A 72,089-nucleotide genomic window follows, 5' to 3' on the forward strand; every position below is an offset into this window, starting at 1 on the left:
ATGAAAAGAGAAATGACAGAGTTTGTAGCATGGTGCTTGACATGTCAGAAAGTTAAACTCAAGAATCAAAGATTGTCTAGGATACTATAACCATTAGAGATACCCAAGTAAAAATAGGACAGTATTTTTATGGATTTCATTGCTGGATTACTATGAACCCAATCGAGACATGATGCTATTTGGGTGATTGTAGATCGGTTGACTAAGTTAACTCATTTCCTCACCATCAGTTACATATTGTTTGTCTTCATAGAGTACCAAAGGATGTAGTTTTTGACCATGATTTGAGATTTATGTCTAAATTTTAGGGAGCATTACAAAGAGCCATAGGTACTACTTTGAAGTTTAGTACTGCTTATCATACTCAAATTGATGGGTAAATAGAGCAAACCATTCAAACTTTAGAAGAGTGTTAGAGTTGCATGGTAGTTAGGATCGTCATTTGCCATTAGTTAAGTTTGCATATAATAATAGCTACTATTCCAGTATTCAAATGGCACCATATGAGGCTCTGTATGGAAGGAAGTATTGATCACCATTGTTTTGGATAGAGTTGAGTGAAAGAAGTATTATGGGGCTTGACATTGTAGACCAGACTGTGTAAAAGATTGATAGCTCAAAGTAGGCAGAAGATTTATGTCAACCATCGTAGAAGACCATTGGAATTTCTAATAGGTAACCATGTATTTTTGAAGGTTATACCAATAATAGGAATCGGGAGGTCAATTAGAGCCAAGAAATTGACTCTTAGATTTATGGGTTCGTTTAAAGTTTTTGGGAGAATCGAACCAATTACCTATTGAATTGCCTTACCTCTATAATTATCTAATATTCATGACGTATTTCACGTGTCTCAACTTAAGAAATACCAATCAAATCCTTCTCATGTGATTGAGCCTGAAGTGGTAGAATTGTAAGAGTACATGAATTACAGAGTAGAACCAAAATGAATAGTGGATATAAAGGATAAGAAGTTAAGGAATAAGACTATTCAACTGGTGAAACTGTTTTGGAAAGGCATGACTTTTGGTGATACAACTAGGGAGACAAAAGCAAAGATGAGGCAGCAATACCCTCATTTGTTCTCTTAGGTATATGTGTATTAGTAGTTATTTCAATTTTAGGGACAAAATTCTTAAAAGAGGGGAGAACTGTAACATCTCAAATTTCTAATTCTTTCATTAATGCTAATTAAGGGATGAATTAGTAATTTAATACGAGATTAGAGTTTTAAATGGTGGAATGTTATTTTGACTCTATAGGGTGTTATATGAATAGATTTGAGTGGAAGTATGGAATTATAAAGTAGAGTATGTGAGCACCGTGAGGAGTTTCCTCATTATGCCATACGCCCAAGCTCTAGATGAATGCATTGCGGCACATGGCATAGAATTTATGATAAATTAGGATGTGTGGGCCTAATGAGAATAGAAGAGAAAAGAGGAAAAAGAAGCTCAGGTGTGGAGAAGGAAGACTGCTCTACTAGGGTAGTGAATTTCAGGAGCAAGGATAGCGTTTCTAACCTGTTACTTATCAGGTAAGTCTTATACTGGCTTAACCTCTAATTCAATCCTATTTTCTCTTAGTTTAAACTATTAAGAAATTGAATTCAGAAGTTTTAAGATGATTTCTTACCATATAGTAATAGAAAGGTTCTTTAAGACTATACTAGGACTTTGCAAGTAGTTTGAGTCGGAACAACAAAGCTTTAAAGATATAGGCTCAAATTGATTGAATCAGAGAGAGAAAAATGGGAAAAATTTGAGAATAATCATGTTAAGGCTTGAAATGAGAGGTAATTGGGCGCAATAGGCAGAAATAGACCTATAACTAATAGTTAGGATTGTTTAGATGCTTAGTTGCTATGATTGGCACTATTGGTGAACAAGATAATTGACTTTGGTTGTCTATTTTGTATAGATTCTTTTTGTGTGACAAGTTGAATAGCAAAAAGAAACTTGAGTAAAGTTGTGGAACACAGGTAACCCTTTCTTGTGAATAGAAGGGTTAAGGTAACCCTATAGTTTGTTGTGTTTATTAAGTATTTTAACTGTGTAACATCTTAAGTTTTCAAAATAGTAATTATCAGTGTTTTTAAGGGCCTTTTGGTTAATTTAGATAAATTAGTGATTAATGATGTCTATGAGAGACTAATATAGTTTTTGGATCCTTAGACAGCCTTAGGAAAATGTTAAGTTGATGTTTGAGCAGGCCATGACACAGAAGGGAGTTTAAAATTTTAGTGGAACTTTCTATGCCATGCACCACAGTAGGCGTGTTAATGCGTTGTGGTGCATGTGTAAAATATGCACTAATTAGATCATGAAAATAGACTCAAAATTAGAAGTGGGATAAGAGAAATTGTGTGAAGGCAATAGAAATGATTGATGTCTGTTAGGGCATGATCCCTAAACCATATTAGAAGCATTTAGAGCTTGAATCATCCTTGGTTAAGTTCCATATTCTATCTTCTCCCTCTTTTATGCAAAATTTTTGACTTAAGAGGTATTATGGGTGTTTTTTTTGGTTTCCTTGGGTTTTGATTGAATTTAAAATCTTAGGGAGTTAAATCAAACCTCTAACCCTAGGTTTATGAGTTTTATAGTGATTTAAAACTTTCATTGAAGGTTTGGACGAACCCTTGGCCTAATCTAAAGGTTTTGAGACAATATGGGGAATTGGCTAGTGATTTTAGTATGTTGGGATGTTTAATAGGATGGTTAGAGTGTTTAGAAATGGTTGGTATGGTTAGAAAAGGAATTTAGGTGTTATAGGTACTTAGAACCTAGTAATTTTAGGGTTTATTTAGAGTGATAATTGATGATTGTCACTTAATTATATAGATTGAGTATTGCTTGAGCTTATCATGTATATAGAATATGTGGAGCTAACGTTGATCCATGATAACCCTTTTGTTTGACAAAGGGTTACGGTAATGGAATAATTTATAGTGATTTATTATATTGCTTAACTGTTTATGAGTAGATAAATATATTTGTTTGCATGTGTTTCGAAAGCTTGGCATATTACGAAAGATGATTTTCTTGTGCATTAGAAACTACTTTTGAAATAATAAAGAATTTTGAGTCCTTATGTGAAAAGTAGTGATTTTTTATAAGTGTGTGAAATGTGTGGCAACTTAAGCATGATCATGTTAGGGGGTCGAAATTCACCCGTAGGAAGGAGTAGTGGAAGTTTATATGGCATGTATCTCCTTAGTGTTTAGTGAGACACGATGTTGGAGATTTTTCCTTAGTATCCATTTAAGATATGGTGTTCAAGAGTGACGCTCCTTAGCATCAGTGATGCGGTGTTGGAGTAACGACACCTCGATTCATGTGCGATAGGGGAAACAATAATCCAGAAGTAAGATAGGACATCTTTGGCCGGGTGATCCTACTACTGAAGGTGAGCTTGAACCATTGTGAAAGTATACTTGGTTTAAGAGCCTATAGTTTTAGTCAAGGTGATATGGAGGCTTGAATGGTAGAATGATCATGCTAGTGATAAATGACTTGAGTTTATAGAAAAGAGTATGTTGTAATATATCAAAGTATATTTTGATGTTTAATAGCTTTACTCCCTTATGGTTGTGTATGTTAATTAATGGTAGTGTATGTTAATTAATGGTAGTGATTTTTTATTATTGAGATATTTATCTCACCCCGTGGTTATATTTTACAAGTGAGGGCTCCGGTAGGGGCAAGGGGAAAGAAGAGGCGATTGAAGAGTAAAGAGCCATAGTTGTATAGCTCTTCCCTTTCCTCTTTTTAGGTATTGTAATGAGTATTGCTATTATATAATGCCAACTTAGAAATATGATATTGTTTTGTTATCAATTGTATGAATTTGGGATATAGATGTGTATCTTGGTCTATGGTTGATGTTATGGTAATTGAATGTGTGTGCTTGGCCAAAATACAATTACAAGTGATAGATATTTGAGTGACTTATGTGCCAAAATGACCAAAGTGACATGTATCTTAAGTTTTATCCACCCTTTTGTGTTGTTATTAAATAGGAGTTTGGTGGTCATTTTGAGTGTGAATACTTAATTGTATGATATGATTGGCTTGCTATGTTGTGTGAGGTCTATTTAAGGTTGTTAAAGTGTTTCTGGGGCTAATGGCATTTGGTATTGTGAGTTAGATACCTTTAAACGTGATTTAAGGTGAAAACAAACTATTTTAAGTTCAGGTGTCCATCTTTTCAATGAATAATTATTTGAGTGAAGAACTGGTGCTATTAGCAAGAGGGCTTGAAGAGTTTCGTGTGCACACTTGAACTACTCAAATTGGATGTTGGATTGTGAAATGGCAAACTTCAAAAATTTGAAGTACTATCATGATAGCAATTTATTGTCATGACAGTAGGTGTGCATCGTGACGCATGATAGTTACACCGCGGTGCAAATGCCTTTCGAGGGATTCATCCCTCTATGCCACTTGCTATAGCGGGCATGGCTTATGCCATGATGGATGGACCAAATTTTTGAAAAATGGCTTGTTTCAGCTTGTTTTAAGGTGCTGTTTGATTTCCATGCTTTCATATTTGTATTTAATTGATTTTCAATGATGGTTTAAGCTTAAACAATATTCATAAAAATGGTTTTCTTGAGATCCCATTATTTTAACTAATTATCTTTTAAACCCTTGGATTGTGATAATTTTTCTTGGGATTTTATCTAATCCTGATTATCACAATGGTGTGTAAGAGTATTATCCGGTAATGTCGTGAAGGACATTACAAACTATGTAAAAGTAAAGTGTGTAATTATGATTTTGATGTTATAAAGTTTCCTTCCATTAGTGGTTTTGTATGAAAAGTGACTTTAGAAAACCTTATGATTGATTTCTAGTTTTGAATGCATTATATATATATATATGTATATAATGCAAAATGTGAAAAGTGGTGAATTATATGGGAAAAAGCATGATCATAGGGGGGAGAGTTCACCTAAGGTATGTATGGATAGGTGTGTATAGAGATATGAGTGAACAAGTCCATATGGTTGAACTGGCACTATGGGACATCCAGTGCAGTATTATATTCAGGATGGTACAATAGGACATTTGGTACAACATTATATTAGGACTGTTACCATGAGACAACTGGGCAGTCTGGCAACTTCCTAGTGCCTGTTAGGATGTGGTTAAGAGTCAACGATACCTTCATCTCAAGTATGTGAAATGAGAGAAACCATAGTTTGGAAGTGGGATAGAATACCTTTGACCAGGTGTTTCTATCATTGAAGGTGTGCTCGTGTCAATATTTGATTAATTTAGGAGAGCTTATGGTTTCGTGTCTAGGAGCTTTGGAGGCTTGGTGGATAGATAATCATGCTACTATTTGTGATTGTGTGGAAATGTTTTGAAAAAGAGGAAATTCTATATTTACTTTTGATATATATTCCCTTACTTTGGTTTTCATTATTTTTGCATGGTTATTTGTGATAATGAACATTAAATGAACTATATTGGTTACTAAGATTTTGCTCCCACCTGTGATTATTTATATTTTTTAGATTCTGGAAATAGTGGGGCAAAGGGAAAGAAATTAGGCTAAGAGTAGAAGATTCCTCTGAGAAACCCATTGTAAGAAGTGGTGTAATGACTGAGTTATAAGTAGTGTATATATATATATATATATAAGTTGCTATAGGAACCCATTTATGTGCATAAACTTGTGAAATGTGTGAAGTTCTAAGTTCTAACCTATTTAATTTGGGTGTATGTGTGTGTGATGAAATTTGATGTCATAGGGTAGAATTTTGATCATGGTTATATGGAAATTGTGAATGTATGATGAGATGTGAAAGTTTGGCTATTCATGTGTTTGAAATGAAAAAAATGTGAATATGCATAAGTTTATGTGAAATGGGCATTTTAGCGGCCAAATATGTGTATGCGTGTGATATTGCATATATAACTCTTCAATCAGGTGTAATTTGTTTATTTGGATGTGGTTAAGGTCTTAGAAGTGGCCAATGACTTATAGTTTCAAATGGTAATGCTCAAGTGGTGAATTTTAACTTAAAAGTATCAAACTGCATTTAGATGTCCAACTTTTAAACGAAGTATTGGATTTGAATGAAACTAGTGTCATTGGTTAGATTGCGAAACAAGCTTTGTATGGGCACTTGAATCACCCCAATTGGATATCAAATGTAGAAACAGCACACGTATGAAATTTGCACCAAAAACTACTATTTGACAGTAGAATCTAGTGTGTGTGTTGTGGCATATGTATTAACATGCCACGGTGCATGGTACAAAGTGTAAAGCTAGTGTCTATGTGCCACATGTTGTGGCATATGGCTCACATTTTGGTTGAATTTTATTGTGTGAAATGTGTTTTCTTGTTGATTTAGATGTGCTTATGCTTAATGCTTCCATTGTGCAATGTTTTGCAATTCGAGTATTTCAAAGATATGATTTTAAACATTTTATGTTGGGATCCCAACTCTTTAAAGAAAATGATTTTAAAGTTTTAGTGAGATTGTGTGGAAAATTGAATGGTAATGTCATTGGATGCTCCTCTATAAATATTTTAAGAGCGAAAATTGACATTAACCTTTGATTTATTACCTAGATCCTCTCATGAATGATTTGCTAGAGAATCGCCTTATTATGATGAAAAAGTATTCAATAAGTAACTACGTATATTTATTGATTTATTTTTCATATTCACACACACACACACACATATTTAATTCAATTATTGATCATTTTTTTTTGTTTTGGTAGGCATTAAACAATTTTCATGGTTGCAAAAAACTCCCTTTTTCTTAATTTAATGACTTCACTAAAAGTGATGAATGGACAAAGATTGTTGGATATCTATATGTATAAGAATTCACTAAGTTGTTGACAATAAATTTATTAGATTCATAAATTTTGCATGACCTTTTGATGATCTTTTAGTGCCCTTTCCAACCCAATAATAATTATTATGGATATTATATTATGCAGCTCATGAAAAACATGGTCACTTGTGATCAAATTTTTGTCCTCTTTGAGGTATGAAATTTTAATTTCATTATAGTTTGTTTTAAAAAGTTTTTTTAGTTTCAATAATTTTTTGTTGTTTTTGACATTCTATCTTATAATTATTTTGTAGTACTATGAGGACACATATTGCAAGGAATACAATAATAAGCAAATTGATGTTCTAATTAAAAAGTGATCATCTTTTGTTTTGGAGGAATGCTACTATAAGCATGGTATACGTTCAAATTAAAGTGTAGTTTAGTTGAAAGGTTACTAATGAAATTGAATTGCATTTAAATTGTTTTGTAAAGTTAGAAACAACAAGATTAATTGTATATGTAACATCCTGAATTTCTTAATCTTGAGTTTAGTGGTTAAGCAAAGGAGGATGGTAATTAGTATGGGATTAGAGTTTCCGATAATTATTTAATGATTTAATTTGTTGGTGTGTTGTATGAACATATATGAGCGAGAGGAGTGCATTTCAAGTCAAAGCAAGTGCTTGTGGTGAGAATAAATCTCACTATGCCATGCGCCACAACTTGTGCTATAAGCATCATGGCACATGGACTAGAAGATCACTTCTTAAGTCATGAAATCTAGTGATTTTTAGAAGTGAAAATCTGAGAAACACACGAGAGAGGAGAGGCAAAGGGCTAAGAAGTTAAGTTAAGCCATTTCAAGTCATTGGAAGGTGAATTGAATCAATAACTTGTCAGGTAAGCTATGTATGACTCTTACCTTCCATTCTACACAAATTTCTTTGAAAATGGATTATAGGGAAATTAAACCAGTGAAATTTGAGGGGTTTGATTCTTGTCCAATAATAATAAAAAGGTTCTTGGAAGTTATATTAGAGCTTTGCGACTGGTTTAAAGTTGAATGGTAGAGCTTTGAACCTGTAGATTCAATTTTAGCCCTTAGAGAGAGAAAGTTAGGGAAAAAAATTTAATTTTTATGAAATAAGACCGATTAAGGTAATGTAAAGTACTAATTGGATAGTAACAGACCTAGAACAGATTAATGAAAAAGAGTTTATGGATGAATATAGCCCTAAGTTATAGACATGAGTTTTTGTTCAAAATGAACTAAATGACTAAAATGTGCCAAATGTGCTTAAATTGGCATATTGGATGTGTGAGTAGAGGAAGGAAGCTTGAGATAGGCTATAGAGGTTATTGAAATCCATGGGTAACCTTTCTATTAACAGAAGGGTTGAGGTAATTGAATAACTTCCTTTATTTGATTGTTTATTGTAACTATATGTTAGTATGCTAAGTAATGAATAAAATGGTTTTAAACTGAGTATATTTTATAGCATTGTGTGATTGTTGTGTGAAATGGCTTTTAATTGAAATAAAGCATTGAAATGTGTGATTTCAAATGGAAGGTAATGTGTGTGTGTGTGTGTGTGTGTGTGTTATGTTTGAGAAATGAATAAAGTGATAAATGGGAACCTTAAATGGTTCAAAAAAGCATGATCATAAGGGTGGGAATTCACCTGAGTGGAGGAGATGATAAAGACCATATGGCGAGGTTTTCTTAGAACTCGATAGGGTGCGGTGTTTGAAACAATTTTCCTTAGTATCTATTGAGGTACGATATTGGAGATGAGAGACTCTTTAGTATCTTTGTGATATGGTATTGGAGTCAACAATTCCCTATTGTGTGTATTGAGGGAAACTATAGTCCATATGTACATTAGAACATCTTTGGCTAGGTGATTCTACCACTACAGGTGAGTTCAAGGCCAATGAGAGTGTACATTAGTCTAAAGCGAGCCTATAGTTTTGTGTCGAGGTGATTTGGAGGTTCGATCAATAGTGATCATGCTAGCATGCTATATGACACTGTAATATGTTATGAGATGATATGGAATCCTATGTGAATAATGAAAAGTTGAGAATGGATATATGTTATATGAAAAGGAATGAAAATGAGATGTGTGATATAAATGCTATTTTAATGAGATTTTACTGATATACTATATCTTACTTTCATAATGTTGCATACGATAGTCAATAGGAATGAGTTATTCTATTATTAAGACTTTTATCTCACCTCCACGGTTACATATTTTCAGGACTGGGACATAATCAAGATAAGGGAAGAGAGTCTAGATAGGCTTTAGTTGTGAAGCTGTGTATGCTCTTAGTGTGTTTATTGATAGTCTACTATACTAATACAATGGTTTTTGGTCAGGTCACTCCTTATAATCAATGAGCTTGGGTAGTCCATTTACACAAACGGAGCCTGAATTGATATTATAGCCCATGATTTTAGTTGGAGAAAATAAGGATATAACAAGGAATCGATCATGCATTCTCATTTAACGTGTCACATGGTTATTAAGTTTATGACAAGTCATGATAGTTGATTGGGCCATTGTCACATGGTTGTCTATATTGTGGTAATATGCCTTATGATTTAATTTGTGGAAAATAAGAATAAGATAAATCTTGTAATTATATGTGCTATATGTGATTGCATATATTTGAGCATTCAATCCTTAATTATATGTTTTTGTCAATTAATGTGGGACTACATAGTGTTGAACCCTTGTTTTGATGATTACAAAATGGAGAAGATTTTATTTTTTCAGAGATTTTAATTTGTGTCTAATGGCAATAAGGGTAATCAGTCAATATACTTAGACTCTATAATCTTACCTAAAGCTCTAAGTGTCTTTAAATTTGTTATTGGGATAAGTATTTGATTTATCTCAATCTCCTTTTTTGAATCTATCTTGGGTATTGAGAAAGTTTCATCTTAAGTTTAATTATGTTATTGAATCTTGGAGTTTATGCTTTAAAGTAAGAGTTTGTTTTTTGAACTATTTGGTTTTGACCTTTATTTAATATTTTCTCTATATCTCTTTATATTTAAATCCATTCAATGTGAAACTTATTTTATTTCAAATTAGACTTTTAAATCTTTTCAAAGAACAATATTTCACTAAAAATAGATTCTATATGAAATTGTTATGAGTTTTCAAAGTTGGTTATTGAATCTTCCAGACCTGCTAATATATGTTCTTGACCTTTGTTCACCTAATCATATCTCCCAAAATACATTGAATTTTCTACTAAATTCTATTGAAAAGTAGACTTCAAGAGCATTCCAACTATAGGTCATTTGCCTACTTTGAATATAAATTGAAAGAGTTATGACCTTTAGAATTTGACCTATGCTTTTGCTCTTCATATTGGTAGAAATCATTTATACCCATATATTATCTCATGTTCGCGTTTATACTAGCAGGAACCTCTTGATACAGGTATCAAATGTTTTCGTGCTAGTATGAACTACTTCATACTAGTATGAAACATATTCGAACAATATTTTTATGAAAGAGTCATTTTGGTATGTATCCATTATACCTGTTTGAAACCCAAACATATTCCTTGCCAATTCATACTCATACTAGTATTAATCCCTTCATTGCAGTATGAACTTGAAGATTTTTGATCTATTTTTTGTGTATCAAAATAGAGTTTCCTTTGATTTATCGTATGTTATTCAAATCTTAATCTTTTCAGTTTCTTTTAGTTATGCTCATTATTCTACCTTCCTAGAATTTTTTTTAAACACAACCCTGGGTTTAATTTAATACTTTTTCATACCTTGATCTTTTCTCATACCTGTATCTTTGTACTTCATACTTGTATGATGTCCATTTCTATATGAAACTTCTTCATACCTGTATCAAATGTATCCAAACATCATCTTTTAAGATATTCATTCAAGTATGAGTTGCTTAATATCAAATTAGTTTCAAGCTCTCTCTCTCTCTCTGTTTCATACTCACATTGGTACCAATGCCTTAATACCTGTGTCAACTTGTAGTTATTAGTTTTGATTTTTGTATCCTTAATAGAGCAATTTAAAGCTCACATAAATTCAATTCTTTTAGCTTATTTAAGTTATGTTCACATTCCTCATGTCTATAAACATCTTAAACACAACTATAAGTTGGGTTAAACTCTTAATTAATTCTTTGATTATTCTTTAAACCTATATATATTTTGCTCCACTAGTATCAACCTTCTTTATCTGTTATTAGCACACTTAATTACTTTCCAAGTTGACATTAACATGAAATCTCATTGGAAAGTACTATTATATTAGGATAATCAATAGGAAAACTCAGACCTATGAAGATGAAGACTTTAACGGATAATTATGAGTCTAAAGTATTTATTTCAAAGATCACCTATAAATATAACTCATTTATGAAGTGGAAGAATGAGGAGAAGTTACTGAGCCAACTACACGCATTCATTCTAACAACCTTTTACTAATACATTCCTTATTTTGAAAGCTTCTTTGATTATATATTTACTCTAAGAAAGAGTTTTATTATAGTGGTGATGATTTATTATTGAATTCACTCTGTTCATCTCTACTTTTCACTACTTGAAATAGAGTAACTTAAGCTTGAAGAGCTTAAGGGATTTGTGACCACCTCTATAAAGGGGAGAGAAATAGACTTGTGAGTATAAGATTGTAAGTGGCTTCACAAAGTGCCTCAATTGAACTTGTAAGATTTTTGTAAAGGAGAACGATATAGACATTAAGTATGAGATTGTATTGTGGCTTCACAAGTGTCTGGATTGAACTTGTGGTTATAGTGGAAAATCTCAGAAGGTTTATAGGAATTGACGTAGGCCAAGTAGAATAGGCTAAACTAGGATAAACTATCTTCGCAAAGCTTTGCTTCCCTACTCTCAACTTTTTTTGGTGATATCATTTCCATTTTATCTTTATATATGATTCAATTGCTTTATTTTTTTAATTAGCCCAATTCACCCCTTTCTTGGATAGATTTTACACATAGGATAGACGTATTTTGATTACTGAGTGGTCATACTCACCCCTCTCTTTTAATATTTTTCAAGCTCTAGCTTAAGTGTAGAAAAGGGAAAAGCATTGAGGGTTTAGGAATTTCATTATTCCTATTGTAAATACCTCTTTTACTTGTTTTCTTTGTGTAATTAGAGAATATAGCCAACTAGAGAGCATTTTGCATGTACTTACACTATTTGAGTGTTTATGATTAAATGTCGTATTTTGGGCCCTGTAAAGTATATACATAAATTTGATTATTTCATATAAGGCTAAAATACTATTGTAAATATAGGGATCATCTATATGTTGTATGATTTTGAGAATTATTAATTATTGAAAACAATTAACCTTCCCCGCTGTTTTTGATATTGAGGGGTTGAGGCTTGGAAATGTAAATTGTTGCTATTATGGATGTGGTGTATTACATAGGTATTCTTGAGTTTATTAAGTATGGTCTAGGTGAGAGTTATAGCTTTAGTACTTGAATGTATGTTTTAGACGCCCTTTTTGTTGAGAAAAGGGTGAAAAGTGTTAGAAATGGGTTTAGGAGTCTAACTCCTTTGTATGAAATCTTTTGGCAGTAAAGCCCATGCCATTAGCTAGTTTGTGAAGTGAGCTTTCTATGGATACCTAGCACGTCTCAATAAGACATCAGATGGAGAAATAAGGTATGTCAGAAATCTATCCCTATTATTGTCAAATGATAGCAATTGAAGTAGCTAATCTATGCAATGTGCTGCGATGCATGGCATAGTGAAGAGTATGTCGTGGTGCATAATGGCATGTTGCGACACACACCCCTGTTTTGTGTTAGGTTGCTATTTTCAATAGAAATACAATGTTTTTAAATCTTTCTATTATCTCATGCTTCCGTGTTATCTAATATTCTTGTCTTTTTGTACAAATTAGATTTTTTTTCTTCCAAGTTTGAAAACTTAGGATCCTATTATTTTAAATATTTTAAACTTGGTAGTCTAAATAAGGTTAATCCTATGATTACCTTAGTTTTAGGAGTTAATAGTGAATTGTAAGATGATTTTACAATTTGATATTAATTTCTTGAGTTTTGAGAATTAGTTAATGGTTTCTATGTGAAAAGTATCTTAGGTATTTAGTTGTGCATTGCAGTTAGAGTTGGCAATATCTTATTACACATGTTCATTTTCTCTTGTTAAGCTAGTTCTAACTTCCTCTCCTTTTTTAGATTGCTTCCACTCTTAAGAAAGGAGAGTATAGTGTAAACAAGAGCTACTAATGATCATAATACTTTGAAAAATGTGCAAAGAATGGATTAAGGTAGTTTGGTACTGGTGGGACAACAAATAGTACTAGCAGGACAAGAGCAAAGACCTATGAATCAAGAACAATAGCATGAATAATTGGAGCCTCGACAAGGTAACAACAATGATATGCTAGAAGAACTGAGGTAGATGATGAGGAACATCTAAAGAAGGATGGATGGATGTGATGAGATCTTAAGGAATAGACCTAAGGAGAGTAGTAAATGATAGAGAAAGATGGTAGTGATTAGGAAGAGGTACCAGATGATTCACACGTTAATGTGCATGGTCATGAGGATGAAGAGTATTTCAATTAATGTATTCTATAGAGGCTAATGTAACTAGCTTAGCCTAAGAGGAGTGAATCTGAGAGCTCCATAGACCTTGCATTAAAGAGGTTCACAAGATTAAATTCTCCATCTTTTGAGGGTTTTATAGAAGACCAAATTGGGGAGAAGTGGATTGACAAACTTGAGACCATCTTCTTAACCATGTCCTGTATGACAGAGTAAAGGGTACTTCTTGCCACCTTTATGCTTGAAGACGTAGCTAAGCAGTAGAGGGAAAGTGTGAAGCCATTAAATGGCTTACTTTTAACATGGAAAGATCTCAAGAGGTGGTTTTTTGCCTACTTCCTTCAGAGTTGAGAAGGAGTTTGAGTTCCATAGGCTCCAGTACGAAAACATTAATAAAGAGGAGTTCATAGCTAAGTTCAATGAGCTATCTAAATACTCCACATATTTGATCCATCACGATGATGAGTACTGGAAGGTTGAGTATAGCTAGTAGCTTGCCACCTTTGATATTACCTTGTTTAAGGTTATATGCAACATGTTCAGGTCTATTGCTAGAAGGGGCAGAACAGTAAAGGAGAAGAGAAGAGATGGTTAGGTTAGATTCCTATCTTACATGGGCCCTAAGGACAAAATGAGCTAGAAGTTAAGTTTTACCCAGAATATATTTGGAAAGTATAATACTAGGGGAAGTAGGAAGAAGAGCTTCCAGAAGGGTCTCAAACTAAGGGATTCAATTAGAATAGTAATCCCAATCTAGTAATCATCAAGCATTTTATTTTAAATTTATGTTTTAGAACCTTTCCTCTTCACATTTCCACAACTCGAATGTTTTCAAAAACATACCTAGACTCCCTAAAATCCATTTTTCATAACAAAAATTGCCTAAAATCATGAAATCACACTCAATTCATAAAATATCCTAAATTCTTAATCCAACAACTAATTTATAATTAGAGATAAATTAGTAAATTAGTCAGTGATTAGGATTTTGGATGGTAAATTAATGTTTTGATTACTTCAGATGTTGAATGAATAGGATTGAGTGGAAGAACAACATCTCAAAGTAAAGAGTGTGAGCGTAGTGAAATTTTCTTTACTATGTCACATGCCACAGCAGATACTACATGCACTGCAACCCGTGGCAGAGAACTTTGACTCTAAATATATGGACAGCTAATAAGTTATTGGAAATTGTGCCCTAAGGCCAATCATTATACTATGCACATTGTTATTTAATGAATTTCTCTTTTCTTATCATATCAATTGCATGTTCAATATGATAATTGTATCCTTGGACAAATTATAATGATTGTCCTAAATGTCTCTGGTTGGTTATCTTTGAGGGATCATAGATGAAACAAGACTAATATGACTTTCATTAATTATAGAGATACAAATTAAAGTCATAGGCACTTGAATGAGTATAAGGTGCTGGACCTACCCGTTATGAGAAAGCTGTATGATATAAGTCATAAGTTTATCTCATATATAATTATATCATTAAGCCCTTTGACCTGAGATCATCATAGATTCCTACATGATGATCATTGAACTTTGAGCTAGTCAAAAGTCACCTTTGACTGGGTGATCATAAAGGCTATGATTAAGTTTAGTGAAATTCATATAGAGAAATATGAGCGATCAAGATGAAATTTGTCCCTCACATTAAGTGAGAGATGTTATTGGGCCTATGGATGAGTAAGACTGGGAAAATATATAGTCATACGAGAATGAAAAGGGTTTTTTCATTGTTACTATCAATCCTCTTAAAGATCAAGAAAGTAACGGTCAAGTAAAGGAGAATGACAATTCCATATCTCATACTTGACCAAAATATCACGTGACAAAAGGATGTGATGTGGTTGCATGATAGGTTACATTGGATCATCGATCCCCATGTGCATTAGGTAGTTGCAATGTCTTACTAGAGGCTACTTGTGACTTGTGGGCTAATAGTGTGATTAGCTTACCGCCAATTTCATATAGGCCTACAGGGTCGTACACAAAAACAACCCAACTCGAGCTATCATATCCAAGTACATTGAATTTGGAATATGTCTAGATTCAATGAATGTAATATAGGGTGAATGAATTTTATATATATGTATTTAAATATTTATTTGATAAATATATATATATTTATATAAAATTCAAAATATAATTATATATATATTTTCAAAAAATATATATATTCATATGTGTATATATATAATATAATAAGTATATATTATATTATATTATATTAGTTTTAAATTTAATTTTATATGATAGATTAAATTTAATAACTAACATGATATGAGAGAATATCATGTTAGTTTTATAATTTAAATTTATAAGATAAATTTGAATTAGATGTGATATTATGGATTAAATTTATGAGATAAATTTAATTATATTTTCATAGGCCTTTTAAGTGGAAAATAAAAACTCTTATCTATACACTATATATAGATAGGGACATTCTTTATGAAGGAGGAGAGAGTTAGAAAAGTTTTGATGTCAAAAACACTTTGAGAGCCACAAAACACCTTATAGAAAGAAAAAAAAATAATGTTTAAAGAAGAACGAACATTGGAAGCGCTAGCACGCTGTTTGAGTTAGAGAGCTGTTCGTGTGGATACCGGTAGAGGGAGTAGATCTACGTTGTCAGCTGTGCTAAGTTCAAAGAATTAAAAGATAACTCTTCTATACACCTTGACTTAAACAAGTTTGTTCGGTCCATATTAGGATAGATACTTTAAAATTTTAATCTTTCACTACGCATCCCTATCCGACATAAGTCACATTTATTACACACTTTTCCTTGCTATTATTGACCAAAATTATGTTATATTTCTCAAAGTACATACTTATTGCATTGATTGTGGAAAATCACTTAAGTGTAAGATTTTGTGCATTAAGAGCATTTTGGTCATAAAAATGGACTTTTGAGAAAATGTTTACAAAAATTAGTCAAGATGCATTTTTAATCCAGAAGAACAATGGTCCAATTATATTTCTCAAACTCATTTTAGATTGGGAGTAATTAATTTCACAAGTTAACAATTTTGGAAAGTCAAAGTTTTGGGTTTACTTATTTTCTTGTGTTTAGGTTAGGTCATTGTTGTGCATGTATAGCTTACAATTTTTAGGTTATTTAGCACATCTCTTTTGTCCTTTTTGATGTCATAATTGGTTTTATTATTTAATTTACATTGTGTCACATATTTAGGAATTAATTTTAATTGAAAAATGTAAATATTATCCATATGCTTTGAGCTTTGATATTGTGTGTCATATTTCTTTAGTACATGAGGACCATTAGATTGGAATACTATATGAGTTAAGAGATAAAATACTTGATTTTTAGGGTGAAAGTACAAGCCTTGTATGGTCTTGCACATATTGTGCCACACTTTGAATCCACTCACTCTCTCTTAATTTTTCATTATCCTTAGCTTTATTTAATTCAATTTTGAGATATTTTTTATCTAAATTTTCGTCCATTTTGTTGTGGTAAATAATAAAATTATCTTAGCTCTTTTTTCACCCATTTTTTTAACATTAGAGTTGGGCCTATTAACCCTAAACTTGAATCAAACTACCCTAATTTCATTTTTAGCAATCATTCTTCCATTGACTCTCATTTTTGTAGCCACCTTCTCCATTCTCTCTCTATTTGTTCTTCACATTCTTCACCTCCATCTCACCTTCTTTTCTCCATATCTCATAATCTAACTATTAAAATCCTATTCCAACTCTACCATTCTTCTTCTATCATCTCACACATCAAAACCTAGTTCTTTGTTTCTTGGTTTAGCTTCAAAATCTTCAAGGTGTTCATGACATGAGTATAGTTTAGCCATGCATGGTGGAAGGATTGTGCTTAGTGGATTCCAAGATTTTTAAAGGCTAAATCTACAAAGGAATGCTAGGAGGGAAGGATGCTAGAGGAGTCTTGAGGTGTCTTAAGGAAGGTTAATGGTTATGGCCACTCTCTATTAATCCTAAGTTGATGTGAACTTGTTCTTAAAATTAAGAGTATTGTTATATCTTGATTTTATTGACCAAAATTATGTTTAACTTGTTAGTTTAGTGTATTTTCACTTGATTCTCCTTTTTGTAGTTGTTGAAAATTTTCTCCAATACATTGTAATTCATATAAATATATGTTTTATGTGTGTCAATTGTGTCTTACATTGGCTATGCATAAATACGTTTGGTTGGTATTTGATAAAAATGTCTTGTATGTAAAATTATGCATTAGACTTACCATAGGCCAAGTTGCACATAAGGGGAACCTAAGGATAATTTTGGTCACTTAACTAAGAAATTAATTAGGGACTTGTACAAAATTGTGCAAGAACTTAGTTAATTAAATTGGTTAGGAAGGCACATTTATACAAAATTGTATAAGGGGTTTAATTTGGTCAAGAGAATGAAATTAGCCTAAGCCTAATTAAAAATAGTAGACAAAGAATCTAGTATCCCATAACTCCTAGGACTCCACTTTAGAAAGGGTTAAAGAAACTCCCATTTTCATTTCACTAGTTAATTAGGTTTTTAATCAAATATTTCCATTTAGTTTTATTAGCTAAAATCAATCAACTCTTGGTTATTTTAGCTCACTAGTTTAGCCTTAATTAACCTTAGCTAGCCTTCTTAGTGAAGAATGACCTAGGTTGATGCTAATACAATATTTGTGTTAACTTTGCTATTTTGGAGTTGTTGAGGAGGCAAGGCTACGTTTATCTAGGATTAATTAATGTTTTTATTGTATTTTTGTTTTTCTATGTTTTTGTGAATTTTTGTGTGTTTTGTTAGCTTGAATTTCACAAAGAGCTTAAAACTTGGTTTCCCTATTTCTACAACTTTCTAGGTGAATTTCAAAAATATGTCTAGAATTGCTTTATAGGATACAAATTCTAAAATTTGGTAGGTTGAAATATTGTTGTATTAATTTGATTCCTGCCAAATTTCATGATTAGTGGACTTGTAATTTGCTCTATGCACAATTTTAAAGCGAACAAGGTTAAACTGCCTATTTTGGAGAAATCTAGAGCACTAGGAAAACTTTTCTAATGTATATGTCTTTGTATACTTGTCCAAATTGGATCATTTTTTGCTCATTCTTCTCTCTGATATTTTAGCTATAACTTTTGTGTTAAGTGTTTTCAGTTTTAAAGTCCCTAACATTTTTGAATTGAAGGAAAAAGCTCACTAGGTCATTTTGGAGGAAATTTTGTCTTTAGAGTACTAAAGCCCAACTTCAATGAATTAATGGGAAGTTTCTATCTAGAAAAAAAATTCTAAAATTTAATATTCTTTTCCATATATCTCTCCTATTTGCATGTAATTTTTTAGGTTATTGGGTAAGTGGATTACTCTGGAGAGAGCAGATAAGCTACTGGACGTAAAAACAAGACACATTTTTCAGCATTGAAGCTTCATGAGCATTTTTAAGCTCTACTCATTTTAATTTTGTTTCTAGACTCTAGCTAGCTATTAATGGTGTTTTTCTTAATAGTTACTTGCAGGTTAAGTTTGGTACCCCCAAGATTCGATTCTATACTAATTTTTCTTAGTTTAAGTTATAGAGAAATTAAATTAGTGAGTTTTAAGGGGTTGATTTCTTATCTTTTAGTAATAAAAAAATCATTGGGAATCAAATGAAGGTTTTGCAATTAGTTTGGGAATAAATAATTAAGCTTTAAACAATAGTCTTGATTTTCTATGGGTAGAAAAACTAGAAAGGGTATCATAAGAAACAAAGTTGTTACCATATCAAGTGTACAGTAGGAGCAAGCCTACCTATATGTTGTATGACACTAAAGAGATTAAAGAGTATGTAGACAAGCATATGATTGAACTTAAGAGAGATAATCTCAATAGATCAAATACTTGGTATGCTAGGGAACACAATAAACATTTTACAAAATGATTTAAGGAGCATGTTATTGAGATGTTAATATTGATTCCAATTCAGTTTCTGAAAAACTGAGATGGTTGGCTAATGGTCCAAGCAGACATGTCATTTCTTACATTGCTTATCTTGTGAATGGGTACATATTTTATACTAGGGAGCAAGATGATAGGAGAGCAATACAAAATAATGGTGTAACTCTTGCAGCTCATTCCATGTATATTTCTAGTACTAAGAATAAAAATTCTATCTATATTAACATGTCATACTTTGGTGTAATTGAGCACATAAGGGATTTAGATTACATATCATTTTGGGTTTTCGTCTTTAGGTACAAGTGGATTGATTGTAAAAATGGCTTGAAAAGCCATGAAAACTTATAGCTTGTTGGTTAGTATGTTACACACTCAGCCCACAGATTGCAAGTTCAAATGGCAGACAAAAAAAAGGCTTGAAATTTGATGATCAATTTAGATTTATGTAAGTGAATTTGAGCAAGGTAGGGTATAGAGATGAGTCTTTAATTTTGGCATAACAAGCTAAAGAAGTGTTCTATATCCCTGATCCTGCTAATAAGGGATGATCTCTTTTTATGTTAAACGAAAAAGTAAATGAAGATGTAGCAATCGAGGATAACCTATTTAAAGGGATATCAAATCAAAGTAATGTCACTATAGATGATGCTATATACATAAGAAATGATCACAATGTAGGCATTTAGATTTCAAAGAGGGGTAAATTATTACAACATAAGAAGAAAATGTTTCAAGAAGGAGGAAGTAAAAAATAAGAGTCAAAGAAAAAAAGAGTAAATTGAACATGCAATCTTTGGATTAATTGTGTTATTTTTGTTTAAGTTGATTAATATTTGAATTAATTGTGTTGTAGATAAATGGCTTCTGATTCTAATATAGTAAAATCCCTCCATCAAATCATGCTAACTTCTGCTGATGCTCTATCTTAAAAAAAAAATTGGAGCAGGAATATAATAACATCTAGTGGGGTGTGACAATAATAGAAGAGGTTAAAAAACCAAGAGTTGTAGGAAAAAAAAAGTTGTGCACCAAAACAAGGCAAACCATCAAATTTTTAAAGTTCATAAGTTATATTGGAGTGGTAGCAAAGACTATTTTGCCCATCACGTTGAAAACATAAGGCAAAGTTGATCATGCTATGAAGGATATTGTTTGGGAGACTGTGGCTGTAAGTTGCATCTTACTAAGTTATATTTTGTTATATTTTTATTTTTAAATTGATGCACCTGATATGTTTATTTTATTTTGCAGTCAAGATTTGAAATAGATGAGAGAAAAAAGGACTTTGTCCTTTAAAAGCTTAGGAGGGCACTGCAATCTTTTAGACATTGCATTGCATAAAAATATTTAAAAGATCTTGATGCTAAATTCGTAGCTCAAGTTCCTCCCCTTGTATAGCCTTTGGTAAAATAGGAGGATTGGGATGCTTTTGTTACCTCACAGCATGAAAAGGAATTCAAGGTATTAGTATTTCTTAAATTTAAATTTTGGTGACTTTTATTGATTGTGTATATATATGTGTGTGTGTGTGTTCTAATAGAAATTTTTTATTATTTGCCAAGGATCTTAGAATAAATAGAGAGTGGCTAAGAACAAATATCATTATAGAATAAAGAGGTTGGGGTATGCAGGTGTGGAGCATAAACAAGTAGAGGTGGAGGCATAGGATATTATTATATCCTGCCATAGACTTTGGGCATTGACATGAACAAACAAAGATGGAATTATTAACAACCCTTGTGTAAAAGAGGTTACTAGAAAAATTATAAGTATTATTATTATCTATCAATTAATAATTGATTATTAAAATGCATACTAATTATATCTATTTTGTACAAGATTCCATCTCTTAGAAAGTCTTACAGGCAAGCTTCTTGATCATGAAGATATCTTGCCCAAGGCATTAGGGACCCTTGAACACGATGGTTGTGTCAAGGGTATAAGCTTCAGCATCATGAAGGAGCGGCTGGACATAAAAAGTGAACACCAGCTTCATCCGAGGTCCAAGAGTTAAGATAAGAGCAAGTTGTTATGAAGGAGCAACTAGAAGCCAAGGCAAAGATAATTGACATGCTATTGAAGGGGCAGATCCTTGGGAGTATTTTGGCTAAGATTAGCCCTAATAGGAAAGATAACTACATAGACCCTTTAGACAAAATACTCAAGGTAATAAATTTTATCTTTTGAATTCACTTAACTATTTTTTTTATCATACAAAATAACATTGTTTGTTTAGGGTAAGAATGACTGCAACTGTTTGGCAGACAATCCTTCACACAAAGTGGTTGCAACAAGACATGTGTACAACATTGTCAGGGACATAATCCATAACTTTCCCCTCCCTATCAATGAGGGTTTGTTTGCTTGTTGCAATTGACCCCAATTATCCATTGCCTTATCTTATTGATGAGGCGTAAGCTGTAGGAGATGTGTTGGGGACCTTTATTGCATGATCTAGCCACCTTATAATGCTAGTACTGCCAAAGCAACCAAAGGACCCATAGTTGACAAAGAACTCATTGCCAATAAAAAATGGTATATATAATTTAAATAATTGTTTAGAATTTTTTAATATATATATGTTTAATTTTTGTTATTGTGAAACCAAGGGAGAAAAGCAACCTAAAAGGCAAGGAGTTGGGCCAAACCAAAGAGTCAGCCATGACTTTATGGCATCCAACACCAGTGCTTATTGTAGATAACAAATTTGGTCACTCTCTTGAGACTTATGCTTTAGAACGAGGACGATTTATCAAGTGCCAATTGGGGATATCATTAATTTTAATGATGGGCTATTCAATCAACCATTGTTTGAAGTCATTTGAGATAAAATTTTAAATGAAACCCTCAACCATGATATGGCAAGCACTAGTTTGATTAGCTTACATGAGGTAATTTTTCAATATTGCTTGGTTAATTATTTAAATTATATATATGTGTGTACGCACACATATTAACTTGTTTATTTTTTCACCCAAGTCATCTTTATACCTCATTTGTGATTCCTGGTGGTGAGCAGTGTTCACTTTGTTTTTTGGCCAATTTTTATGTCTTAGACTTCTTAGTTTTAGAAATTTAGTTTGTAATTTAGCTATGAGTATTGTTTTTTGTTTTGGGTTTTAGGTCTCATATAGGAATTTTAATGTACTTGGATAGCAAGTTTAATAGAAACATTGATTGTATTATTTTTTATTGTTAGCTAGCTATTTTGTTTTATTTTGTGTATCTTTATAAGCCGACCCCCCTTCAAAAAAAAAAATATCATAAATACTTGACAGTTATTTTGAAATAACAGTCAAATATTTACTGATAGATTTGCCTTCTAGGCAAATATGGAAGCATATATTAAATGATTATTTATAAATTATGATGCACCCTTACTTGATGGTTAAATACTATAAAATATTAGTTAAAATAACTGTCAAATATTGGGATATCTTTTGGTAGTGTATCCACGTGAATTACCTCCTTTATCTACAGACAGCTTCATAAAGCTCCAAGATAGATGGTCCCTACATTTTACTGAAACACGCTCCCATAATTTTCAATTTTAAAAATAAAGAAAAACTATCTTAAGAGTTTTTTTTAAATGATTCCTGAAATTCATCTTTTTTAAAAAAATAAAAAGATTTATTAAATGAGTTTGTCAAAATAAATGTTCTCACTCATTAAAAAACAAAGGAAAACAAAAAATGGTATGTACGAGAGTATCAGTGTTTAAAAGCTCCCAAATATGTTATTAGTACTTTTATATTTTAAAATGCTCCAGTATATTCTGGTCATATACGATAGCTCCCATACATGCAATCTCATTACCCATTTCTCTACTAATGCCGAGTTGAAAGCATATTTAATTAGGGGGAAAAAAATCACACCATATACTTGAAGCCTCACATTGAATCATTTTGATTGTAATGAGACGTTAATCCTCAGAATAAAGTTTAGCATAAAATGGCGCAGTTAAACCAAACGATTAATAGGAAACTTCTATTGTTGTTTGGTTGAAATTCACACCGAACGTTAAAAGGAGAAAAAAAAAAGCTTCAAATTCACCAAAAAAAAAATCGAAGCTCCAATCACTATCATCAGTTCAAAGAACCTTTTGGTCACAAAGAAGCCTCACAAAGAGAAACATACAAGGGGGGGGGGGGGGGAGGGACTTCATTGTGGGTAGTTATGATTGGCGAATCATCAATTAAATAGCGCATGATTAACAGAAATAGAAGTACTTCACTTTTAATTATATTTGAATTGCATAAAATTTTGTTATGGCTAGCACATATGATAGATCAAATTAACAAATGAGTTTAAAAGTTTATAGTTGTACATTCACCGTTTACAATTTTTTTTTTTTTAAGAAAACATAGGTCCATGTTGATAGCATGCATCAATATTTTTGTTGAGTTTTATAAGTATAGCTAAATATTTTCACATATGTAGCAATATATTGAAAAAATATAATAATAAAGTTTGAATTATAAAGTATTTAAATTCTATATTATAAAGATCGAATAAAAATTATGTGAAATTGTAGAGATTACTAATACAATTTCCTGAACAACGATTGCTGTCATTGGGCATGGATTTATTACGGCTTAATCCATCTTTTCTTGAGATATTATTAATTATTTGGGGCTTTTATACATATAGCCCACATCATAAGATCAAGTAAAAGAAATGGCCTATCCTTTTATAAATTTCAAAAATGACCTTTTTAATATTTAGTTTATAATTAATTTACAAAAAAAAATGCTTTGTTAATATCTTCTTCCAAAAGATTCAAAAAACAAGAAATCTTTAAAATGAGAGAGATAAATGTGAGAGAGAAGATGAAACTAGATGCGAGAGAGACAAATGTGAGACAACAAAGTTCTGTGAGTAAGCCACGATAACGATCACAAGAGACAAATGCAAGGTGAGATGCATCAACGATACTTGATGGAACGGAGCATGTTGTGGAGAAATGGAGCTACAGATTTATGATTTTTTATTTTATTAGTTTAGGTATTTGACTCTCTGTGATAAACTAAAAGTCCAAAAATTTTTGTGGACTATATTTGATCTATTTTTGGCAAATGATTATGTGCTTTTCATGTTACTGATTCGTGATGCTATATTGTTAATATATTGCTGTATATCACTAATATACTATCATAGATCAACATAATTAGACAATCAAATAAAAACTTGTTTATCATTGATATATGTATGTATATCAATGAGGTAGTATCGCAGATTAGTAATACGAAAAATACATAATTATTTGTCCAAAATAAATCAAACATAATCTGCAAAAAAATTAATATTATCAAGCGATGTGAAGATGGTGAAAATTTGATGACAGATAATAGAATAAAGCCTAACCTTCTGCTTCCATAAATGAAAATTCTTCTTCAATATCTAATGTTCTTTTCATAGTGTTCCTGAAAAAAATAGAGAGGGAGAGAGAAGAAAAGCTTTGCAATGAAAAAAAAACACCAACAACTTTATATATAAAAAAAGGAATGATTCATTCAGTTAAGGGTTGGTTATAATAAATATATTGTGTTTTAATAATAAATTTAATTTAAAAATAAAAAAGTAAAATATATCTAATTAGTTTTATGAATAGGTAATATTTTAAAATATTCAAAAATTTTATTCATAATTTATGAAAGTTGTTTTTTTTATGCCACTGCACTTATTTCCTCCAATTATTTTATATATATCTATATATGTATGTATGTATGTATATGATGTAAGAGGCAATCGAGCTGCGAATGATGTCAATGTTGCTCGTGCTATATATGTAATAAAAAATAATATTGATGTGCACACGATGAATCATTTATTCCAATTTTTGGCATTTGGCGAGAGGTGATTGGATGCCTACATCATCTTTATTAACGAAAACAAATTGCCCCTCACGTGGGCAACATAATATCAACAAAAATATAATCATAAAGATCAAATTATTTAAAATTAATAATACAAGTTTTCTCAACAAATGTCATTGCGCGGACTTTACTTCTTGTTTTTTTTTTTTTTTTCAAATTATGACTTCAACCTTCATTTGTAGGACTTGAATCTGTTAAAATAAAAAAGAACAAAAATTATATGGGATGTAATATTATCAAATATTCAGTGTTTATATATTTTAAAATAAAAGCACCTTGTATCCATAACTCCAAGAAAAATTATAAAAGCATAAATTTTGATAAGAAAAAAAAAAAGATCTAACTTACATAGCTTGAAAAATTCATTCTAATTTTTTTTGCATTTTGTAAGAGGCGATTGAGCTGTGAATGATGTCAACGTTGTTGGTGCTATATGCACTTAAAAAAAAAAGTATAAGATATCCATAAAAAAGGGAAAAAATGTTGATGTGCATAAGTTAAATCATTTACCCCAATTGTTGGCGTTTTGGAAGAGGTGATTGGATGTCCACATCATCTTCATTGACACTGTGGTAGCTTTCTGGATCATCACTACTACTACTTCCTTCACTTCCTGTTCTTCGCAATGCTTCAACATCTTCTTCACATGCTACACGCCACCCACACTTCTTTGTTTCTAACTTTCTTCCCTTCTCCCTAAAATTAATATCTCCAACATGAAAAGTAAATTGAAGTCTTTCCTTATCAAGGCATGGTATGAATAATAAAATGAGTTCGCCATGCCAATACTCAATCCAATAGCCACCAGATATGTTTGGAATATCTGTACATTCCCAAATCACAAATGCTTGATCAATGGCTTGTAAAATGCTCTTGTTGACGGACTTCCCTGTGCTAGGCAATGGTTGAAAATCTCTTGAAGAAGATGATCTTCTTTAGTGGAGCACAAAGAAAATCAAGGGCGTTTCAACTAATGAGGGGGATTTTACAAATACAAGGTTGATTTATAGCTCTGGAAATGGTGGCTTTGGCAAGAAATCCTTTAGTCAGATGGTAAAGGGTGTTTCAATAGGGAATGCTGAAAGCGAGGGACCTGAAATCAAGGAGAAGCGAAAGGTTGGAGTTTAGATTGTTGAGAATCAAAAAGGTAATTGGCTTATCCCCGAATTTATTCTATCTAAGGAGGAGAAGGAGCATATCCGAAAACCTTTTGAGCACACTCTTGTGGTTAAGCTGATTGGTTTTAGAGCTGGTCTTAAGAGGATGGAGGAGTTTATTTCAAGAATGTGGGCAAAAGATAGGGAAGTCACTATTATGGATCTGATGAATGATTTTTTTGTGGTTCGTTTTTCAAATATTGATGACTTTGATCGAGTAGTGAAGGGTGGTCCATGGATGATGATGGATCATTATTTGGTGATTAGATAATGGACTCTAAACTTTGATCTTGTTACTATAATGATTGATTAATTACTAGTTTGGATTCATTTCCCTGATTTACCTTTAGAATATTATGATGAGGATATTCTAGAAGTTGTTGGTAATAGGATTGGGAAGATAGTTAAGGTTGATGTTTCCACTTCTCTGTTAACTAAAGGAAAATATGCAAGAGCATGTGTCCAAATTGACTGATACTGCTCTGCTGCCAAAATTTCTTTTAGAAGGGGAGGATTTTGTAATTGAATATGAAGGTTTGCATTTGCTCTACTTTAATTGTGGGAAATTTGGTCATGTTGAGAAGGATTATGGTCATAGACAAGCTTATTGTGACCCAGTGGTTGATGAAGCTATTGCTGAGCTAAAAAAGGAGAGATTTTTTAGAACTTGATCACTAGTTCAACATAGAGATTTTTGAAGACAGAATAGACCTAGCTGGGGTGAATTTGGTAGAAGGAGGGTTGATCAAAGAGGTCTTGATGTATCTAGGTTTAGAGGTTTATATTAGGAGGATGAGGGAGAGGGTAGGGAACAGAGTGATAAGGTGGAAGTTATTAATGGGGTTGATATGAATGTTAGTAACAAGAGTACTAAGGTTAGGCAGTCCCAAAGATCTTTGAAGAAGGTTGTGATAGAGGATGCTAAGGAAGACTGGTTTGTACAAGGGCTAATTTAGTATGCTAATAGTTCTATTTCTAGAGGAAAGCAAATCTCTGTTGATGAAAGGAGATCAAGACAGGAACGTGTGGCTATAGCTATTTCTCAAAAAGAAATTCTTGTAGCTCTTTTGAGGAAGGACCAAGAAAATGCTATTGTTTCTCTTGGAAGTCATATTATTGATTCTATTCATAATAGAATTGCTTTAGCTGAGATTGATCAAAATATAGTGGTTAGTAGTATGATTCCCTCTAAATGTGCACAATTAGAGGGTTCTATTGGTATGAGACCACTTGATAATATAGTTTGGATGGAAACTTATTAGACTATAGATATGAATACAAATGATGATGAGGTTAATGTTGTTGCTGAAGGATCTAAGGCAGAACTTTCCATTGATTAAATTATTGTTTTAATGATTAGTGATAAAAAGTTTTTTGTCTGGAATTGCAGAGGTGCAGGGAGTAGGAGTTTTGAAAGGGGTGTTCAGATGATTGTTAATGAAAAGAAAATTGATTTGCTAGCTCTTGTTGAAACTAGAGTTAGTAGAAATAATGCCAGTATTTTATTTCTAAAACTTGGGTTTTATGAGTATTTTACTATTGAGGGATGTGGTTTTGTTAGGGGTATTTGGATTGGTTGGAAAGATATGGCTGTAAAGGTGAATGTGGTAAAGGACAATCCTCAATTTTGTCATTTAATGGTGTCGTTTGCTAATGAGAGGCCTTGGATGCTTACTATTGCTTATGTCTTTCCATGAGAGGAAGCAAAACATGAGTTTTGGGAGGATATGGAGAGAATTTCCATGACTATGAATCTGGAATGGTTGGTTATTGGAGACTTGAATGATATTAAGGGTGTGGAAGAGAAGCAAAGGGGGTTGAAGTTAACATGGCCAAATGTCTCCGATTTAGTAGGTGTATTGATCTCTGCTGCTTGATGGATGTGCAAAGTTATGGTCAAAGATTTACTTGGAGAGGCCCTTTAATTCCTGGATATGAAAGTATCTTTGAAAGGTTGGATCGAGATTTATGTAATGCAAATTGGAGAAGTTGATTTCAAGATGCTAGTATTACTATTTTGCCTCGTATTGATTGTTCTGATGATAATCCATTATTGGTGTCTTTAGTTGAAAATGATATTTGTCGAAGAGGAAGGCCTTTTAGACTTGAGGCAGCCTGGACATTTCATGATGATTTTAATGGTTGTCAGAAGGAGTTGGAGAAAAGGTGAAGATGCTTGTGAGGGTCTTATGAATATGAGGGATAAATTATAGAAATGGAACAAGGAAGTGTTTAGAAATATTAAAGGTAAAAAAAGGAGTTTGTTACGTCATTTGGATAGGGTTTAAAGAAAGATTGGTAGTCTTGCTAGACCTTATCAACATCTCCTTAATCTTGAGAGAAAGCTACAAGATGAACTTTCTAATGTCCTTAAGCAAGAAGTGATTCTATGGTTTCAAAAGTCACAGGCTTAATGGATTATGGATGGAGACTGAAACACAAGATATTATCATTTAAAAGTAATTAGAAGGCTTGGGAGGAATAGAGTTAAAATGTTGAAAAATGATTATAAGCAATAGGTTGACAATCAGGAAGAACTCTGTAGAATGGCATTAGATTTTTATAAGAAGCTCTTTTCAGATGAGGAGGAGCAACAAAGAGTTGTTATTACTCTGACTACTTTTGACAGAATTTCTAATCAGAAAAGGCTTTTTTTTAGAGAGGCCTATTATAAATAATGAAATAAAGAGAGCTATGTTCTCTATTGGTGCATGTAAAGCACTTGGTAGTGATGGATTTCCTACTCTTTTTTATCATAGATTCTGGAATGATATTGGAGAGGATGTGTGCAAGGTGGTGAGGAATATATATGCAGGGGATGATAATATGAGTAGAATTAATAGTACTCTTTTGGCATTGATTCCTAAAGTTGATAAACCTGAAAGTATGAGGCAGATGAGGCCAATTGGACTATGTAATGTCATTTACGAGTGTATTCCTAAGTTGATTGTTAATAGGTTAAAGCACTTACTTATTTGCTTGGTTTCTCCTAATCAAGTTAGCTTTATACCTGGTTGTCACATTCAGGAGAACTTAGTTATTGCTCATGAAATTTTGCATAGTAGGAAGAGTTTCTTTGCCATTAAGATTGATATTAAAAAGGCCTATGATAGGGTTAGGTGGTCATGTATTGAAGATATGTTAAAGGAAGCTGGTTTTGGTGAGACTCTTATTGAGGTTATTATGAAATGTGTGTGGTCTATCTCAACAAGTGTTTTGTGGAATGGATGTTGCTTTGAGTTCTTTTCTCCTTCTAGGGGAATTAGACAAGGTGATCCACTCTCACCTTATTTGTTTGTTTTGATTATGGAGAAATTGGGTCATAGAATTAATGATGCTAGAGTTAGTGGGCAATGGAAAGCTTTTAAAGTTGGAAGGGATGGACCTGAAGTTTCACATTTAATGTTTGCTAATGATTTGTTACTTTTTAGAGAGGCCACAGTTTCACAAATGAGATGTGTTTTAGAGTATTTGGAGGATTTTTGTTGTATGTCAAGGTAAAAAGTTAGTTTTGAGAAGTCTACTATTTTATTCCCAAATAATACTGATAGAAAAGTTAAAGAGGATTTATTTGAGATGTCCAGGTTTCAAGAAGTTGAGGAATTTGGCAAATACTTTAGAATGCCTATTAATTATGGGCGTTCTAAGAAGAGGAGTTTTGATTTTGTATTAGAGAAAGTAAAGAGAAGACTATCAGGTTAGAAAGCAAAATGTTTAAGTATGGTAGGAAGAATTACCTTAGCTAAGTTTGTTATTAGATTTATTCCAATATATCTGATGATGGTTGCCCAGCTTCCTGTAGCCACTTATGATAAGTTTGAAAATATTTAGAGAGCTTTTATTTGAGGCCATAAGACCGAGGAAAGGAAAATGCATTTAGTAAGTTGGAAATGTATGTATCAGCCAAAGGAGGTAGGGGGTTTAGGGTTGCTGAATTTAAAAGCTATGAATAGTGCATGTCTTCTTAAAGCAACTGGGGCATTGAGATCAGATTCTGGGGTCTTATGGGTTGACATTTGTGTGCTTAGAGGAGCTTAAATCAATTTAGAAGCAAGTCTACATGTGTTCAATAAGGTCCAAATCTATAAGTGCAAGCTTAGTATTTTTGAGGATTCATTATCATGTTTTGGAGGCCTATTAATAGGAGCCCAAGACATCAAGGTGTTCAAGGAGCCTTCTTTTATGATGATCCATATGTTGCAAGCCCAACCTTGCAAAAAGCCCATGTACCTTGAAGATAAGTCCAAAAACCAATCAAATAAGGGCCTAATTATGGATTATAAGTTAAGTCAAACCCAAGCCATAATGGATCAAAAAATAAAGTTTATTTTGGGCCTATTAGTGATGCAAAACATGTTAGAAGAAGCCTAGTCTAGTGAGGACTTAAGCTCATGCATCCTACTGATCAAAACAAAGGAGATTTCTAATTTAGCATGTGATAAATGTGGTATTTGATGAGGAGCACGTTTTTTACAAGATATGAAGGCTTAATGGCATGATTCTAGTATTAATTAGGCTCATATTGCAAGTTTGTTTAGTTTCCTAATTTATTATTATTAGATTTGACTTTGCATTGTTTCCTATTTTATATTTCAACATGTTTCATATAAGGTCAATAATTCCATCATTATTACTAAATCTTCATGATTCAGGAAACTTTTCTAAAATCTACAAGAGAAGGCGCCAACTTTAACTAGCCTTTTTGGCTCAAGGTGTTCATTTGGGTATTCTTTCTTTTTCTCATATATATATATATATATATATAAGTTACCATCTTATGTATTTTTTTAGGAATGTTATGAGTGAGAATTGTCTCTTGAGTTTATTAAAACTCTATTGCAAGCTACGCTTGCTTGTAAGAATCTTAGGATGAATATAGACATGATCAAGAGTCTGATAAACTCTTATAATATCTTCAAAGGTAAAGGTTGCTATAGGCATTTATTGTTGTCATCCTAACCTTGATCATTATCCTTTGTTTTTCCCCCTTCTATTTTCTTTCTTTCTCTCCTTTATTTTATTTCTTTGAATTGTTTCCTTTGTCTTGTGTGTTTCCCAGGTTCTACCTCTTATTAGTTGCTATCAAAGCCAAGCTTGCAAGTTGATTCAATTCTCTTGTCCTTTCTTCTTTGTGATTTTCAAAATTCTTCCTCTGCTCCATTCTTCCTCAATTTCATTCTCTTTGTCTCTTCTTTACCATATTTTCATTTTTTCCTATTTTTTGATTTTTCTCTTGTGACCATCTTTTACCACCACCACTATTCTCCATTTTTTTGACTTGTTTGTTTTATTGTGTTTGTTTTTGCATAAAAAAAAGAAAATATACAAAATTTGTCCAAATTAGAAAAAAGATGTGGTTGTATTTAAAAAAGGTATGTTAGTATGCTAAGAAAAGATGAAAAAAATGAAAATTGAAAAAAAATTGTGTTGATTGAAAGATTGCAGGTTCAATGTTCCTTTATCTCCAAGTCACATAAAGTTTTAAATTTATTAAATTTGGATGGTCAAAAAATTATCTTCCTATTTTGGTCACTTTCCTATTTGTTACTTTTCTATTTCGATTACTTTCCTAATCTTTGCATTTGCCTTGCTTGCAAGTACTCACATTCCTATTTTTCTTCTTGAGGTAGCACTTTCCTATCTACCTTCCAATTTTCGTCCCTTTTGTGTCTATGAGTTTCTTCATCTTTCTTGTTGTTTCTTGCAATTTTGGTTCTCAAGATTCCTATTGTTTGTTTTTTATTTCATGATTTTCATTTTTGTTTCACTTTTGGATATTCGTAAAATGAGTTTTGAGTGGTATAAGGCTATTGTGTTCATTATTGAAAAGTCAAATTTTGATTGATGCATAAGTGATTATTTATATTATTTGAGTGTATACAAATAAGGGGTGCGTGGTAAGGTTCCCTTTCTCTCTTGTTCTACTAAATCCTATTTTTTTCTTGACATGGATGTATTGATGATTATCATTCTATAATGATATTGATGAGTTCCATACTTGTTTCTTTATCAAAGAGAAAGATTGTCATATGACTACTAATGGTAATGTTAGTTGGAATATTGTTAGTATTCTAATAGTTAAGAAATTATATTTCCCTACCATTGACCATCACAAGCCATATATATTATTTGTATGATGATGATGTGTTTAGGGTGTCTAAGTAGGTTCTAGTTTCTTGAAAATTAGGTAGTTATGAAGATGAAGTTCAATGTGATGTTACCCCTACACAATATTTTCATATCTTATTAGGTCATCCATGAAAATTTTTAGGATAAGCTAAGCATGTTAGATCCAGAAATTGTTATGTTCCTTTCAATAGAAAAACATGGTTGAAATTGTGCCATAAGCTAATCATTGTATTGTGAACATTGTGCTTTATTAAGAAGTTTTCTCTTTAATATTACTTTGTTTGCATATTCACTGTGATAATTATTTCCTTGGATAAATCATAGTGATTGTCCTACACTTCCCTAATCAGTCGTCTTTATAGGAACAATGATGAAGCAAGACTACTATGATTTTGTTTCATGATTATGTGTTAATCATCTATGGAGATACAAATCAAAATCATAGGTATTTGTTAGAGAATAGAATGCTGGACCAACTCGTTATGAGATAGCTCTATATATTAGGTTAAAAGCTTATTCATATATGTCACTAATCCTTCAGACCTGAGATCATCATAGATTCCTACATAAAGAACACTAGGTTTTAACATAGGAAAAAGTCACCTTTAATCAAGTGATCATAAATGTTGTGATCAACTATAGTGTGTAACATCCTAAATTCTTAATCTTGAAACTAATTGCTAATTAAGGGTAAATCAGTAAATTAGTGAATTCATTAGATGATTGGGATTTTTAGATGGTGATTTAATATTTTGACTTGTTATACTCTTGAATGGATAAGATTGGATGGAAGAATTGTGTTCCAGAATGAAGCAACTGAGTAGTAGTGAGAGTTCATTCAATATGCCAAACATTGCAACATATACTTCACGTGCTATGGTACATGACATAGAAATTTGTTATCTCAAATGTGGCTCAATTTGAAAGCTAGTTGGGAAAAGAGAGGAAGAGACATGAAGGAGAGAAGGAGGGCATGAGTTTTGCTAGGGCAAGGAAGTTTAGATCTTTGGAGGATATTTTCGACCTATTGCTTGTCATATAAGTTTTGTACCACCCTAAGCTCTTAAACCATATTCTTTCTTAGTTTGGGTTATAGAAAAATTGTATTAGGGAGTTTTAAGGGGTTGATTTCTTACACTTTGGTAGTAAAAATATTTTTATGAATCAAAAGAAGGTTTTGTAACTAGTTTGGGAATTAATGATTAAGCTTTTAAGTAATAAGCTTAATTTAACCTAAATAGGTAAATCAAAAAGGGTGAGAATTTTGATCTAAGGTATGTCGGGGTTTACAGATGTGATAAAAAGATTAAAGAGGGTAATTGAGACCTAGTATAATTGAGTGAAAGGAAGTAAGTGGTTGATTGTAGTTAATAGTGATAATTAATACTTTTAGTCAATTTGGCAATTGACTAACAGTACTAATTTGTGTAAGTTGACATACTATGTGTGCGACTTGAGGTAATGAATGCAAGTTACTAAGTGAATACTACAAGTAACCTTTTTAGTGACAGAAAAGTTAAGGTAACTGAATAATTTATTTTATTTGATTAATTAGTTTAACTGTTTATGAGTAATTGTATAATGTAATGTATGTGTTTTCAATCACTAGAATAATTCAAGAAACTTGCATGATTTATATTGAAACTAATTGGAATTATGTAATGAATCATTTATGGAAAAATGTTTTTTAGAGTTAAAAGTTGAAAAAGTTATTTATATGGTTAGTTATAGATATATGGATTATATATGAAAAAAGTGAGCATGATCATATTAGGAGTGAGAGTTCACCTGTAGGGAGAAGTAGTAAAAAACCATATGGCATATATTCTCCTGAGTGCTTGATTATGGCAATGTTCAAGAATTCTTCTCTTGAGTAGCTATTTAGGTACGATGTTGGATATTCTCTCCTAAGTGCCCATACAGATATGATGTTGGAGATTTAGACTCCTGAGCATTAATATGATGCGGTGTAAGAGTAATGACACCCTGATTACATGTGATAGGGGGAAACCATAGTCTGAAAGTGGGGTAGAATACCTTTAACTGGGTAATTCTACCACTAATAGTGTGCTTAAATTAGTACATGTGTGATTGGTCTAGTAGAGCCTTTAGTTGATATAGAGGATCAGATGGTAGAGTGATCATGCTAGTGAATGAAATTGGTTTTATGAAAATGGATATGTGTTTATATTTATATATATTTATATGAGTTTTACTTGTTCACAGTTATTCTTATTAATTGATTAGTTATGAGTTATTCTATATATTATTGATATATGTGTCGCAACATGCACATGGTGTACACGCCGCGATGCATGTTATAGAGCATGAATTTATGGCTCTATACCACATGTCATGGCACATGTGTCACATGCCATGGCATATGACCACATTGCTTAAATGAATTGTTTTGGTTTGGTTTTCACACTTTATGGTATTTATGTAGCCTATAGGCTTCCATTAAGCATAAATACTTACATTTGAATAATTTTCAGCAATTTTACAAAGGTTTTAGAGTCCCATATCATTTAAATGTATTTGTTATCAATATTTTTGATAATTATGATTTTGAAAATCTTAGAGGTTTAAAGGATCTCTAATTTGCTTTTTAAGAATTAAGTGTGATAATTTGGTAATGTTAGGTAGACATTACATAGTGAATTTCATGTAAAGAAACATGAGTGGTCAAGATAAAATTTTTCTTTCACATTAATAGAGAGATATATTCAGGCCCCTCGATGAGTGAGACTAAGAATTGCATAGATATACTCCTATATATGGAAGAGTTTTCCATTTCTTTTTGTCAGTCTACTTAAATATCGAGAAAGTAATAGTCAAATAAAATGATGATGATGTTTTCATGTCTCACACTTGACTAAAATATTGTGTGACAAAAAGGGTATGATATGATTGTATGATAGGTTACATCAAATCACTTATCTTCATATGATTTAGGTAGTCACAATGTCTTACTAAATGTCACTTGAAACTCATGGGTAAATAATATTATTGGCCCACTTTCAACATTATATAGTCCTACAAGATTGCATACAATAATAGCCTAACTCGAGCTATAATATCCATATTATTGTCTAGATTTAATAGATGTGACATTCAATTTAGGGCGGACAAATTTTATATATATATATGGTTTAAAAATTTTAAATATATATATATATATATTATATTATATTATATTATATTAGTTAAAATTTAATTATATGAGATAGATTAGATTTAATAACTAATATGATATAATGTGATCTTATATTAGTTTTACATTTGAATCAATAAGATATCTTAGATTTTATAAATGATAGGATAAGATAATTTAAATTTAATCTATGTGATATATTAAATTCAAATTTGGCTCTAGATAATTTAATTTAAATTAATTTAAATAGTTTGAATTTAGTCTATTGGATATATTTAAATTTAAACTAGACTTATTTAATTTGAATTCAAATTAAGATTAATTCAAAAATTCTTCTGAATCTAATATAACAAACCTCTATAAGAGATAGCTAGGCTAGGCTAGGGCTTTTTTCCTAGATAGAAAATTAGAGAGAGCCACGTTCACCTCAAAGAGAATGTACAGACACCTAGAGGGAGAGGATGTATGGATATTTGTGATCTATGGTGTTAGGGCATAGTTTGAGTTGGAGTAACCATTGATGTGGATATTGATAAAGGGAGCTAATCTAAAGCATCGATTTTAAGAATTTAACATGAAAAGAACTCAAAAGATTACTCTACAAAAGGTATGAGTTATATAATTCTACTCAATTTAAACAATGTTGATGGATTTATAGGCAAGATTGTGGTTATAAAGTTTTTCAATTTTCCATTGTGCATCCCCCTAATTACCTACAAAACTATTGTATTTAATTACACATCTTGAGGCTATGCAATTTTGTGCTAAGGATCAAATCAGAATATTGAAAGCATACAGAGTGAGAAAAAATAGCATATTGAGAAAGAAAAAGAAAATGAGTGAGAAAAAGATCTTGAGAGAGAGAAATAGATGAGTGAAAAAGAAAATATTGAGAGAAATGAAAAAAAAATGATAGTATTGAGAATAATAATGAGAATAATAAGTTGATTGTGCAAAAAGGGGAAAAGAATAATCAAGAGAATTGTGAGAAAAGTAAGGTTGAAAGTAATTGTAAGGGGATTTTTTTTTTATTACTAACCATCACAATCATTCTTTGTCATGTGGTTCTAGTATGTTGTAAGTCACCAGAGAATCATGCCCTAAGGAGCCACCAGTTGAATTCTTGTCCTCAAGAATCATTGAACATTTACCTTCTTCAAATGGCATTAAGAAATATTTTTATAGGATAGTCTTTATTATTCCTAAAGATTTTTTAACTTTAAAAATCTTTGAACTCCACACATTAACTTTTCATTTTTACATGAATTTTTTTGTTTGAAGGAATTATTTTTATATGAATCTTGTGGCTAAAAAGCTTTCATATTATTTGGATTTTGTTATTACTATTGAATTTGTTGTAGGTACTCAAGGGATTAAACTTTTTATTTATATTTTGGTACTTGTGAGAAAGAAAAGATTTCTAATTCAAATCATTTTTAAAAAAAGAATCCTAAATTTGAGTGTCAAAATTTGACTCCAAGGATTAAAGATCTCTTCCAATTTTCAAAAGATAAATTTCTGCTCAACTCTTATGATGTGGAACTTTTGATTACTAACAATTTTGACTATTCTCTTCCAAGTTGTACTCATCCACTCTTGCAGGGTTTAGATGTTGTGCATATAAATGAGATTCCAAGGGGATCTTGTGAAATTAAGGAGAATAAGACCATCTAGTATCCAACTTCGGCTATAGTGATGATGCCACAATAGATGATGATGTATCTGCTGCATTATGTCCCTTACGTTCACCAATATTATCAGCCACCATACCACTACCCACACTTGAAACAACCGCCATCACAGCCATAGCACCACCAATAGAGCTCTAATGATAAGATTAGGATGATCTAACTTGATGACTTACATCATTGGATGGACGAGAACTACCTAAATAGATGCTTTGCTCACACAGGCGAGGTGCTGCCATCTCTCTCTCTCTCTCTCTCGCTCTATTTTTTTCTCTTGGCCAACCTCTCCTTCTTGCTCTATATGTCACTTTTTGTGTTAATTGTATGTTATTCTTCATTGAAATTTATGGAAGGTTGGGTTTGAATACAATTTATTTTCTCTTTGTTTAATACTCTTAGAATACATATCTCATGTATTTATTGCCAAGTGTGAAATATATGTTTTGAGTGGGTATCTTGTTATGCTAGCATGTTATTAATATTATGTTTCATAAAAATTGGATCTTATAATTAAGGAAGCAAATCTTTTGGGATAATTTAAGAATTTTAGTTTATAGCCTTGAGTTTTGACATGTTGCATTACAGGATAGTTTTCTATCGTTATGGAACCCACTGCTTTCCCTATTGTATTAAATTTAAAACAAAGAACTATTGATATAGGCTTTCTTTTTGTAGAAAATAAATCCCATGTTTACATAGTCAATTGAGCTTTCTATGAGTTCCCTAGTTCTTTGTTATTATTGGACTCTCACAGTGAGACTCACATAGCTTAAAGTGACCTTCCCTTTTTATCTGTCTTATAAAGAGGAATGCATTAATTAACCTAGTTCTTAGTCCTCTCATCAGCAATCATCTGATGATTTGAGCTGAAATTTAGTTCATTGAAAATTTAAGTTCTGGCAAGGGCTTTCTTCAATCTTCACAACTTAAATGAACAAGCTATTGATTAATGTATTAATTGGAAAGTGAGTCAATTCATGAACATTAGACAATATATTCTTGAGCATGTGTTTTAACCTTAATAAGCTTGCGCTCAAAGTATGCATATGTGAATCAAGCCTAATGAGACTTGGCCCCCCATCCTTATAATTTATCACATTCCATGTTGTTGTTGCTACCCTAAGAAGATAATACTGACTGCATTCAATTAGACCTTAGTCTTAATGATATTATGTATGATAACTTAGGAATATTTTCCTAAGTTTTTGGATGGAATTGTTTTAAGTTTATTGGACCTGTTCACATAATTAAGATCTAGTCAGTTTTCAATTGTGGGAGATAAGCAAGTTATGTGCTCTAAAGCTCATTGAGTAACTCTTACTTTTTTAGTATAAGTGTTGATTTAGGGATATTAGGAAGAAATGCTGGCTGGTTCATGATAAGACTTTGCTAAAGGGTTTTCCCCTAATATGCTTCTATTCGTTTAGACATGAGTCTGTGACACTATCATGTGCTAATCTAGCATTGTGTTTGAATTTTGCTTATGTTTGTATGACTCATTTTGCTTAGACAATAGATTATAGGGAGCATAAAAGAAAGATCATCTTTGACTTTGAAAATTTGACATGGCCATATAGTCCCAAGCTAAAGCTTTAGAAGAGGATGAAGTTGCATTGTGATAATTCTCTTCATGATATATCAAGCTTAAATGACTATCTTCACAAGTGCTTTCAAGGTAAATATGGTATGACAATTATTCTTAGTGTTACTAATTTTTCTTTTACTCCTATTATAGACTTACAAGATTAGTCTACTATGAGTCTGGGGGGCAATGAAGAACTTTGCATAACCCAACTAAGGTGGAGAAGCTAGACCAAATGGTTCATGGCTTAAGCAATAACAACGGCATGCTAGGAGGAGCTCAAGTATTTTTAAAAGCAAGTCCAAACATGTTCAATAAGGTCTAAGTCTATAGGTGCAAGCTTAGTGTTTTTAATTAGGATCTACTACCATGTTTTTAGAGGCCTACTGATGGGAGCCCAAGACATTAAGAATGCATCCAAGGAGGGTTCTTTTGGATGATCCATACACTGTGAGCCTAACTTAATAAAGAGCTCATATACCTTAAAGCTTGATGGTGGAGTATAAGTTGATTCAAGCTCAAGCCATAATGGATCACAAAATCAAGTCTATTTTAGGTCCATGAATGATGTAAAACATGTTAGAAGAAGCTTAGTCCAATGAGGATTCAAGCCCATGTGTCTCACTAATAAAAAACAAAGGACATTTCTAATTCACCATATGATAAATGTTGTGTTGAATGAGGATCATGTTTTTTACAAGATTTAGAGGCTTAATGGAATGATTCTAGTCTTAATTAGACTTAGATTAGAAGACTGTTTAGTTTTCAATTTTATTAGATTTGACTTTCACTTTGTTTCCTGTTTTGTATTTTAGCATATGCTGAATCTTTTTTATTTATTAGCATTTATTAGGATGATCTTACTTAGAGTCTAACTTTAGGTTCTAGAAAATATTCTAGATGGTCTTTAATTCCATCATTATTGTTGAATCTTCATGATTTAGGAAACTTTCCTAAAATATAAAAGAGGAAGTGCCAACTTTGACTAGTCTTCTAGGTTTAAGGTTTTCATCTGAGTCTTCTTTCTTTTTCCTATATATGTGAGGCATGATCTTATGTATTTTTTTTAATATTGTTATAAATGAGGATTGTCTCTTGAGTTTGTTAAATCTCTATTGCAAGCTATGTTTACTACAAAAATTCTGTGATGAATTCAAATGTGATCAAAAGCTTGAACAACTCTTACAGTATTTTCGAAAGCTAATGTTACTAGAGGCAGGTGCTCTAGTCATCTTAGTCTTAATCATTATCTTTTGTTTTTGTTTCTTCTATTTTGTTTCTTTCTTACCTTTGTTTCATTTCTTTATTTTGTTTCCTTTATCTTGTGTGTTTCCTAAGTTTTCTCCTAAATTAGTATGGTTCAGCTTCAACCCTCATGTGATATGTTAGAAATGAGGATTGGAACTTGGATGAGAAGAAAGACACATATTGTACATTCAAAAAAATAATCAAAGAAAATCAAGAGGTACGTTAGTTCATCAAACCAAGACTAGAAGATTAGTGCCTATTTGCACATAATATATATGTGCACTTTTTTAAGCTTGAAGCATATTATATAATCGATAATAATATATGTGTGCATGCTTGGAAACAATAAAAAGATATAAAATGCATGTCTTACCAAGTTATTGAAATATTTATCTTATTAATTAAAATAAATATTAACAATTAATTGATAAAAATAGGATTGAGGATCACTTTTATTCCTGAACTTTTTCTTTAAGGTTTACGAATATCCTACACTCAACTTGATGTCATTTCTGTCTCTAAACATGAGAAATGCACTAGCTCATCATCTTACCTTTAACACACCTAACGTCCATTAAGCGAATCCCTCGTTTGTATGTTTTAATGTTTTTGTTATAAAATATTCATTCTTTATCTCTTATAATATTTTTTTATTAATAAATATTCATATACTATCTCTCTACCCATCTCCTTCTCTCCTCTATCTCCCCCCACTTCCTCTCTCTGTCTCCCATCTTCCTCTCTCCTCACATACTCATTGTCTTCTTCCTTATTCATTAGCTTTGTGAAATCTTCCATGTTTAGAAGATTGTCCCCTTCTAAATCAAAGTCACAAATCACCCATTCAGCCTCTTCAAGAATACATCGTAAGAGATATAGTACCTTATTTTGTGCCAGTACAGAGATCTTTGGCTAAAACCACTATCGATGAAATCTTCTCCAACATCCTCTAGCTCATAGTGGGCTAACATTATAGAGGACAACTATCGTTTTGTTCATCCACAGGCAGCCTCTTTTGGTAGCCATGGTGGCTTTCACCTACTCCTTACCAAACCAGTTCTTGCTCTTTAACACATGCATGCCCACGAAATCAAAACTAACTCTCTGGTTTCAAATCTTCACACCATACAGTCCACACCATACCCCTTCTCCTTCTTTGTGCTTTCATCCACTCCATGCAATCCTTGCCAAGGCCTTGTGAATGAGGAAGATGGTGCCCATACCACCCTTATTAAGGACTTTGAGTTCTCTGAGGTTACAAAGAGTTGTAGGAGTAGAGTAATGCAACCTTTTTCAGCTTCAGTGAATGATGAGGGTTGGTAAAGTAGGGGAGGGTAATGCCATTAAGGAAGTTTGATTGGCGGATGATGAAGGATTTAGTAGGTAGGAGTGAAGGAGGGAAGAACATGCATGACGTGAACGCTCAGTTGAAGTTTGATCTTGACATGGTCAGTAACATAAGGCAGTGAGAGATTGTTTGAAGGTGATAGAGGAGAGAAAAGGATTTGCATCTTTCTATACTTTTTCTCTATACATCTCTTAGTATCAAATCTCAACAATTTATTTAAATATTGTTTTGGTTTAATGGTGTGAGATTGCTAATTATGGTATTAAAATAAATAGGATATTCATTATCATCACAACTAGGGGAACACATTATAGGGGCACAGTCCTAAATAAAGTGATCATTAATGTGTGAGACATAAAACAAGCTAAGCATCTGCATCAAACCACTCAATCAGAGGGTGCTCTTTGTCTGCAATAGAAGCTAGAGAAATGGACATGAAGATCTCCTTCCCTTGGAAAATCTAGACCTAATAATTCCCACTGTTCTATAAATGCCTGAACCCATAATTCTAATAATCCCATCTGTACCAATACAAGCTCTGCCTTATATTGCCATGATAAGACCTTATGAAGAGGAATTTCCTCCTCTTGAAAGAAAAACATATGAAAGGATCAAAGTGTCTAGTAGACCCTTTGTCCCACAAAAAAATGTCTCCTCTTAAGGCACTTTCAAGCCTATCACACCAACAAAAGAAGTTCTTAACTGGCAATCTTAGAATGCTATCAGCCAAAATAGAGTTCTTCACGAGATAGATTCCAAACTTGATCACCTATCCCTTACAATAGAAAACTTGTCATTATAAGTTAATCAAATCAATGATCGAGTATAGAATCTTTATCACAGACTCTATCCATAAAAATAGAAGCTGGATGCAGAACTTCTTAGATTTATCAACCAAGGATATGATGTACCAGAATTTTTCAAAAAGCAAAGAGAAATTTTTGAAGTAAAGAGATAATTACAACAAATAGAAGCGAACCTAGCCCAAAACCAGTCCAAAACTATTTATGAGTCCTATCTAACTTTTCCTACAATGACTAAACAATTCCCATCTTATACCACTATGCCCCTAACTTACCCAACTGGGACTGATTATAATAAAGTGTTCAAAATGTCTTATCTAGTTCTTAGAAGAGCCTAGAAACAACCCTCTTAAAAGCCAAAATCACCTGTAATCTATAATCCACCTTGTTACCAAAAGCCTTAAAAATACCAAGCTTCACCATCATTTACCAAATTATTAAAAAAACTTTTGCCTATAAAAAACACTACCTCCTTCCCCACCAAAACCCAAACTACCAACTACATTTGAGAAACTAAAAGGGATTAAAGATCCCTCAAACCCTTCTAGAACAATTGCTTATATGAGAAATGCCATTTTTGACTAGGTTTTTTTATGAGTAAGAAGATTCAAATTTTGTAGCCTCAATAAAGGTTTCCATAAAATACAAAGATTTTGAAATAGACCACCTGGTTGATTTATCAAAAATTGCTATAGTCCAATCTCAACCTCAATAGCAACAAGCTCAAGGAGGAACCGAGAGAGAATCTAGAACAGAACTTGTTATAGAAGATCCTCTTAATGAAGAATCAGAAGCAGCACCTATGGAAGGTGTTTAGTATACACCTATCTATTAAGATTCAAACTTCAAACCTGCATCTAGTCCCTAGTTTACATTTGATGATGTTCCTCCATTTAAATAGAGAGATAAGCTTCAAGAATTTAGTGCTTGGATTGATTTACAAATGACAAGGGCTGATGTTACCATGCAAGAAGTTCTTTCAAAATTCATCTCCAGAATGACTGGAAACCTAAAAGAGTGGATCTAAACTCTTAATGAATACAATAAGATTAGAAACACACCTCAATGCCTCTTAGTTCCTTAGAGTAATTCATAAAGAATTTCTTGATGACTTTAACATCATTTTCAAAAGGAGCTAATAAGAATTTTTTGAAATGAAATGTTGCTCACTTAATCATCAAGATCTTTACAGACATTTTCAATGAATGTTTGAGCAATATTATATGCTAGGTGGCACTGGTGATGTTAATCTTAAGCATACATTCATTACTTTATTACCTGATGAACTTCAACTAGGGTTACACCTACCTCCATATTAGAGCAACCCATATTCTTACTTTCCATGGAAGGAAGGGCATGGCAGCCATGGCCAGAGTTGCTTTGTTGGACACTGCCTTCAAGTCATATGACAATGCTTTGATTAGAACCATGTTGACTACCCTTAACTAAGGAAGTTTAGTCCTTACTATCACACTTGATTTCAATATCAAGCTTATTGAAAAAAATCTCCAAAAGACTAAAAGTTTATATCCAGATTCATAGAGTTGAACAGGAGCTTGATGCTATCATGGCCACTCTTCACTATTAGATGATCTTGGTTTTCTTAATGTAATTGGTGATGCTTTATTCATGGATGCCATAAATTCAAAGAATCCTTCAATTCTGCAAATCTTGAGATAGTTGCCTATTGAATAGTTAGCTGACATGATACCCTTGGAATGAATCAATAATTATGAGAAACAATTTTATAGTGTTCAAAGAGATATTCATACTATAAAACCTCCTATCCTTCACAGGGTATAGGATGGTATTTTAAATTTTGTCTTTAAGAAGCCTGGAACCCATAATCCCAACCAGCTCTCTAGAAAGATCCTGTCCATTTCTACCATAAAGTGGAAGGTACTAAGGTGGAAACTAAATTTTTCAATGCCATATTTTACAGCTAGGACTTCTTTATAAGCTATGTGGTAATGATTTTTAGAAGGTTTGAATTCTCCACTGGCATGACTACAATAATGTATTTTCCCATTTACTTCTTCAAGGAAGCTCCCCAAAAGTAATCACTAGCATCAGTTTACAGGATACACTACCCTTTGTTAGGAATCTTAAGTAGCAGAGGATGCTAACAAATTTGCTTTAAATGGCAAACAGCTTTTGTTTGGTTGGGACCCTAAGAGGGTGGATTTTTCCTTAAAAGTTTGGACAGCTTGCTGGTGTGATAAGAAACCTAAGGAATAAGGAGTAAAGTCTCTGATATAATTAACTATACCTAAAAACTATTAAACTTGAGTTTTGGATAAGTTTTCATTAGGAAAGTGTAATAATTCCTCAGCAATATATGGGCTAGGTTGGTACTGTCCATCTTGAATTAGTATACATAAAAATTCTATTTGGGTTATACCAATGTATCCTTTCCAGGCTAAGAGCATGATCTTGTACTGTTGGATGATCTTGTAAAATTGAGCTAAAAGTTTTTATGCTCCTATTCTGTTTTTGAGAATAACAAGATATCATCTATATAAATGAGAGCTCTATGGATAATAGGGTCAAATATTCTAATCATGGCCTTTTAAAATAGAAATAGGGCAGTCTTGAGTCCAAAGGGCATGACTATCCATTGATATTTGGCATTTAGAATATAGAAGGCCATCTTGTATCTATCTATAGGATCTATTCCAAGTTGCTAGAATCATGCTCTAAGGTTAAATTTTGAAAATATTTTGGCCTGCTTTAAATGTACAATTTGATTGTTGATCTTAGGAAAAGAAAATTTATCATCTTAAAGGAAAGCATTTAGAGGTTTATAATTAATCACTAACCTCTTCTTTCCTTGTTGTTTTTTATATCTCTTTAGCAAGCCTAATCTGACTTTATGAGTTCAATGAGGTGTTGCACATTCTTTTCTAGCCAAAGCAAGATCTTCTAGATTCATCCCAGGATAGGATGCTTTTATGGGGTTGACATCCTTATTACTACTTAGCTTATAAAGAAGTCCTAGCTATGAAATGTGGCATTGAAAAATTCAGTTTCCACCTCAGTACCTATCGCTTTGTGGTAGAAATGGACAACATGTCATTCCCTAAAATCCTAAACCAAAATAGGAAAGTTCTTCCTGAAGCCTAACTCCTTTGATAGAAAGATTGGTTTTCTTGTTATAAATTCACAGTCTAACATATTAAAAGAAACCACAACACCATTGCTGATTACCTCACTCGACCTAAAAAAGCTACCCCTTTTCATTCTAAACATAATGCTTAGAAACTTAGTTTTTCCTATAAGGCACAATCTAACTATTGTCCCAGAAGTCCAAAAATTAGCCAAAAGAAGCTTATTTTACTAGCTCCACATCCTCTTTTAGAAATCACATATCCAAACTTAACTTGAATGTTCTGATATTCAAGCTCCTTACCTTGCCATTCTCTTCATCAGAGGCCCTATTCTAGATGAACTCATGTGGTACATTTGGTCATTATCCTCTCTTTTTTATTTATGTCATAGCTATTCCTCCTTTGGAAATGTATCATTTTTTGTATGACTTAGCTTTTGAAGGTACAACCCTATGGAAGCTCCTTGAACGGTTCTCACCTATCTCCAGATGGCACAAAGAACTCTCTAGAGTAGTCCAAAAAGAATTATTATGGGAAGTCCTTCTATGTGAATAAAAGGCATATTCCTTCTTCATCCTTCATCACCCTTATCATCTCAAAAGTAAGGGAAGACTTTATGTGGCCAACCAAGTTTGTTTATGGAAGACCATCAGTAACTAGACAACACATGAAAATTTCACTTTAACTGAATTAAATGAATTTTAATGTCAAATGAATAATTATCTTGTTCCAAATCCTCATCTCAAATGTACCTCTCTTAGTCCAATCCCTCACTAGCCTATCCTACCAAGTGATCCTTCTCCATTTGTCCAATATCGATTCCTTAAATAGCTCATAAGCCTTACTGTATAAAAAAGATACTTTACTTGGATAGAATCCTATGATGGAGCATCATCATCCATACCTCTGCCATTTTCATCAGAGAATTAAGACCCATATCAGATAAAGACCTAGACTTACTAGTTATTCCAAGAACTAAAAGACATACTTGCACTAAGATCCAATCAAGAAGATAAGGATCAAGCTACTTAGGAAGAAGAACAACTAGAACAACTCAATCACAACAGCCTTGCTGCTAGAATGCGTTGAAAGGAAGGAAAGACTTAGCTTAATGTATCACATGATTAGGAGTGTATCTATTAAAGCTTACACTAATCACAGAAGGAAACTAATTTTAGTCATCTCTACTTTTCATGTATTTTTTTTGTTGTACTATTGTCAAAAGTCACTTTTGACTTTTAGACAAAGTAGTCTATTTTAAATCATGTCAGTTTGTTTTACCCCTACTTTTACTTTTACCCTATTTAAAGTCATCAGGCATGTGATTATAGTTTGTCCATTTATAATCATGAAACGTCTATTTTCATCATCCACTCTAAGTCTATATAAGGAGGACTTAGTTGTATTTGTATGGTAGAACTTGTTTAGGAATAAAAATCCTATGTGTTTTCTTAATTAAGTCTCTCTAAACTCTTTCTCTCTCCTGAAAGCTTAATTCTTTAATATCATATATTTGTTATAATTCAAATTCAAGTATGTTCTGCACTTTCCTCTTTGAGGAACTTGTGCATAAAAAGAATCTGACCAACAATCTATGTGTGTGAGCCCATGTCACTATGCTTAGAGATTTGTGGATTAAAGTGTCAAGGGGTTGAAGATCCTAAAATAGACTGAGCTTGCCCACGAGAGGCATTGAGGGTAAGTTACCGAGATTACTATACTATGTAACATTGAGAGTTTTTCAGAGAATACACTAATATCTCAAGTATAATGGAAATCCAATAGGCTCCTCCAGGATATGAAAACATCAGGGATCAACTTTTTGAATTTTGCTGTGAAAGTCATGATTAATTTCAGCATCCATCTCTTCTGTGGAAAAATAAGGAGTTTTTTTATATAAAACTTCCTTTCAAAAAGAATGAGGATGTTAACCCCACAAAAGCATCCTATCCTAGGATGAATCCAGAAGATCTTTCTTTGGCTAGAGAAGAATGTGCAGTATTACTCAAACAAGGTCTCGTTGAACCCATAAAATCAGATTAGGCTTGCCAAGCTTTTTGTGTAGAAAAGAGATCTAAAAAGCAAAGAGGAAAGAAGAGGTTGGTGATTGATTATAAACCTTTAAATGCTTTCCTTTAAGAGGATAAATTTCCTCTACCCAAGATCAACACTCAAAATGTACCTTTAAAGCAGGCCAAAATATTTTCAAAATTTAACCTCAAAGCAAGATTCTGGCAACTTGAAATAATCCTACAGACAGATACAAGATAGCCTTCTGTAGTCCAAATTCTCAATACCAATAGATACTCATACCTTTTGGACTCAAGACTGACCCATCTCTATTTTAAAAGGCCATGATCATAATTTTAAGCCCATTATCCACAGAGCTCTTATCTATATAGATGATATCTTGTTATTCTCAGAAACAGAACAAGAGCATAAAAACCTTTTAGCTCAATTTTGCAAGATCATTCAATAATATGGGATCATGCTCTCAAACTGAAAATGATACATTGGTGCAGCCCAAATAGTATTTTTGGGTATGCTAATTCAAGATGGACAATACCAACCTAGCCCATATATTACAGAGGAATTATTAAACTTTCCTAATGAAAACTTATCCAAAACTCAAGTTCAATAGTTTTTGGATATAGTTAATTATATCAAAGACTTTTACTCCTCAAGTGTCTCATCATACCAGACAGCTATCTAACTTTTAAGGAAAAATCCACCCCCTTAGGGTCCCAACCAAACAAAAGTTATTCTCTATTTAAAGTAAATCTGTCAGCATCCTCCACCGCTTAGGATTCCAAACAAAGGACAGCATATCCTGCAAACTTATATAAGGTTTTCTATTTTCTAAGTAAGGGTTCTTTTTACAGTAGAAGGAAGATTATCAAAAGAAAAGGTTGAAGAAAGATTTACAGGGTCAAGGACTATAGTTGGGATTTTTGAAAAAGAGCTTTCTGAAAATCCACTCATGTTTTCTGAGATATCTCCTTACTCACTTTTATCAACAATATCTAATATCAGTTAAGAAAGAGTGAGGCTTTGATTCCATAAGGGTAGGACTCATATGCGCCTAGTCCCAAAGATCCTTGTGTCTCAATTCTACATGATATAGAAATCTAGGTAAGGCACCCTCAATGCTTCTCTTGGGCAAACACAGGCCATTTTAGGATCCTCAACCCCTTGACACTTCAACCCACGAATCTCTAAGCATAGTGACATGGGCTCACACACATGGATTTTTGGTCAGATTCTTTCTAAAGCACAAGTTCCTCAAAAAGGCAAGTGCAAAGCATACTTAAATCTAAATTATAATAGATATAGGATATTAAAGAATCAAAATTTCAAGAGAGATAAGGAGTTTAGAGAGACGTAATTAAGAGAAAACACAAGATTTTTATTCCTAAACAAGTTCCACCTTACAAGTGCAACTGGGTCCTCCTTATATAGACCTAGAGTGGAGGATGAGAACAAACGTTTCATGATTACAAACAAACAAACCATAGTTACATGCATGATGACTTTAGATAGGGTAAAAGTAAAAGCAAGGGTAAAACAAATTGAAACGACTTAAAGTAGACTGCTTTGTCTAAAAGTCAAAGGTGACTTTTGATAATATTACAACAAGACAAATACATGAAAAGCAAAGATAACTAAAAGTAAATTCCTTCCATGATCAACACTGGCTTTGATGTATGCATTCCTAATCATGTGATAGATTGAGCCAAGTCTTTTCTTCCTTTTAGCGCCTTCTAGCAACAAGGCTATTATGATTGAGATGTTCTAGTTGTTCTTCTTCCCAAGCAGCTTGATCCTTATTTTCTTAAGTTGGTCCTGGTGTAGGTGTGTCTTTTAGTTTTGGGAATAACTGGTGGGTCTGAGTCTCTATCTGTTATGGGACCTTACTATTTAGTGGAAATTTCAATTAAAGTGGAATTTTCATCTGTTGTCTATTCAGGGGTCTTCCGTAGGCAAACTTGGTTCGCCATATAAAGTCTTCCCTTACTATTGAGATGATAAGGATGATGGAGGATGAAGAAGGAATATGCTTTTTGTTCTTGTAGAGGGACTTTCCATAATAATTCTTTAAGATCATCATGCTTATTAATAATAACCATTAAATGAATACTATATTTATTTTAATACCATAATTAGAAATTTCACACAATTAAACCAAAACAATTATTAAATGAATGGTTAAGATTAGGGTTGGAGAGATATATTAAGATAGACTATGAAGATAATCCAAATTTTGCTCATCAATGCTCATCCTAATATGGGCGCTTCATTTTATCTTAAATTGATTTATACCTTTCATTTTGAATTTATTTTTGAATATTTTTAATATTGTATTTCTTAAAATAAAAATTATAAAAAATTGTTATTAAATCTTTATAGTCCAATGTACATCTAGATAGTCAAGTATAGAAATTATAAAAAAATTTAATATTAAGTTGAATTGCTCAAATTATATCCAACTGTCCAAGGTGTATCTAAATAATTAATTTGTAAAATTATAAAAAAATTTAATTTTAACTTAGACAGTCCAGCCTAAACCTGTCTTAAAATAATTTAATTTTTATTTTGATAAATATAAAAATTTAAAAAATTCTTGAAGTCTAAGCGATCCATATCTTATCAAGGGTGATGAGTAACATGGTGATCATCTCTTAACGAGCACAGAAGGCAATTTAGATTTAATATTATAATTTTTTATAATTTTTTATTATGATAAATATAATATTAAAATAAATAAAAAAATTAACTTAAAATGAATAGCAAAGATCATTTTAAGATTATATTTTATTGTAAAAATATTTTAAAAAAGCTATCTCAGCAAAATGTGTGGTCCATTGACAAAATTTAACGACACGTGGATAGTAGGATGATGAGGTAGCTCCTTTCAAATGTTCAGTGATAAAAGTAACCCAATATCAAGTTTAAAGTGCTCATAGACTCTAATTGAGGGTAAAATTTAAGGGTAAAAGTGATTCTTAATCCATAAAATATATTTATTCTTGTTTTTACTGAATTGTATAAAAACCATTCTTATGAAGTTATAATTATAAAATTGAGTAATTGCATGAACATTAATTTTTTCCGGTAATGTGTACATAACATTCAATGATAAAGCTTATTAAAAAAAATTAAACTAGTCTTAATTTGCCTATGTTAGACCTATATTTCTTTCAGACTTTTGTTATGATATCAAACGTATATTGATTTATTTTTGTATTACGATGTGAACATTCATCTTGTTCTTTTGTTCAAATTATATATATTCAATCACAACAGAAATATATTGAAAATCTGAACATTAATTAGAAATATTTATTTTTAACATATTAAATTTTTATTTAATTATTTATATTTATATGCTAAAAATGAAATTTACAACAATAGTTAATCATAAAAAACTTAAACTGTCAATAATACGTGCGTGTTAATCCCGTAAAGCCCAAAAAAAAAAAAAAGAACGAAACTGAAAAAATAATCTACCACTGATCAGTTCCCAGGCAAAACAGAATGGGATCTATTTCACCTAAAAACTAGAAAACAAACATAAGAGAATCTTCAACAGGTAGTAGATTCAAGACTCTCTTCCCTAAGATGCACTTTTTTTTTTTTATTGAAAAGATGATTCATAAAATACAATCTTCATGAATAGATAATTTAACAGATCTAAACATAAAAGCAATGAATCCAGTGAATAGATCTAACAATAAAGAAGGAGCAAAGGAGAAAATAGGAACCTGAAGGATGAAATGATGTTGAGGTCAAGTCTGTGCTTAGTCTTCGGTCTCTGATCTGCAAAATCTATGAGGTATTTGTGTTTGTAAATGAAGCTCCAATATATAAGACCCAGTCCCAAGTCGTCGTCCAAGTCCTAAGTACGCTCCTTCGCAGAACCTTCAGTTTAGGAAAGGGACAAAGCAAAGTGACGTGCATACACCTGCAATATTGCCATCCAGCTGTCTGTAACTCAATGTAATATTTTTTAGGTAGATGTCTTTATACAACATTTTAATATGAATTTGACTTCTGGATTTGAAATGGCTTCTCAAAAAAACGCTCTAGACACCAAGTTCGTCTTCTCTGCTTCTGCTCCAACCAGAATTGATGAAGATCTGGATCCTTCTGTTTCAAAAGAAGAAGTTGACTTGCTTAATAGGAATGTCATAAAGATAGATGAAGTTATTGTTGGCGGCACTAGCAGAAATGCGAACGGCGAGGTACGAATTGCTCGAGTCGTGCCCGGAAGAACACCGTCCTTAAGAACTATTCTGGCACAACCTCCGACGACCGGCAGTTCCCCAGGATTAAACAAGCACCTCCTCGGTGGAATGAGGGAATAGAACAACGGAAACTAAATGGAAGCACAGACGAACACAGACGAATTGACAGAGGGAGGAGAGAACCCGAAAACACAAGAGGCTTGTACCGCTTTGTCTGCACACATGGCTATATATAGCTCGAAGGTGGACATGAACGTTGGGGGGTTACCATCGGATTAAAGGCTCGGTTACACTGTCATAAAAATTGTTTAAAAGCTTGTCTGGAAACGTTGGGGTCACACAAATGTAAAATGCATTTAACCTCCTGTCTGAAAATGTTGGGAAGACAAAACGTTTAGAAAATTAATTTGGTTAATGATCAAAAAACATTATTGATTTGATTTCAAACTTTAGACAGCCAAAAATTGAGTTTCTTTCCTTTGCCTTTTACTTCTCTTTAAAACCAAATCCTCATTTAAATTTTGTTCAAACTCTGAATTTTCAACAGGTTTAGAAACATACTTAATTTTTAAGGGAAAAATATGTTTAAAAAATTCAGCATCCTTAGTCTCTACAATTGTGTTTTAGTCTAAAACATCACTTTTTAAAACTAAAAAACGATACGCTACACTTTGTTCAACATACCTAATAAACATACAATCAGAAGTTTTAGAGGTAATTTTCCTCTTTTTAGGATCAGGCAATAAAACATTTGCAAGACACCCCCACACTTTCAAATATTTTAAGTTTGGAGTAAACCCTTTCCATAACTCATAAGGTGTTTTCTTTATCTTCTTATGAGGTATCCTATTTTGTAAAAAAACATGCAGACAAAATAGCTTCACCCCACAAGTTATCAGGTGCAGAAGAACTCACAAGCAAAGAATTCATTGTTTCTTTTATTGTTCTATTTTTCCTTTTTGCAACACCATTAAACTCGGGAGAATAAGGAGGTGTTATCTCATGTATAATTCCTTCTTTTTCACAAAAATAATTTAACAAAATATATTCTCCACCTCTATCAGATCTAACCCTTTTAATTCTTTTGTTTAACTGATTCTCAACCTCTACTTTATATAAAAGAAATTTTTCAAAAGCTTCATCTTTGTTTCTTAACAAGTATACTTTAGTATATCTTAAAAAATCATCAATAAAAGTTATATAATATTTTTTACCACCTCTAGTCATGGTTTGTTTTAAGTCACCTAAATCTGTGTGAATTAAAGATAGTAATTCAGATTCTCTTTGACTAGAAAAATGAGGTTTTTTACTTTGTTTAGTTTATGCACATACTTCACATTTTCCAAAATCATTGTTTTTAATTTTAGAAAGTAGTCTAAGTTGTCGCATCCTATTTATATAACCTTTACTAGTGTGACCTAGTCTAGCATGCCACAGATCAAAAGAATCAACCATATAAACAGGCATATACTCAAAAGATTCAGTCTTATTCATTTCATCAACATTCAAAACAAATAGTCCCTAATTACAATACCCTTTGCCTACAAACACATTATTTTTTATCATTACAATCTTGTTAGATTCAAATGACACTTTAACCCCAGCTTTTCTTAAAAGAGCAACTGACACTAAGTTAGCTCTAACTTCAAGCACATGCAGAACATCATTCAGAGCCAGAGTCTTTCCTGATGTGAGCTTTAAGACCACTTTCCCTTTTCCTTGAACTTTAGCAGTTCGGGAATCAGCAAGGTAAACATGGTCTTCCCCTTCCTTTACAGGATTATAGGTGGTAAACATCTCTTGGCTAACACATATGTGCTTAGTAGCCCTGGAGTCTACCACCCATTTCTTCACATCAGAAATCAAAAGAGCTTTTGACACCACTCCAGCAATGATGTCATCATCACTGTCACCATCTCGTTGTACCAAATTTACATTTGGCTTTTGAGGCTTATCACAGTTTGCTCCCTTCCTACACTGTGCTGCATAGTGTCCTGGTTTACCACAGACAAAACAATCTCCTTTCTTTTTGAAAGAAGGGTTAGAAGCATTGGGCCTATTCTTCTTGTCTTTAGTTTTAGAATCATACCTCTTGTTGTGAGGCTTTGTCTCCACCAAGTTGGCTTTGGATGTCATTTCTTTGGTTCGAGCTGCACGTATTGCCTTGCGGTTGGTATCTTCGATGATGATGTGAGTGATCAAGTCAGTTAAGGATAGCTACTTTTGTTTGTGTTTCAACTGCTATTTGTAGTCAAACTATGATTCTAGCAGCTTCTCAATCAGTAACCTAGCAACAAACTCATCTGGAAGGTTGATATTTTCAGCACGAAGCTCTTCCAACAGCTTATGATATTCGTTGATTTGCTCCTTGACATCCTTATTCTCAATCATCTCCCATTTGTAGTAGTTGCCCACAACGAACTTTTGTTTGCCGGCATCCTCAGCTGTGTACTTTGTCACCAGGGGCTCCCATATCTTACAAGCTTCCTTATAGACATAGTAGACATCGAACAAATTATTAGATAAAGTGCTAATGATAGTATGTCGGCATACCTTGTTTGCATGAGTCCATGCAACTCTCTGGGCTTGATCAGTATTAGCAAGAGGCTCGGATTGAGTAAGAGCAGCAGCCACACCATGCATGTCAAGAACGGTGAAGACTCGTTCTTGCCAACGTTTAAAGTTTCGACCATTAAAGACTTCTATCTTCAATATGTCCGGGAACGGCCTGGGTAGGGGGACAGCAACAGCGGCAGGGACGTACTGACCTCCAGTCGAACCACTGGGCACACCTTCAGGAGTGACATTCTCAGCATTGTTCGTCACCATTGGATTGATTAGTTCTTAAGATTGTTGGCGGCACCAGCAAAAACACAAACGGCAAGGTACAAATTGCTCGAGTCGTGCCCGGAAGGACACTGTCCTTAAGAACTATTTCGGCACACCTTCGATGACCAGCAGTTCCCCAAGATTAAACAAGCACCTCCTTGGTGGAACGAGGGAACAGAACAACGGAGACTAAATGAAAGCACAGACGAATTGACAAAGGAAGGAGAGAACCCGAAAACTCAAAAGGCTTATACCGCTCTGTCTGCACACATGGCTATATATAGCCCGAAGGTAGACATGAACGTTAGGGGGTTACCACCAGATTAAAGGCTCAATTACACTGTCATAAAAATTGTTTAAAAGCTTGTCTGGGAACGTTGGGGTTACACAAACATAAAATGCATTTAACCTCTTGTTTGGAAACGTTGGGAAGACAAAACGTTTGGAAAATTAATTTGGTTAATGATCAAAAAATGTTCTTGGTTTGATTTCAAACTTCAGACAGCCAAAAATTGAGTTTCTCCGACAAGCCAAAAATAATTATTTATTTTGTAAAAATAATCCGGTAAAAGGAACCCATTACCTCTTGAACTCGCATGCCGGGGGGCAAATCGACTGATTTCAACTGCGATTGCCCTGAGTTGGCCTGTCTCATATGCACGAGGCCACTTCTCCTCCAAGCCCATTTTACTAACCCACTTCATTCCTTAGTATATATACACTAGGAGAGTCTTTCTTTTAGTCAATGTGGGACTTTGACATACACACACTTTTGACACACATACAACAATTATGGTGGACAAGGAACAAGATAACACACAGAATCTTCAATCACCAAATCAACTCTATGAAAAACAACTATCAAGAAAAGAAGCTCCTAGTAATTCTACTCATCCACTGGAAACTCAAGGAGATACCTCTCAGAATGCAAATGCAAGAAAAGAGAATATGATGAAAGGAATCAAAGCCTTTAAAGGTCTTATATCATACAAAGATTCTCTCATTAGATATAATGGCTGTTTTAGAATCAATGAAGCTAGGGATACAAAATACATCAATGAAACTCTTGCCAAAAAACTAAAGGAAGCATGGTCTCCTTCTGAAACAACCATAAAGCTTATAGAGAGATTCCTAATGGTGCCTATCTCTGACCAAGAATGGAAATCCATTTGCCTCCCTTGAATGAATGCACTAGTTATAATCACTCTGGGAATACATATACATCCTAAATCACTTAAGCCCAGACTAGGAAAAATATGGAATCTAAAGGACTTTGAGCTGATTAATTTAGTTAACAACTATTACATTATATACACAGCTTATCGACCACTGTATTCTTATTCAAAGGTGGAACCCCCAATTCAATCTAAACACTAACTCCCTGGGAAAAGTGGCTCTATGGGTCCGGTTATCCAATATTCCCATACAATGCTAAAATAAAAAAGTACTCTAGAAAATGGGAAATTGTATTGATAGAACCCTCAAAGTTAATGCTAACACCTTATCAGAGGCAAAGATGAAAGACACTACAAGTAAAACAGAAAGGGGCAGATTTGCTCGTATTAGCATCGAAATTGATCTATAAAAGAAACTGGTTCAGGCTACTCATTAGGTATGAATTATATAATGTCAAATATGAAAGCCTAAATCTAATTTGCTTTGGATGTGGCTGTTATAAGTACAATAAGGTAAGCTGCCCTTTTATTCCTAAGATCTCAGAAAGTAAGACAGAGGAAATAGGAAAAAACCCAGCAAATCTAGAAGAGTCCTAACATTCAAATCAAAGAGATGAGTAACGAATTCCACATGAACATTTATCCAAAGATTCATTGATTAATCATCAAATATGCATACCGAAAGAGGACTGCGGCAAATGGATGAAGGTTTGGCAGCACACCATTTCTAAAACTTGAGATTTGCTCTAAGTTCAACGATCACCTAAAAAAATTATGCCTAAACAAAAAATCAAGGTACAGCTTTCCCTACCAAAACTAGATTTGATCTTTTAGCTAATCTTGATCAGGTCTGCAAAGGAAGCGAAAGATACAGAGTGCTCAAAAAACACAACGTTACACCTACAAATCTACCTAAGCTAAAACCTATCAGACAAGTGTGGAGGAAGAAAGATTTATTAAGTACTAAGCAAGCAAGGGCTAACACACACGAAGAAGCAAATGAAGCAAGAGGAATATCAGACGAAGCGGGCAAAGGGAATAAGAAAATCTCTTTTGGGTTGAGCTTTAATTGGGGGGCCCAAACATGTTAGATAAAACCTTTTGAGAAATAATGTGGATTAACCCAATTACATTGCAAGCAAGTACATTAAGCGCAGCCATCATGTGGTGAAAGGAAACAAACGTGATCTGGGCCCTATTCAAAAGCCTAATAATGTTAACTTCAACTTGAGGTCTATGAACGTAAATGAAGCCAAAAATTCATATACACCTAATACAAACATTTGGAATGAATGCAATACTACAAACTGGTTATAAATAATTCTGTAGACCCCAACCTTGATCACTCTTCTGTCCATGATCAAAATAAACCTCCAAACCCAAACATATCACCCAAATTCGTCCTAGAGACACAATTCAATGTTGAAAATGGCATCAAAATTAATAATCAAATTGTTCTTGTAATGTCCACCTTGACATTACCAAAATTTACTACACAATCACAACAACCAATCATAATTAGGAGCAAGGATTTGCTCCTAATCTCACATTATATATAAAAGGGTTAAAACTAATAATCTTTTAAAATAATTGTGGAATAATTGGGATCCCATAAAAACCCTTTAAATTGATAGTTTGAGCTCAAACTTAATGATTTAAATAGGTATTGGAAGCATAGAAAGGTTTTGGGAATCAAACCACTTCAAAACAGGGATAAAAATGTCATTTTTGAGTGTTTGGTTCCGTGCGCCGTGACTTGTGGCACAGAATTCCAAGTTTCCTCATTGTACCGTGCGCTGCGGCTTGCATGAAATGCACCATGGCGCACGTGTCCATGACAGCAATATTGTCATGATATCTTTTCGGGACGAACTTCGAACGCGCGCCATTTTCATATACAATGTTTAATTGGAGTGATTCAAGGGTCCACGCGAAGCTTATTCAATAAGCTAACTAATGGTTAAGTTTCATTACGATCTGACACTGTATGAGAATTTTAGATACTCAGATGTAAAAGTTAGTTTTTCAAAGAAATTTTCAACCATCCAAGTACCCAAAACTCATAACTTATACCATTAACCCATTGTGGCGCTTGAACCAAGTCCAATAGACCAAAATGCACTTAAGTTACCAATCAAACACACAAAAACATGCCAAACACAAAATTTGGCCACTTAATGGCCATTTTGCCCAAAATGGAAAAATGCACAATTAGCACTACAAACATTATTTGGCCTCTATTGCCACATAATACATTACCAATACATTATCACTACATAGATAAAACATTCATTGTACTTGTATTAGTATTTTAGCCCATCACCACAAAAATTTTCACATATTCACCTCATATACAATATTGGGCTAAAATACGAAACAATATAGTATAAAACAAGTGCAACCAATCAAAATGATATGCATTCTTAGTTGGCAACATATAATTTCATATAACAAGTTTATGTACACTACTCAAACCAAAATCAGGCTTTACAAAAAGTGTAGCATATATGCTAGCCCCTGCCCGATTCTCTCCCTGGCTCAGTCTTACTGGTAGCACCTGTAAATTGATAATCCACAGGGTGAGATAAAAATCTCAGTAACTAAGATAATCTACATTATTGATTAACAAGCCAAGTTATAAACAAGTATTAAAATAAGTAACTTAATCACATCATATAATATCACCACAAATTTGCATGCATAATCCTTAACCATCCGATCCTCTAATACTCCTGACCGAACCAGTAGGCTATTTCACAGAACCAAACCACATGTATGGTCCCCAAGCTCACCATCCATGGTAGGACTACCCGGCCAATGTATCCTAAACCACTTTCGGACTACTGTTTCCCCCTATTACAAGTAATTGGGGTGTCGTTACTCTAACACCGCATCCTACGGATGCTAAGGAGCATAGTCTCCAACTCCGCACCCTGTTAGGTACTAAGGAGAGTAAGTCTCCAACACCGCACCCATTTTTGGGCACTAAGGAGAGTAAATGCTACACCTGGCATCCCAAGGTGTTAGCAATGCCATATGGACTTAATCTTCACTATCTCCACTAGGGTGACCTCTTACCCTCTAATATGCCACATTTCACTATATATCTCCACTTCACCATACATAAACAACTTTTCAAGAAAGTATAACAAATCTTTCCATTAACTTCAAAAATATAGAATTTTACAAAACCAATAATCCACTTTTTCTAAAATAGATAACCTTTAAAGAATTTATGCATATATACTCAACAAATCATAGAAAAGCACTTGAGAATAACTTATACAAGGTAATAAACAATGCAAATTATCTAGTTACCTCAACCCTTTTGTTACTAAAAGGGTTACCCATGCAAATTATCTAGTTACCTCAACCTTTTTGTTACTAAAAGGGTTACCCGTGGTACTAATTCTCTTCTTGTGTCAATATAAGTCTTCCGACACCACAATCTACATCAACAAGTACTATATATTAATTTTCAATTAACACAAGCATCATTGGCTAATAATAACCTCCCAATTCTCCCACTTCTCACTTGAATTCTTAACAAATAGACTTGTCAAGATTAAAATTTGTTCACATCATCCCTTCAAGTCTCTTTCTAACTTTATCACAACATAAAACTCAATACCTCAACTTATCACACTTCAACAGCCCATGATCAAGATAAAGCTTGATCCAACTTCCACTAAACAACAAAGTAACTTCATATTACCACATATCCAAGATTAATAAACCTAAATTAAACCTTTAGAGTCAATAGAAACCTTTAAAACATTGACTTATGGCTTAATCCCATCAGACCAAAATCTCACTCTTCCAAATACCATTGAAAAATGAGATGAAAAAGTAGAGGAGAAGGGTAGGAATCTTACCCAAGAGTTTGAAGGCTCAAATGATCTTCAAAATCCTTTTAAATTGATGCCCTAGTAGTGCCCAAAGTTGCCTCCTTCGTGCTCTAGGTTTTCCACCCTAAAATATGAGTTTTTCTGCTGATTCTCAAAAATATAAGTTGCCTGCTGTGCTGTGCACCACAGCGCATGCCGCACAAGTCGCGACTCATGGTACAGGGAGCAAGAACTTGATTTTGCTCCCCCCGATGCTTCTCAACTTGATCCGACTTTCATCCTATCTCAATTTAGAGCCAAATATGACCTAAAAATCCAATTAGCTACCTAAAAACATACTTAAATAAATTAATCATATTTTTAACTAATTTATCCCTTAATTAATCCATTTTTTCCAGATTTGAAGTTTTAGGATGTTACAATTCTCATGGAAGCTATGAAGACACAGAGGAGGCTGATTTTATTGAGAAATGTGATGATGATTATTTGTTCTATAAAGACTATGATCATATGCCTATAAATAAAGATATAGAAGATGATGAGTTTTGTGATGACTCCATTTCTAAATCTAATGTTTAATTGGTCCCAAGTTCTTTCTTATCTTATTCTTTTTTATTTAATTATGGAAATTATTTGTTGGAATTTTAAGGTACTTGTGCCAAAAATTTTCCTTCATGTATAAATGAAATAATGAATAAATATAACACTCAAATTCTTGTTCTTATTAAAACTAAATCTAGTGTTACGAGAGATGATAACACTATTAGGAAGCTTAGTTTCTCATACCGGATTCGCATTGAAGCCATTGGTTATGCTGGTGGTGTTTGGTTGCTTTGGAATAATGATATGGTGACTGTCGATTATATATATTCCAATGCTCAACTTCTACACTGCAAAGTTTACCACCTTTCAAAGAAAACATCTTATCTTCTCTCTTGTGTCTATAGTGATCCTAATCCATGCTATCATGATCAACTATAGAATTCTTTAATTGATCTTGCTAATACTATTTCTAATCCCTAGCTTGTCATAGGTGATTTCAACTCTTACCTCTCTTGCGATGGTAAGTGTGGTGGAAGCAAATACAATTGGCAGTCTATGAAATTATTTAAACAATTTATCAACTCCTCCAATCGCCTTGAACTTAATTATGAGGGTGATAGATTCACTTGGGAGAAAGGAAACATTAAAGAACGACTTGACTAGTGCTTTTACAATATAGAATGGAGACTAAAATTTAATCAAGCTAATTCTTTTTATTTCCTTAAATATGGCTCTGATCATCACCTGATTAGAATCTAACTTGAGGATATAGCTAATTACAGGGCTCAAGAAATACCTTTTAAATGTCATGTTGTTTGGATGATTGAAGATTCCTTTCAATCCATAGTCAAAGATTCTTGGGTTTAAAAAAACTGGATTGAAGGTCCCTCTAAATTTTCCACCTCTGCCACTTTATGGAATAAAAATAATATAGGCAACATCTTTGCAAACAAGAAAAGGATTCTAAGAAGACTAGAAGGAATTGATCATAATCAAAATTCTAAAGATAGTTACTTTCCTAGAAAACTTGAAAAATCTCTTTAGGAAGATTATAATAAAACTCTTCTCCAAGAAGAACTCCTCTAGTACCAACAGTCTAGATGCAAATGGCTAAAATGGGGAGATAAAAATTCTAAATTCTTCCATACTATTGCCGTCATTAGGAGGAGAAGGAATTAGATATAATCTCTTCAGGATGAAGATGGGAATTGGATCCAAGATCACTCTATCCTCAAAAATAAAGCTACGTCTTATTTTAAGAACCTGTTTAAGGAGTATGCTCAGGCTAAACCTAAATTAACAACTACCAAGAACTTTCCACCTTTAAACTCATCTCAACTGCATCTTATCTATAGAGATGTTACTAAAGAAGAAATAAAAAAATGCTACTTTTGATATTGGAGCTTTTAAAGCTCCCAGTCCTAATGGTATTCATGTTGGCTTCATTCAATGTTACTAAAACAATCTCAAAGATAACATTATCCATTTGGTTATGATGATCTTTAATGATCCAACAAACTTCAGTAAGATTAATGTCACATTTATAACCTTCATCCCTAAGAATGATAAGCCAAATTCTATGAAGGATTTTCGTTCGATATCTCTATGCAACATCAGCTACAAGATAATTACTAAACTTCTTTCTAATAGGCTGAGATAATGTATAAATCATTTAATTGGGGACAGTCAATCTAGCTTTCTTTAAGGAAGATAGAGTAGTGACAATATCATCATCGCACAAGAAATCATTCACTCTATGTGAAAAAAAGTTGGGAGAAAGGGATTCTTGGCTTTTAAAATTAATCTCGAAAAAGCTTTTGACAAACTCTCTTGAAATTTTATTGATGATACTCTTCATACTATCGAGCTAAATGAGAAATTTAGTAAATTCATTATTGCAGCCATCACTACTACTCATATGAGAGTTCTTTAGAATGGTAAACCAACTAATAAATTCACTCCGACACGTGGAATTAGACAAGAAGATCCTCTTTTGCCTTATCTCTTTGTTTTTTGTATTAAAAGATTAAGTCATAGCATACTTAGTAGGATTGACAAAAGAGATTAGAAGCCCATTAGCTTAACTACTAATGGTCCTCCTATCTCTCACCTATTTTTTTACTAATGACTTATTTCTTTTTGCAGAGACATTCCTTAATCAAGGAAGGATCATCCAAAAATGCCTTGATAACTTCTGTAAAGCTTCAAGACAAAAAGTCAACAATTTCAAATCCAAGCTTTTTTTCTTTAAGAATGTTAATATCAATGGAGTCATCCAGATTAGCGAAGAATTAGGAATCCCAATGACCGGAAACCTTAGCAAATATTTAAGGATTCCTATTATACATGAAAAAGTTTCTAAATTAACTTTCACTCTCCTTGATAGAATCAATTATGTACTATCTAATTAGAAAAGTCACTATCTTAATACTGCTGGAAAGTTGTTCTCATTAAATTGGTTTTATCTTTTATTCCAAGTTATACTATTTAGACTATGCTCTTACCTGATAATATCTTATCTAATATGGCAACTCACTCTTGTAACTTTCTTTGGGATTCTACTAATGGCTCCAAGAAGCCACACCTCTTGTCTTAGGATCATATCACTAAGGATACTAAGCATGATGGCCTTGGCTTCAAAAAATTAAAAAGTCAAAACATGGCATATATTATGAAGCTTTGCTGGGGTATCATTACAAAGCCTAATTGTCTCTGGGTTCAAGTTCTATGTGATAAGTATAAATGTCAAAACCGTACCATTCCTATAGTTTGCAAAACCAACTCTTGCTCCTACACTTGGTCTAGTATATGTAGAGTTTGGAACTAATTCACAACCCAAATACGCTGGAAGGTAGGAAAAGGGGATCAAATATCTTTTTGGTTTGACAAATGATGCCTTCTTCTAGAACCACTTGTAAAGTATGCCTTGCCTAAGGCTGATTTTATTTTACATGCAAAGGTATCTGACTTCTGCTTTAAGTTTAGTAGATGGAAGATTGATCAACTACGCAGATATTTACACTAAGATGTCATTAATCACATTACCATCATTCAACCTCCTAAGCCCAATGCAGATGATGATACTTTATGTTGGAGGCCTTCTAACGATGGTAACTTTACTATCAAATATGCATATAAGGCTATTGAAAATCATTACGCTAATAAAAGCTTTAAGATATGGTCTAAGAACTAGAAATGGTTGACTTATGAGAAAATCAAATCCTTCCTTTGGAAAGCAACTTGGGATCAACTTCAACCCAAATTCTCGTGTTCTAATGGAGGCAATCCTTGTATCAGGACATGCTCCTTTGGTTGTAACTCTTTACATTCTGCTATTCATATTTTAAGAGATTGCAAAAAATCTAAAGAGGTTCGGATAAAAATAGTTAAACAATCTAAACTTAACACTTTCTTTTCTCACTAGTACAAAATATGAAATTTACGGAGTACTTTTTACATCGGTTGGAAGGCAAATAGTGTAAAAAATTAAGGCGGTGGTATTTTTGTAATTATGTTGAAGTATTTGACACTTTTTACACCGGGTGGCTCCACTGGTGTAAGAAGTTGGTTTTTTACACCAGGTGGAGGTCCACCTGGTATAAAAGGTAAATTTTCTACATCAAGTAGCCCTTCACTTGGTGTAAAAAAATTTTTAAATTACCCTCCTTTTCCTTGCAGAGTCTCCTTCCTCTTCATTTGCTCTACTTCAACCACCTTTCTCTCATTCCCTCCCCCTCCTCCCTCTTGCTGCTCGCTACCCCCTCCCCTCCCCCTCGCACATCCCCCTCCCCCCTCCCTACCTCTCCCCTTCTGCTCCCCCTCTCCCTCCTCAATGCCTCTGCCCTGCTACCACTCCTTCTCCCCTCCTTACTCTCTTAGTGCTGAGCCGTTGTTGGAGTTGCCGCTACCCAGGTGTGTCTTGAATATGAATTTTTAGATTTTATAATACTTAAATTTAGATTTTGATAGTATCAATTATTGTTAGGAGTACTGTTAATGGCTTTATAAGGCCTCAGGTTGTTGCATGTGATCATTTATTTAATTTAAAATTGTTAATTTTCTCATATAAAATTTTCTAAAACTTTTGGGAAGTCCAATTTTTAGGGAAGACTTTGTTGATTTGTTTTTTGAAATCATTCTTTCCTCTAAATTGCTTAAATTTAGTTTTTAATAATATTGATTGTTGCTGGGAGTGCTATTAGTGGCTTCATAAGGCCTCAGGTTGTTACATGTGATCATTTATTTGGTTTAAAATTTTTAATTTTCTCTTGTAATTTTTTTTTAAAGTCTTGGGAGATCCAATTTGAAGACATCCACATACGTTTGTTAACCTATTTTGTGAAAAACTTGTGAGGTTCTTTGTCAGTTTTAGACAAGTTTTAATTTTGATAGTTGACACAACTTAGACAATTGTTAGTGTTTTTTAAGAGTAAAATAATTTTATATAGTTGATAAATAATTGATAAACAATTGTAAATGAATTGAGCTGTCTGATTTGGCAATTTTTATGCACATGAATGATAATTTTGACAATTGTTATTTTTTTAATACTTAAATAGTTTTGTATAGTTGATAAATACTTAATAAACAATTGCAAATGAATTGAACTATATGATTTGGCAATTTTTATGCACAGAAATGGCAATTTTGACAATTTAGACAATTGTTAGTTTTTTTAATAGTTAAATAGTTTTGTATAGTTGATAAATACTTGATAAACAATTGTAAATGAATTAAGCTATCTAATTTGGCAATTTTTATGCATAGGAATGGGTAAAATTGATAAAATAAATATAGTATAAAAAAATTAAATACTTTTTACACCTATTATTATCATAAACGCTATAGAATATAATATTTTTTATATCAGTTATGACAATAACTGATGTAAAAAATCAAGTTTTAACATCGATTGGACTGTCAAATGATGTTAAAACTGGACCTTTTACACTGGTTGGACTACCAACTAATGTTAAAACTAGACTTTTAACACCGATTGGACTCCAACCGATGTTAAAATTTAAAGTAATTTTTTTTATTTTCTTGTTTATAATTTTCAACATCAGCTTTATAATTGATGTAAAAATTTTAGTTTTTACATCAGTTTTATAACCGATGTAGAAAGATAGACTTTCTACATCCCCTGAAACAATATCACATCTTTAACCGCTGCAAAAAGTTATTTTTAACCGCTGTAGAAAGTCATTGTTGTACTAGTGTCTCTTCCTTTACAAGATTGGATAATTTGGAATGCGAGGAATGATGTAGGTAATGCTTGTGCAAGGAAAACCTCTTAGTAGAAACTTTATGCCCACGTGTGTTGAAACATTTGGAAAGAAAGGTGTGAAAATTTATATTCTGAAGAAGACACCCGAGACAGAGATATTGCTTTTACCAGCATCCAGGATGTTCTCAGAGATCAATATCTTCAAAATAAAATTAACTTCCTATCTTGGAAGGACGATAGATCAATAGCCAAATGGTCTGCTCCTAAAGAAGGTTGAGTTAGATTGGATATTAATGGCTCTATCAACATTCACAGTGCAACTAAATGTGGGGGTCTTATCCAGAACAACCAAGGTAATTAAATTAAAGGTTACTCCAAATACCTTGGTTATTACTTAAGTACAGCAACCGAGCTTATGGGCATCATGGAAGATTTAAACATTTGCTGGGCTGAGAAGTTCAAGAAAGTTAATGTCTACACTGACTTTGCAGAAGCTCTCTCCCTAATTCACAACGAGTTCTCTACTACCCACCCACTCACTGCTACCATTAATAAAATCAAAGACTTCACTATGCGAGATTAGACAATCACGTTTGATTACACTTTCAAGGAGGCAAACATATGTGCCGATTGGTTATCTCATCAAGCTTACACCGACAATTTATGTATTCATATTTTCGATATCTCGCTGCCTGGTTGTTGTAATATCTTGTACACTAACATGACTCATCTTGTCAATTAGTACAGTTTACCTATGGCCTTCAATTCAAAATATATATATATAAATTTGATTTAAAGCAGTAGGAGGGAGGTGGAGCCTTTTTTACAAGGTGTGTTTGCATAATGAGAAAATTATAATTAAGGACTTCTGAAGCACTTTATTCACAAAAAAGGACTACAAGATTTTGAAATCACTTTGCAAGACCAATGGATCAAAATTTAATTAAAATTTAGTGTAAAAATACAAAACTATCCCTCACTTGTTTTTTTTTTGTTTAATTAAATTCTCTCATTGCCACTAATCGTTGGATTATTAGTCACTGAAACTTCAACATCAGCAACCAGGTTGTCCCCACCAGAGTGGTCACCAAACATCTGGTGCTAGTCATTTGAAGGTGGCTAAGGGAGTTTCAACCCACAATCCCTTAGCCACCCAAAGAATTGCTAGCTTAGCCACTAAACTAGCAGTGCCTTTTAATCATATAATGCAAATCTTTATATGTATATGTATGTATGTTTATTATAAACTTTGTTTTCACATTCCAAGCAACAATTGTCAAAGCTGAATGATTATTTTTTATTTCACAAATGGTTAATTATTAAATTACTAACAGTCATGTTAAAACAAATTACTATGCATTGACTTTTATAAATGTTTATATGCTTTTATTATCAAAAGTTTATATGTCAAAAATTTATGTAAACTTGTTGTGGGAGAGAGATTGGGAAAGAACATGTACGTTATTCTTTTGGCTTTGATCCATTGGCCTTCGAATAAACTTTTAAAATTTCATTAGATTCAAATTTATATTCAGACGCACCACTAATCCACTATTTTCCTTTTAATGGGGCATCCCAGCACTGCCAAGAATTTTTTTTCTTTGACTATAATTTGGTTTCACGATTTTTAAGGAAATTAAAGGTCGCATGCATGCATATAGCAATGCTAAGTGAAACATAGCAACACGCTAAAAACGAATCACAGAGTCTTGCTTGCCATAGACCCTACTCTAACAAATTATATTTTCTCCAATCTTATTTATAAATTATATTTTACAAAATTTATTTGGTCTCATTCATAAGTCATGATACGAATTTTTAAATAATTTTTCAAATGTATTTTTAAAATTACCTTTTATGAAAGAAAAAAATAATATAACATTACTTTTTAAATTTATTATATAAGGATATATTTTAAATTTTATATACTTTTATTTTTTATATTTTTTTATATTTATATTAATGAGATCGATAAAAATAATTTATAAAAGAGGGTGGGAGGGCATGTCTTTAATTTGTAATTCATTCAAGATCATGTGCTTGTAGCGGTGGTTTGGCTGTCGGCCACAGTGCTCCAGGCTGACGATCGATGATTGGTTCTTTTTCTTTTTCTTTTTAAATAAATTAACGAATAGTATTTAACAATGTGACAAGTAATATTTTCAATTTATTTCTTTAATCCTCCAATGTTATTTCAGATTTCATTGATCTTAATTTAAAATAAAATTCCTACCATAATCCGTTCCTTTACTAAAATTCCCCGAGAAAAAAAAAAAGGGAGGTAGAGTCTATGATAAATATAATGTGTCAATAAATTTGGAGGGCACCAAAATTTGCCCATTATTTCTGCCTCTAACATTATATGTCTACTGTCTAACTATTGGAACTAGATCCTCACAGCGTCACTCGAAGTCTCAAAAATATGTCTGAACATTACACAGTCTATTTTTAAATTTTCAATGCTATATTTTTCATTATTTTGTAATTCTTAAATTTTGAAAAATCATAATGTTTCTGTGGAAAAAAAATAGGTATGAGACACACAATAATAATACATATGATACTTACAATAATAATGATAGGTGTGAAATATTATGTAATGATATTAAACCAAATCATGGCTGTTTAGGATCTTTCAAAAATATAAAAATTCATTACATACAGTTTTTATTATAGGTCTCAAAATTATTTTTTTTTTTTTAAAGGAAAGAGGTGGCATTTCTTCCAATAAACACCACCTCTCTTCCTTTGTTTTTTAAAAAAATTAGCAAGCATAAATATATATATATATAAATATAATATTTCATATATTCATCAATTCAAATACATAATTTTTTTAATAAATATATAACTGAGTTATACAATAATTTTTATCTACACAATTATCATAACTAAATAATTAATTTTGCATTATACAAAACTTTAATAAATTTAGCAAGATCATAAAAAAAAATCATGATAGAGTTCCTCAAATACTTCTCTTGCATATTTATTGAATCCGTCCAAAATTTAAATCAAAGTCAAAGTGACAACATATTCAATATTATATATATATATATATATACATATTTTGCAAAGGTGAAAATATAAAATTAACTTACCTCTAGATTGAACTTCCAGCAAATAACAGCACAACTAGGATAAGAAAACCATAAAGCATTGTGTCTAAAAAAACAAGGCATCAAAGCATGAATAATATATATTATGAGTGAACCATTTAGATGGAGTAACAAAATTTACTAACCATTTTTGATAAGTTAAACAGATCTATACAATCACACAAAAAAGAATAAGCCTTTGCACCAATATTAGCTAACAAGATGATAGCGGTGTTGGCTATGAAAAAACAAAAATCAAGAGGAAGGAGAAATCAAGAACTCAAAATGATGGTGACAGGAGGAACTCACTCCTACATTCTTTGCATCGATTATGAAGCCCACAATTCTAGAGGAGGAAATGGAGAGAAGAATGGAAAAAAAGTATGACACTGAAAATTAGGGTTAGAAATCTCAAGTGTGAGGTATTTCACGAAAGTATGCAACTGGTGAATAAATAAATAAATAAATAAATATATATATATATACATAAAATTAAAAAACAAAGAGGTGGCATTTCTCAATGCAAAAAACGCCACCTCTCTACTTTTATTTATTAAAAAAATTATAATAAAATAATTATTTAACTTATAAAAGAATTAAATAATACAAAACAAGAGAGGTGGCATTTCCAATCTTTGGAAACACCACCTCTCTCCATTTATTTATTATTAAATATTATTATATTAATTATAAATTTTAATTAAATAAATAATAAAAATAATTATTTAATATGATAAACTGAAATATTAAATTAATAAAAAAGTATAAAGATGATGTTTTTAAGCTCAATAAATGCCACTTTCCTAGCCTTATTTTCTAAATAATATGGTATACTAATTAAAATTATTAATTTAATAAATTATAGTAAAATAATTATTTAATCTGTTAAAATAAAATAAAAAATTAATAACAGAGTAGAGAGATGACGTTTTCAAGTTCAGAAAAAGCCACTTTTCTTTTTAATGATTAAATAATAATATATGTTTTTAATAAGTAATAATTAAATAAACTAATTATTTTAATTAAAAAAATTAAATAACATAAAACAAGAGAGGTGGCGTCTCCCAGCTTTGGAAACACCACCTCTCTCAATTTATTAATTTATTAAATATTAATATATAATAATTATAAATTTTAATTAAATACATAATAGTAAAATTTTATTTAATCTGATAAAATGAAATACTAAATTAATAATAAATATAAAGGTGACGTTTTAAAGCTTAGCAAATGACACTTCCCTGACTTTATCTATTAAATAATATGATATACTAATGGACATTATTAAATAAATAAATTATAATAAAAAATTATTTAATCTAAAAAAAATAAATTAATAATAAAATAGAGAGATGGTATTTTCAAGCTCAAGGAAAGCCACCTCTTTACTTTTTAATTATTAAATGATATATATATATATATTAATAATTAATACTAATTAAATAAGCTATAGTAAAATAATTATTTTAACATTTAAAAAAATTAAATAATACAAAACAAGAAAGGTGGCATTTCTAAGCTTTGGAAATGCCACCTCTCTCTATTTATTTATTATTAGATATTAATTATAAATTTAATTAAATAAATAATAAACTATTATTTAATATGATAAAATAAAATACAAAATTAATAATGGAGTATAAAGGCGATGTTTTTAAGCTCAGCAAATACCACTTCTCAAGCCTTATTTGTTAAATAATATGGTATACTAATTAAAATTATTAATGAAATAAATTATAACAAAATAATTATTTAATTTGATAAAATAAAAGGAAAAATTAATAAAAGAGTAGAGAGGTAGCGTTTTAAAGCTCAGAAAACATGATCTCCTTACTTTTTAATTATTAAATAATAATATATGTTTTTAATCAGTACTAATTAAATAAACTAATTATTTTAACTTTAAAAAAATTAAATAACATAAAACAAGAGAGGTGGAGTTTCCCATCATTGGACACGCCACCTCTCCCTATTTATTAATTTATTAAATATTAATATATAATAATTATAAATTCTAATTAAATATATAATAATAAAATATTATTTAATCTCATAAAATAAAATACTAACATGATAACAAAGTATAAAGGGTATGTTTTTAAGCTCAGCAAACACCACTTTCCTAGCATTATTTGTTCAATAATATGATATATGAACTAAAATTATTAATTAAATAAAATATAATAAAATAATTATTTAATTTGATAACAAATTAAATCAATAATAAAATAGAGAGGCACATTTTCAAGCTCAAAAAATATCACCTCTTTACTTTTTAATTATTAAATAATAATATATATATTAATAATTTATACTAATTAAATAACCAAGTATAAAATAATTATTTAAATTTTTAAAGAAATTAAATAATACAAAACAATTGAGGTGGCGTTTCCCATCTTTGGAAACGCCACCTCTCTCCATTTATTTATTATTAAATATTGTTGAGTATTAATTATAAATTTTAATTACATAATTAATAAAATAATTATTTATTATGACAAAATAAAATATTAAATTAATAATAAAGTATAAAGCTGAGGTTTCTATGTTTAGCAAACACCACTTCCCTCACCTTATTTGTTAAATAATATGATATACTAATTCAAATTATTAATTAAATAAATTATAATAAAATAATTATTTGAACTGATAAAAAATTACATTAATAACAAAGTAAAGAGGTTTCGATTTCAAGGTCAAGAAACACCACCTTTCTACTTTTTAATTATTAAATAATAATATATATGTATATTAATAATTTATACCAATTAAATAACCAAGAATAATAATCATTTAAATTTTTAAAGAAATTAAATAATACAAAACAAGAGAGGTGGTGTGTCTAATCTTTGGACGTGCCACCTCTCTCCATTTATTTATTATTAAATACCAATATATAATAGTTACAAGTTCTAATTAAATATATAATAATAAAATATTATTTAATTTGACAAAATAAAATACTAAATTAATAACAGAGTATAAAGGTAACAAATGTCACTTCTCCAGCCTTATTTGTTAAATAATATGATATATTAAATAAATTATTAATGAAATAAATTATAGTAAAATAATTATTTATTTTGATAAAATAAAATAATAAATCAATAACAGAATAGAGAAATGGTATTTCCAAACTCAAGAAATGCCACTTCTTTACTTTTTAATAAGTACTAAATAAATAAATTAATTTATAATACAAAATAATAGAGGTGGTGTTTCTAAGCTTTAGAAACGCCACCTGTTTTGATTTATTGATTTATTAAATATAAATATATAATAATTATAAATTATAATTAAATACATAACAATAAAATATTATTTAACCAGATAAAATAAAATACAAAATTAACAACAGAGTATAAAGGTGATATTTTTAAGCTCAACAAATACCACTTCTCTTACCTTATTTATTAAATAATATGATATATTAATTAAAATTATTAATAAAATAAATTATAGAAAAATAATTATGTAATTTGATAAAATAAAATAATAATTCAATAATAGAGTTGAGAGGTGGCATTTCTAAGCTCTTCAATTTATTTATTTATTAAATATTAATATATAATAATTATAAAATCTAATTAGATACATTATAATAAAATATTATTTAATATGAAAAAATAAAATACAAAATTAATAAGAGAGTATAAAGACAATGTTTTTAAGCTCAACA

The 72,089-nt window shown here is 32.0% G+C and overlaps 1 long non-coding RNA gene across 2 annotated transcripts; it reads right to left on the bottom strand.

Moving 5' to 3' along the window:
- Nucleotides 1-25,135: 25,135 nt before the first annotated feature.
- On the bottom strand, nucleotides 25,136-51,324 carry LOC129318148 (uncharacterized). Of its 2 annotated transcripts, none has more exons than XR_008595177.1 (3): nucleotides 51,205-51,324; nucleotides 25,737-25,922; nucleotides 25,136-25,417 (listed from the first exon to the last, which is right to left on the bottom strand). It is a non-coding gene; the product is annotated as an uncharacterized LOC129318148 (long non-coding RNA). The 2 variants fall into 2 exon arrangements; XR_008595176.1 differs by having other exon boundaries at nucleotides 25,737-30,613; nucleotides 51,205-51,270.
- Between the last annotated feature and the right edge of the window lie 20,765 nt (nucleotides 51,325-72,089).

Source organism: Prosopis cineraria, unplaced genomic scaffold, assembly GCF_029017545.1.
Source record: "Prosopis cineraria cultivar Desert tree isolate PC_DT_omini unplaced genomic scaffold, ASM2901754v1 PC8, whole genome shotgun sequence".
Classification (NCBI taxonomy): Eukaryota; Viridiplantae; Streptophyta; class Magnoliopsida; order Fabales; family Fabaceae; genus Prosopis; species Prosopis cineraria.